Source organism: Myxocyprinus asiaticus, chromosome 3 (assembly GCF_019703515.2).
Source record: "Myxocyprinus asiaticus isolate MX2 ecotype Aquarium Trade chromosome 3, UBuf_Myxa_2, whole genome shotgun sequence".
Taxonomy (NCBI): domain Eukaryota; kingdom Metazoa; phylum Chordata; class Actinopteri; order Cypriniformes; family Catostomidae; genus Myxocyprinus; species Myxocyprinus asiaticus.
The window spans coordinates 36,194,879-36,266,061 of NC_059346.1; the positions used below are offsets into that span (position 1 = coordinate 36,194,879).

Consider the following 71,183-nt stretch of genomic DNA (forward strand, 5'->3'; position numbering starts at 1 on the left):
AAAAATAGAAAGAAAGAAAAAAAGTTTGCTTTTGGCATCACCCTGTGGACATTTCTCCTTAACAACACTTTCAGCTTTGGCCACCAGAGGCTGTGGTTCGAATTTCAGTAAGCACAGACCGATTTCAGCAGCAGAATTTTCTCTGCACAGGAGTCAAATGGACTACTTTTATGATACTTTTGCATCCTTTTTGAAGCTTGAAAGCACAGACACTATTCATTGCTATTGCACTGAAAAGAGGGGCAAGGATTCAATATGCAAATGCGATTACTTCCTGGTATCAATGCGGGATGCGAACCTTGGTCTCCCATGCTGCTGACGCAATGCACTTTTAGTCATGTCACAAGGGAAGGTAAACACACTTGAGATGGTGCAAACATGTCTGATAGATGGCGATTGTCAGTGAGTCAGAATAATGTGGTCGCTCCTAGGGTACTGGAACTTTCGGAAACAACATGCCGACTTCCCGTGTGATCATTTTGGTTCGCTACACCCTCAAGTGTCCTGGCTCTGTGTGTTGCTTGACCAAGAAACTGTGGTACATACAGTATATGTTCTTTATCCTGCATGTATACTACTTTAAAAAATAATGATAATATACCATGACAGTACTCACTTCTCTCCATACTAAGAAACCAATGATTTATAACTTACTGTTACTCTCCATTCTATGACAAATAATTTTGTTCTTATTACAAAAACAACTTACATTTTGTCAAAGGTTGAAATATGAGAAAATTGTTTTGCTTTCCTCCTGAAGAATGAGGTTTTAAAATTTGTGTGCAAAGCTATAAAAGTCCCAGTTTTGCGATTGCCCAAATTCCTCTTCCTGATAAAATCAGCCCATTTAATAAAGACATGGTTAAATTGTAACAAGGCTGATTAAAGGTATCAAAATTACTAACAATCCTCTGAGAAATTGTTGGACCAGATTTGGAAGGGCATGCCTGGCATGCAAGGGCTTTGAATACTGTGTGTGATAAAGGCCATTCTCCGATATGACCAAACCCAGGCTGTGTGAATTGGAACCACATTGCATCTGAAACCATCATTCAATGGGTTCTTGTGAATCCAGCTCAGATGATAAAAATGATGGGCTGTCCTGACTGCAACTCACTTCTGATTCTGAACATTAACAGTTGTCTTGAATTTGGAAACATCCATGGATCTCACGGAATGGCACCTCCCTTTAGCACTGACATATTTGTGGAAAAAAAAAAGAAGTCTTATGATAGTTCACAATAACATTTGTACAAAGACTCATGCAAGCTGTGACTAATGTGTGATTGAAAAGACAGGAAAATGTTAATGCTTTGTAAAACAGTGGAGTCTTTAGGGCAAATCTATCTGAGACAAAGATAGGTGCATGTGAGAGGCTTATTACAGGAGAAATGAATCACTGAAGTAAACTAATCCAGGAAAATATCAAATTAACCATTTTACGAAAATTAAAGCCTCATGAGATGGCTTCTTGCCATATGGAATGGGAATATGTATTTAACATCATTTAAGAACTTATGTTGATCACTCCTTTTCAAACCTTAATTTTCTATTTATGACACTTTGTTTAAGACACAAAAGGGAATTAGTTGTGCTGAACTAGTTGTGAAAAAAAAAATAGAATATGGAAATAACTTGTATGTTAGCAGATATTGCTCTTTTGATACATTTTAATTATTTTTAATTTTACCAAATAAAAATATGTTTTAAACATATGCTCTGTGTTATGATAATTATTTAAAGTCCATCAGAAAAGAAAAAATAGTTGTTACAGATGATCTGTGTTTGGGGAAGTGGTTGTTGTAGTTTGTAATTAGGGTTGGGCAGAATACTAAAAACCCTTTTAAATGTATTCAGTAATGTTTTCTGATACATCACATAAAAAAGGAATGTATTCAGAATACAAGACTACTTTTAGAATACATATTTATAAAGGCAAGTCACAATTGGCAGAATTATGTGTGATGTCATTTTTATCAGATCTGATACATCTACATCTCCACTATTAAGTGAGTCTAAACAGCCAACCAGCAAATTTCATGAACTTTGAACTGCCTTGATTTATTTTATTTTTTTTATTAGATGGATGCTGATGTTTTTCTTTATGGAAGGCAGAAGGCAAACAGATATCAGTTTGTGGTCAACTAAAATATCTCATCCACTTCCAAACAAGAAAAATTCTGCCTTTACCTAGAAGGCCCAAAAGCCACTAGCTGAGACATTGTAGCTACCAAGCAGGGTTGTTTGTGAATGTTCTGAATGGCATTTATAATGTTTTAAATATGCAAACGCGTTTACTTCTTGGTTTCAATGCAGGATGCGTACCTTGGTCTCCCACGCTGCTGACGCAATGCACTTTTAGTCATGTCACAAGGGAAGGTAAACACACTTGAGATGGTGCAAAAATGTCTGATAGATGGCGATTGTCAGTGAGTTGGAATAATGTGGCCGAACCTAGGGTACTATAACTTTCGGAAACAACACACTGACTTCCCGTGTGATCATTTTGGTTCGCTACACCCTCAAGTGTCCTGGCTCTGTGAGTTGCTTGACCAAGAAAATGTGGTACATACAGTATATGTTCTTTATCCTGCATGTGCAGATATCAGTTTGTGGTCAACTAAAATATCTCGTCCACTTTCCAACAAGAGAAATTCTTCCTTTACCTAGAAGACCCAAAAGCCACTAGCTGAGACATTGTAGTTACCAAGCAGGGTTGTTTGTGAATGTTTTAATGACATTTATAATGTTTTTAACTAATGTTTGTATTTTAATCTTCTTTTTTACCCATTATTTGATTGGACTGACAAAGACTAATACATTTTGACACAAAATTGGATTCTAAATGCAAATTAATTGATATCTGGATGCCAGTTGCAGAAATTAAACATGCAACATAGTGAGGTCCTGTGACAACAATGAAATATATATATATATATATGATTTTAACTAGGCTTGCTTCCATATTTAGGCCTATTTATTCTTTGTATTTTCTGACACTTTTATTTTTTAGGTGCTTTTAATTCTTTTACTCCTTTGATTTTAATTGTCTATTTTAGATTTTTTTGTGAATCACTTTGTTTGATATGTTAAATGTATTTACACAGCAATTACAATTGCGGGCAACAATGTATCATGCGCTCTAATGAAATATTTGTGTAAAAATGTGGCTGTATTGGTTCTGGTGCACAGCTGACAGTTCGCTGATTAAGACAACATTCCGGTGCAGTTACCAGATATTCAATCCCGGAATCATTAGACATGACTAAGACATTGTATATTCATTATCTAGTGTATACCGTGAAACCTTTTGGTGACGGTGGTGTTTTTTTTTTTTTTTTTTTTTTTTTTTTAAACCCAGGCAACACTGCTCATGTGCTGCGCAAATCATCTGTGCTGTTCAGAAAAACGGTTCATAAAGACAATAAAGTTTTTCACTTGATTGACAAGAATTTTTCCTTCTGCTTTATTTTGTGGTCATTATTAGCGAAGTATTCTAATAAAAATTGTATAAACTGTATTCTGAATACAAGTGGCTGAATACAGTTACTTAATTTTTGTATTCTGAATAGGTAACACCATTACATGAATAGATTACACCATTGTTGGTAATTTATAAGGGTTGCAGTTCTGTTTACAGTTCTGTTTAGTGTTAGCATGCTGTTTTGTGTTAAATTATGGTGTTTTATTTGAAGTCCTCATCATGGAGATTAGTGTTCCTTCTAACCAATATAAACTTTGTTCTCAGTTCATGCATAGATATATATATACTTGACATATCTTCAGTATAGAAAAGTACATGTAATAGCTGTGCCTGTTAAGTATATGTGAGACTACAGATGTATCTTGCTGGTTGAAGATTACTAAATTAACATAAAAAACAATTCTCCCCTTTTCTCCCCAATTTGTAATGCCCAATTCCCAATGCGCTCTAAGTCCTCATGGTGGCATAGTGACTCGCCTCAATCTGGGTGGTGGAGGACGAATCTCAGTTGCCTCTGCATCTGAGACCGTCAATCTGCGCATCTTATCAAGTGGCTTGTTGTGCGTGTTACCGTGGAGACGTAGCGCGTGTGGAGGCATCACGCTATTCTCCGCAGCATCCATGCACAACTCACCACGTGCCCACGAGGAGGTTACCCCATGTGACTCTACCCTCCCTAGCAACAGGGCCAATTTGGTTGCTTAGGAGACCTGGCTGGAGTCACTCAGCATGCCCTGGATTCGAACTCGTGACTCCAAGGGTGGTAGTCAGCGTCAATACTCGCTGAGCTACCCAGGCCCCCAATTAATGTATTTTCTGCCTCGTGTGTATTTTTATTAAGTAGAATGAACCTCATTAGATCTGGTTGGATTTACTCACTTTACTCAATATAATTGAGCTGTTATAATATTTATATTATATTATAATTTATCTATATTTATATATATTTATCTAAAATTTTCAGGGCTGATCAGCTTGTTTTTTTGTTGTTGTTTTTTTGTCTTTGTTTGCCCTTGTGCTATTAGCATCCAGCCTGCTTAACTGCTTTAACTGTCAATTTATCTTGCTCTGATTCCTGCTGGCTCCTGTATCCTTGGCCCATTTCGACTACCCTCTCTGCCTGTCTCTTACTGGTTCTGTAAGCCCGATCTCCATCCCTCTTGGCCTTGGTTCTCTACCCATCTTTGACACCGAGTAAGCCTGCCCCTTGCCTGGTTCTGTTTACCTTGCCCCCCTTCACTCCCTCTGAATTTGAATCCCTGATTTTGTCTGAACCCATTTCCAGTCTGGTCCTGTCTGCCTTGTACTCTGGTCTCTTGGCTATCTATCTCTGCCCGCCCCAACAACAAGCTGCCTATTCCCCTGTCTGCCCAGTCCACCTGTTCTACCTGCTCTACTGGCTCTGATCCCAGCCTGCCATGACCTTGATACCTGCCTGCTCCTCTTCAGCTTTGTCAGCCTTCTTCACCTGCCTGCTGGTTGCCGATCTTGCCTAGCTGTTGGACTGTTCCTGTTCTTGGCCTCTGAGGTTTCTTTGAGTTCTGCCTGATTTTTTAATTGTTGTGGTTAACCTGCATTTGTGTCCTCTCTCGTTCACAAATCCTGACACAAATGTAGATAAATCAATTTTGTGCAACCAATTACCTTAACAAAATTTACTTTTTGTTCAGTGCATCTTGTTGTAGGGCGTTAAAGAAAACTCTGTTTACCCTACATTAATTTCACCAGGCAAATAATGTCAACTTTTGTGAATCAGGCACAATAATAAGTCTAAATATTAGAAAGGAGGTGTGTTTGCACTAAGAAAATTAACAATGACTTAATTTAGATACTGCACAGCACTATTTCAGCTCATTTATTGCAGGTGGTTAATGAATAAGATGCAAGTTTTTGCATTGATATACCACACACAAACAGGCCACAACTGTTTAGTGAATTCACCCTGCAAATTCATAGTGAAAACTTTAGCCAAATACATAACATTTTAAGAAGAGATTTACTGTGCCCCTACTTCACCTCTTTCTTTTCTTGTTCCATCAGATTTACTGATTTATCAGTCTAATCCCTCTTAGGATTCAAGTCAGAACTACTTCACTTTGTATAGAGATTCTGGCTGTGCTGTCTTAAATTAAATCTATTTGCTCATTTCTTTAAGCTCTTTTTATTATTCTTTCATCACAGATACATATTTACTGTAGGTGGCTAATCCTACAGCTATCATGTCAAATCATTAAATTTTACTCTGAGGTTCAGGCTGTGCCAATTCATTTGTTGATGTTCATGTAATGACACTGTGGCTTGCCCTTATGACTTATTTTCATTTCTCTGTTTAGCCTTATCTCCTATTGGCTGCTTGTACAACCACAGACATCACATTCTAGGAGAAAAATTTGGTCATGTCAGTGCAGGTTTTTTTGCACACTCTCTTTAAAGGTGGGACATTCTGAACCTTCCAACTGAAAGATCTTGTTACTTGCTGCTCGGATCAATCTGTAAACACCAGTTATGTACATGTCAATCAGCGGACACTTTATATCCTAAGCAACTTGCAGGACAGTTCCTATCAGAGAAAGCTGGGGTTAAGTGTCTTGATGAAGGTCACCATCTTGAAAGGAGAACATAGCAACTCCTCAGTTTACAGACTGCCCCTCCCAGGCTTTGAATCTTTGGGTTACCAGCCCAGATCTTTAACCACTACGCCACCGTTTTCACTGATTTTATACACTTCCCAGTTGTTGTCTCTTCTTTCCTGTGTAGACTGAATGCTGGGTTATAGTTTACCCCAAAGGAGTTGCAAAAGTTTTTGTTTACAAATATTATGATTTGTCTGACTGGGGGGTCCAAGATCACATGGGTACATTTTTATGCAAGCTGTACACATTTTTTTTTAGATTAGATTTGTTTTTGCTCTGATCAGAGCATAAACAAAAAAGAATCTTGACATGCTGTACTTACTATGGCCTATATTAGTAGGCTGCTCTCTCACCACCAATCATCTACTTATTATGAAAGTACAATGACGAAACATGTGTGCGTGAATAATTGCTTTTTGAAAACTACCACAAAAAGGTCCAGACAGGATTGTTCATCTCATGATGGTCACAGATGTTTTGTCCCCTATAATTATTATTATGAGAAACATGTGCCAAAACCCAAACAGATGATTTATGATGTTTAAATTGTGAATACACATTGAAAATGTGGATTTAAAAAAGCAAGTCACATAAACAAATTATAAGTATATCAGAGGACTTTATTATGAAAATTATAATTATTAAAAACAATTTGGCTCAGTGTTAAAGGCAAAACAAAATCTTTATAAGACCCCTTCCAGATCTTCACAAGCTGTATTTGATGGTTTCATGTGATGAACAGATCTAAAACTAAGTCTTTATGAAATGATAATCCATAACACTCAAATCTGCTTTCTCTTTTAAACATTAAAATGCCTCAACAAGCATTACGACAGCTTTGACAACAGTGATGTCAAGTGCCATTGGCTCTCACGCGTTCTGTGACTGAGTACGACATGCAAATGTTTGAATGTATATTTCTGAATAAGATTTGACTGCCTTCACGGAGAGGAAGATTTTCAGCAATTAAAACCTTCAGTTTCATTCTGTTCCTCACACTTTCATGTGACTTCAGAGAATTTTGAATGCAGCATGAGTCATTTAAAATACTTTTACAGTGCTTTTCTATTTAATTTCTTGGAATAAATTATTGACTGTACTTGTGTCTGCTTGTTACATCCTTTATATTGTTAAGAATTGGTTAGGTTTAGGCATAGGTAGGGCCATAACCACCATTGAGGGGGACATGTCCAAATTTTTGTGTGTGCTGTAGGCCACTTCTGCAGTAGGTCTGTTCAAGTGTCTTTGGGCATAATCCATGAAACAGGAAAATGTCTGGGTTACTGGTGTAACCCCTGTTCCCTGATGGAGTGAACGAGACATTGTGTCGATGTAGTGACACTAGGGGTTTGGTCTTGAGAGCCCCAATCACCTTTGCTTAAAATAGAAAAGGCCGATGAGAATTGGTGAATGGAATTTGCATGCCACTCTCTGCCCCGGACATACGGGTATAAAAGGAGATGGCGTGCATCACTCATTCAGATTTATGCTGAGGAGCCGATAGAGAGTCCCGGCTATGTCATTAGCTGGTTCAGCACCGTGGCAGGAGGGACACAGCGTCTCGTTCCCTCCATCAGGGAACAGTGGTTACACCAGTAACCCAGACGTTCCCTGTCTTTCACTCACTCGACATTGTGTTGATGTAGTAACACTAGGGGTTCCTATAGGAAATGCCGCAGGAGCTGAACCGTGTCACGAGGTACGGAAGAGTGGACACGGGCAAGCTGCTGCGTGCCTCACAGCAAGCGCTCGACCATGCCGTGACCTTCCAGCGAGTTTAGGTAAGGCACCTCCTTAGTCACGTTAAGGGGGGAGGAGGCACTTACCCAAGGAGGCTACAGGCGGTGGCCTTTCTTGATATTTACTGTTAAGCAATTTCCCACTGAGCACCTTCTAGAATAACGCTGGGAAGTGCTCTTCCCTCTCCAGATAGTTCCGCGAGGCATGAACTGGACATAGCAATGACAAGGCCGGGTCTTCCTCCTCTGAAGGGAGTGCTTGCAGGCCCACCACCTGATCCCGAAAGGGAGTGGTGGGAACTTTGGGCACATAACCGGGCCGGGGTCTCAAGATCACGTGAGAGTGTGCCAGCCCAAACTCCAGGCATACGCTGGTGACAGAGAGCACCTGTAGGTCCCCTACCCTCTTGATGGAAGTGAGCGCCACCAGGAGGGCCGTCTTCAGTGACAAAGTGCTGAGCTCGGCCTGCTCCAGGGGCTCAAAAGGGGCTCTCTGTAGGGCAGGTAGGACCACAGAGAGATGCCAAGAGGGAATCAGGTGCAGTCTAGGAGGATTCAACCTCCTCGCGCCTTTGAGGAACCTGGTGATCAGGTCGTGCTGCCGTGAGGGTCTCCCATCCAGTGTATCTTAACACCGCTGGCAAAAGATTTGCTAGGTCTTCCACGTCCCGTCCAGGGGCCAGACGTGGAGGTTCCAGAGATCTGGCCGCGGGTGCCAGAGCGTGCCCTGCCCCTGAGTGAAAAGGTCCTGCCTCAGGGGAATGCGCCAGGGAGGGGCTACTGCCAGGAGCATCAGGTCTGAGAACCACGTTCAGTTGGGCCAGTACGGCGCAACGAACAGGACTGGCTGCCCATCCTCCCTAACTTTGCACAGTGTCTGTGCAATGAGGCTCACTGGAGGAAATGCATGTTTGCGTAGCCCCTGAGGCCAGCTGTGCACCAAGGCATCTGTGCCGATGGGAGCCTCAGACATGGAGTACCAAAGGGGGCAGTGAGAGGACTCTAGGGAGGCGAACATGTCTACCTGCGCCTCCCCGAATCTCTCCCAAATCAGCTGGACTACGTGGGGATGGCGTTACCTGCCATGAGAGCGCGTCTGCTGCACAGTTGAGGATGCCCAGAAGGTGAGTGGCTCGTAGAGACTTCAACATCTGGTGACTCCAAAGGAGGAGGCGGTGGGCGAGTTGTGACATGCGACATGCCACGGTCGCTGTGTTGTCGGTCCGGACCAACACATTCTTGCCCTGAATCAACGGCCGAAGCCTCCGCAGGGCCAGCTATACTGCCAGCAACTCTAAGAGGTTGATGTGCCATTGGAGTCGGGGCCCTGTCCAGAGCCCCGATACTGCTTGCCTGTTGCACATGGCACCCCAGCCCGAGATCGAGGCATCTGTTGTGACCACAAGACCTGCTCTAAGGGAACGCCCGCCCATAGAAATGCCAGGTCTGACTAAGGGCTGAAAGTCTGATGGCACTGTGGCTGGGTGCCGTGGCACTATGCTCACCTCGGGACTCGAGTCTGTAGCCAGTGCTGAGGTGGTCTCATATGCATCAACCCGAGGGGGAGAACCGCCGCCGAGGATGCCATATCCACCAGGAGCCTCTGAAATTGTTTCTCTGGTGTCGCTACCTTCTGCCTGAAGCTTTTCAGCACTGTGAACGCACGGTCGTAAGATGTGCCGTGAGAGTGACCGAGTCCAACTGTGGGCATAAATGCACTGCTATGGCGCACTCTACCTGGGGAAGCTCGACATATCCCTTAGCCGCTCCGCCGTCGAGGATAGTTAGGATGGACGAACCCGTGAAGTGTGTACGGGCAGAAAAAGGTGCCTTCCATGACTTCGTTAGCTCCTCGTGCACTTCCGGGAAGAAAGGCACCGGGGCCCATAAACCAATCATCCAGCCACGAACGCTCAGGGCAGGGTGGAGGGTTCCACTTTAGCCCGATGTTCGCAGCTGCCCAGGCAAGCACGGCTGCCATCTCAGCATCCACCTAATCCTGAGCTCTACCACCCATGGGCGGGAGCTCAGAAGATTCATCCGCTTCCGACAGCAGAAGCCCACCCTCCGACAATGCGACCGATCACTCATCCTCGTCACGAGCCACGAATGAGACATTAAATCCGCCCTGAGGCGGACTGCCTGCATCGCTCGATAGCTCCTCCAGGTAGAACGAGTGTGCTGGGGGATGGGAGGTCCGCAGGGGCTGAGCCGGTGGAAATGCTCCCATGTGCACACCTAGATCGCCCGCGGCGCTCGCCGACCCGGCCGCCTGAGTATCAGCCCAGGACGGACTGAGTTGGGAAGCAGCTGCGGTGGCTCCCTGCTTCCCGAAGAAGGAGGTGAGCCGCAACCGCAACGTTCTCATGGGCATGTTCTCGCAATGAGAACATGACCCCTCCACGAAAGCTGCCTCGGCGTGCTGATGCCCCAGGCACTTGAGATAGATCTCATGGGTATTCGGAGGGGAGAGATAACGGCCACATCCAGTAGCACAAAGGCGAAAGGCCATCTTTAAAAAGACACCAATCATTTGTGCGAGCTCTTTTAGAAGAAAATATACTCTTTGAATATACTCTTTTCGCACCTGCAGACTCGGCCGCCGAAGTGCCCAGGGGAAGCACAACACTCGACCGTGCAAGGGTAACTGCTGATATGCGCCGTAAATCTAGCTGCGTAAGCGTTGGTGACAGGGACGAACACACATGCGTTCAGCTCCGAAGAAAAAATCTGAATGAGTGATGCACGCCATCTCCTTTTATACTCGTATGTCCGGGACAGAGAGTGGCATGCAAATTCCACTTGGCAATTCTCATTGGCCTTTTCTATTTTAAGCAAAGGGACTCTCAAGATCGAACCCCTAGTGTCACTACATCGACAAAACGTCGAGTGAGTGACAGACAGGGAACACCACACAGTCAGTGTAATAATTATTCGAGGACATCTTGCACTGATATACCTCAGTGAGAAAGTAGTGTTTTTGAGTACTATGGGAAAAAGTGTGTAGTCTGAAATGTCCTAACTAAAGTTCTGATTTAAAGTGCACAGATTCATCTGAAAAGAAATAAATCACAAGCTCCTAGGCATGACCGAGCACAAAAGTGGCAAAGACACTATTTCATTTACACGGGATTGCGTGCAATTAAGGTTTGGCCAATGTTGGCCTTCTATTTACCCCTGCCATAAATATTAATAATTGGTGACAAAGAAGAGTATGGATGTAATTTAACTGAAACATCTTGACCACTCACAGGTGATTCCCATGCACATTTAATAAAGTCCAAACCCCTGCCATCATGGGAATGTGTCAGGTAAACCTTCCAGAACTTCAGAACTTCCATCTCCAAAGAAGTACAGCCTGGCAATAAAACAGGGTGGATCAGACACATTCTTAGAGTCTGAGTGCTTTTGTGGATTTTCATACCATAATGCAGTTTTAAAGTCAGATGTTATTTGCTTTAGATGTTAAAGCTTGTTTTCCCCCCTAGGCTTGACTGTCAAGTATTTTAGGGGAGAAAGGAAGCACTCCTCAATGAAAATTTCAAATGATCCGAAGCAAATGGAGTTTGACACCGGAGTTGCTGCACCCACGAGATGTCTGATGGCGTGGCATGCTGGTTGCTTAGAATTAAGATCAGGTTTTAAAAGAATATTTCATAGCTCAAAAACAGCCTGACCGGAGTACCGAGACACGAATTGCATGACTCTCTATGGAACATTTGTGCATAAATCGAATTATATGGCCATGAATATAATTCCCATGTTTTCTTTTCCTTGTCTGAAGTCCTTTCCATAGGAAAATAAGCCATCTGAATTTTGGTGTTTTACAGATGAAAACATGTCCAAAGCAGCTTGCTAAATGAGTTGTGTCATATTTTTTCATCTGTTGACTTCAGATCAATAATAATTATTATTTTTTATTCATGTGCTTGAATTGCATAAATAATGTTGACCAATTCATTGAGACCTTTCTTCTTATTTTATTGACAAATTGAGAGATCTGAGTATGTGGCTTCTTGGAGAAATTGTCCTGGAGATAAGTAGCAGTGTGAGACATAAAACAATGATAACAGACACAGTATGGCCCTAATTAGTTGCCCTTTGTCTAAACCTGTTGCCCAGCAACGTCGTTCACAGAGCTGTTCATAAACTGAAGATATTTAAGTTAAGGTAACTTAACCAAGGTATCTAAGTGTTCTTCAAACCTCATTAGTTCTTGCGTGACTCATGACCAAATGTCAGAACATTATGACACAAAAACCAATGAGGTTTAATGTTATTATTGACTTGTTGCCATATTTGTTTTGTGCCCCATTTACATGTGTTGATTAATGATTTGATTTGAGAGTAAATAATTTACATTTCAGTCTGTTCATCATACAAAGCAATTGTATGCTTTCAGAAGACTTGGAATGATAGAGGTGACGTCTGCATGGGCATTAAGTTGAAGGCCAAACCTGTCCCGTATCTGAGACTGTGTGACCCAAAGCCTGAACCTGACCCAAACTCCAAATCACTTACTCTCTTTTTAATTTCTTCTCCAAGCAAGTATATTTGTTGCAATTTCATGCCATCACAGAAGTGTATTACTTTCTATCTTCTGATTAAGATTTTTAGAAGAATATCTCAGTTTTGTAGGTCCATACAATGCAAGTGACTGGTGATCAGGCCTTTGAAGCTCCAAAAAGCAGATAAAGTAAGCATAAACATAATTCATCAGACTCCAGTGGTTTAATCGTTGTCTTCTGAAGTGATTCAGTTGGTTTTGGGTGAGAACAGACCAAAATATAACTCCTTTTCACTGTGCATCTTGTCATTGCAGTCTCTAGGCACGATCATGATTTCAAGCTCAATTACACTTCCTAGTGCTTGACGCATGTGCAGAGCACTAGATGGCACTATGGGAAGTGTAATCGAGCTTGAAAAAAACCTTTAAGCATAGTAGGCAACATTTGTAACTGTATAGAAATAGTAAATATACACAGTTTACATACACAGGCCCCTTGGCACACCAGAGCAAAATGCAAAAACACTGACTTACCATTCAACATTCGCTGAAACTTTGTTGGGTGAAGAACAATCTGGAATCATGTGTCCTCTTTCACATGAAGTCCTCTTTGCAACCTGAACTTCTTCAGAATGTCGAATCTTTGTGAAACCTGCGTGGATTAAAAAAAACAATTGAAAAACAGTGTAGACGCACAAAATTGGAAATGGGCAGGAGTAAAGACCTGAGCGACTTTGTGAAGGGCCAAATTGTTATGACCAAACGACTGGATCAGAGCATCTCTGAAAAGGCAAGGCTTGTGGGGTGCTCCCAGTCTGCAGTGGTGAGTACCTACCGACAGTGGTCTGAGGAGGGACAAACCACAAACCAGTGACAGGGTGTTGGGCGCCCAAGGCAATGAAGGCTATCCCATCTTGTCCGAACCGACAGAAGGTCTACTTCAGAAAATGTTATTGATGTTTACGGGAGGAATGTGTCTCGACCCACAGTGCATCGCACCCTGCTGCGTATAGAGCTGCGTAGCCGCAGACCGGTCAGAGTGCACGCGAGCATCAGAACTGGACCTTGGAATAAGGTTGCCTGGTCCGATGAGTCCCGTTTTCTTTTACATCGGCCTTTGGACGGCCATGTAAGTGATGGCACCAGGATGCACAGGATACACAAGACGTTGGAGGGAGTGTGATGTTCTGGGCAATGTTCTGCTGGTAAACCCTGGGTGCGGCCATTCATGTGGATGTCAATTTGGCATGTGCCAACAACCTAAACATCATTGCAGATCAGGTGCACCCTTTCATGGCAATGGTATTCCGTGGTGGCAGTGGCCTCTTTCAGCAGGATAATGTGCCCTGCCACACTCCACACATTGTTCAGGAATGGTTTGAGGAACATGATGAAGAGTTCAAGGTGTTGCCCTGGCCTCTAAATGCCCCAGATCTCAATCCGATCGAGCATCTGTGGGATGCGCTGGATGAACAAAGCCCAATCCACAGCAGCTCCACCTCGCAACTTATAGGACTTGAAGGATCTGCTGCTAATGTCTTGGTGCTAGATACCACAGGACACCTTCAGGTGTCTTGTAAAGGCCATGCCACGGCATGTCGGTGCTGTTTTGGTGGCACGCGGAGGACCAACAGCATGTTTTGGCTCAACAGTGTGTGTGTGTGTGTGTGTGTGTGTGTGTGTATATGTATATATATATATATATATATATATATATATATATATATATATATATATATATATACACACACACACACAAACACACACACACACACACACACACACTGTTGAGCCATTCCTATAATTACCTTAGGTAGCTGCAATGTACCCTCCCATCTGCAAAGTCTACTTGGAGTCAGGATCTTTTTAGAGCCTGATGACTATATGCTTCTGTTTCTTGCCCATAACCTTACAGGGCTAATTCTTAAAACTACAAACACGTCTCATGTGGCCTATATTTCTCAAAGTCTCTCCAGTTACTGAAATGTGTGCAGGGAGTACCTAGAGGGAATGGAAGAAGGAAACACAGCCGAGAACCATCGTGGTTTGACACGCATCCAGATCTTTTGGACACAGGCCAAATTTAAGTGAAAACTTTTCAGTTGCTTGTGTAATAGGAGCTTCAATGTTTATAATTTCATTCTTTGTCAAGTGAGGCCCTGGCTGGAAAAAAACAGAATTAAACAAACTGAGAATTAAGTGGTTAATAAAGGTAACCATTGTATTGCAGTCTGCACATTTTTAAAAAACCATAACCATGTTCAGACATAGACTGCCGTGCATTGATGAAACATTGATGTTTGTAAGAAGAGCTAATGATTCTTTATAAATTCTAAAAAGAATCTTTTATGAGATCTAAAATAACAATTAAAATTACAGTCATATATTTACTTCATTGTTTTAAATATCAGTGTAATTTTTTTTAATTTTTTATATAATTTAATTAAAGGCAATTATTTTCTATACCTAAAATTACATAAACAGAGCAGAAGAATTAATGGTCCAAATGATAACTATTCTTTCCTTCATTCATCTGAACACAGAGGCCACTACAATCAGCCATTTCTACAAGCATTGTGTATTCTCAACTACAGTACTTGCACTTTGCCATTTAACATGATTTTTGCACTTTATTGTAAACTGTTTTGTTAAGAAAGGGGTTCAAATGTAGCAGGTAATGGGCTGCAATGCCTATCAGTTAAATTTCCAGTTGTCTGAAATGGTGGAAATAAAACACAAGCCAAATGTGCATGTGTTCCAGTCTTGCTGGGTTATATTTTCTTTCAAAAGTTAAAAAAAAAATAAATAAATAAAATCTAACTGACATGTTTTTGTTGAAAATAGTACCAAAATAAAGCATTATTTCACAGTTACAGTCTGTTTCTTTCACTCATGTATAATTTCATGACACTGAAAACAGCAACCAAATAGCGTTACAGCTAATTTGCATATTAAAAAGGTATTGTTACTAGTACAAATGCAATTGCAGAGCTCTGTAATTCAATTGGAGTGCCCTGCACTTTCATTATTACTAGTAAAAATTAAATTAAAGAGCTCTGTAATTGTAATTCTTACTAGTAAAAAAATCTATTATAGATCTCTTTATCTGGAGTTTTTACCAGTAAAAAGGTATTTTTACTAGTAAAAATAAAATGCAGTTGCAGAGCTCTGTAATTCAATTGGAGTGCCCTGCAATTTCATTCTTACTAGTAAAAATTTAATTAAAGAGCTCTGTAATTGTAATTGTTACTAGTAAAAAAATCTATTGTAGATCTCTTTATTTGGATTTTTTTTTTTTTTACAGAAAAAAGGCATTTTTACTAGTAAAAATGCAATTGCAGAGCTCTGTAATTCAATTGGAGTGCCCAGCAATTTCATTCGTTCTAGAAAAAATTTAATTAAAGAGCTCTGTAATTGTAATTCTTACTAGTAAGAAAATCAGTGGTAGATCTCTTTATTTGGAGTTTTAACCAGTAAAAAGATATTTTTACTAGTAAAAACAATGCAATTGCAGAGCTCTGTAATTCAATTGGAGTGCACTGCAATTTCATTCTTACGAGTAACAATTTCATTAAAGAGCTCTGTAGTTGTAATTCTTACTAGTAAAAAAATAAAATAATAATTGTAGATCTCTTTATCTGGAGTTTTTACCAGTAAAAGGAGTGCACTGCAATTTCATTAAAGAGCTCTGTAGTTGTAATTCTTACTAGTAACAAAATAAAATAACAATTGTAGATCTCTTTATCTGGAGTTTTTACCAGTAAAAGGAGTGCACTGCAATTTCATTCTTACTAGTAAAAATTTCATTAAAGAGCTCTGTAATTGTAATTGTTACTAGTAAAAAAAAAAAAAAATTAAAAAAAACAATTGTAGATCTCTTTATTTGGAGTTTTTATCAGTAAAAAGGTATTTTTACTGGTATGCTTTTACTAGTACGTCAGTATGCTTACAGCGAGCCCTCAACATTTTTGTTACCTCGATCTTCACAGAATAGAGAAGGAAAATCTCTCTTTTCATAACATGATAGACCCAATTGGGACATCATACACTAAAATTTTTTTTACTTAATTAAGACAACACTTTAGTTATTAAAGAAAGTAAAAATCCCATTAACAGTTTTTGCTAAAATTACACTGTTTTTCCTAGGTCCAGTTATTCTAACATGGATTAAACCATGTCCTTGCATTGTCAACACTGTTTTGTAAACACAGAAAGATTTTAAAGTAAATCTGCTGGATTCGAAAGAGGCCTCAAAAGGCTGAGATTGCACTTTTCACTCAATTCCATAAAATCATCTAGTCATTCTGATAACAAAATAAAAAAAGACTGAGAAGGATTGCTGGCCTGTTCAACTGTCTCTATTGCTATGGAAACAGAACAGCAACCACTATTTATACTGTATGTTATTCTTGCATTACATAATGTCTGATGCTTTGCAGGTAGTGGCTAGCTTCTTCAAAGACCAACTGTAGAATGTCCATGCTGATCAAGGCTGGTTTATGCTTGTTCAATGCTGGTCTAGCTGGTGGGCAAGCATAGTCATGCTTGTCACCCACAAAACGTGGTCAAGGTCTCTCTATTAAAGCTGGTTGATAAAAGAATTCTTCTTGGCTAAGCTAGTTTAAAAGCCCAAAACACACCAAATGGTGACCAGCTATGCAGGGGAGTGTCCAGATGGGTTGCCTGGTGTGGCCACCCTTAGAATTTGATTGGCCACCCCAGGGGCCAATGATTGGTAATTTCCCAAGTCGGAAACAGGCCAGGAAGAACCTCGCTGGTTTAAATCGGAGCAGGTAGAAGTTTCAAAAAATGACAGTTAATCGAGCGGACTTGTGTGAAACTGCGTACAGTCATCCAAAATGAAATATGGCTTGAACGCACACTGTAGATCGCACTGCATGTCACATCTGCGTGACCGTGACACTGAAATACACCTATGAAGCAAGCTTGATGAAATCAGGTGAGGGACCATTTCTCTATGAACAACGGTTCCATTCACTGCAAACACCATACAACATGACAACAAGCACTATGATGATCCGTCCTGTCACCAGTGCTTCAAGTGAACAGGCCAGTACTCTCTAATATCCGAACTAGACAAAAACTGTAATGTTGTGATGATCTGCATATTTCATCATCTTATTCTGGCCAAGAACAATTCAATCAGATATGACATGTTAAACCATTCACACTTCACTTTCTACTGATTAGAGTTAAATATATAGCCTTGGATTCACATAATATTACAATACCTTTATCAGAGCCTGGAAAACATATTGTACTCTGGAAATTAGTGTACTGTGCCTGTTAGAGGGACACAAATTTCAGTGCAAGATAGAGAACTGCATGACTGATTGAAGTTTAAAATCAATCAGTAAACTCTGTGATTTACAATATAAATCAGTTGAACATCCTTGTGCATAAACTCAGATTATTTTAGACCAACCGTTTCCAGTTGTCCAACCATATATCCATAGAAACAGAACTTGCCAAGGGTTGGTAGAGGATTAATAGATTTACAGAAGAGGATTTATTTGCAAACAAGATCATACAAAATGTTCAAGGAGACTGAGAAAGAACTGAGAAAAAAGGTTGGTGTGAGAAGTTTTGCCTTTGAAAACTGAAATTACTTGTTCCTCTACTTGAACATCAAGAGTACTGCACAGAGTAGCAGGAAAGCGAAATTGATCAGAGCAGAACAAGACTGATGAAGAAGGAAATGCTGCATCAAGGAGGAAGGAAGACTGAAATTGCTCCAAGACTTAAATGTGTATGAATTTCAAACAGGGGGGCTCTGGGACAAAGAATCGCAGCTGATAAGGAAGCTCTGACGTCTCCAAGAGGACATATTAAGGCCACACAGGTCATAAGCAGTCTGAGAGGACTAGAAGAGCAATGGGCCACATCACTCAGTGTTGATAGAGGCTGTTTCAGAGAGCTGTATTGTTTGTAACAACACAGATACTAATCTGGCCACTGAGTAAATTTAATGAAAGCATCCCTCACAACATCCCGCCTGGATAATAATATTTATCCAACATCACATGCAACAGTGCAATAAGGGAGAGCATTCCGCTGAGTGCTAAAGTTTGGTACTCTGTTATGATAGTTTATGTAAATATGAAATGTTATGTAAATGTTTTTGTAAAGCATTTCTTAATTTTTATAACTTCCACAGAGTTTTACATATAGTATATAAAATTATACACACATAATTACATGCTAATAAATAAATAAATTGTTTTATTTATATATTTACGTATACACACACATATATAAATGTATACAGTACCGGCATATATGTACAGTATATATATTTTTTTTCACAGCAATCTACACTCCATACCCCATAATGACAAAGCAAAAAACAGATTTTTGATAACTTTGTAAATTTATTAAAAAGAAAAAATTGAAATATCACGTTGACACAAGTATTCAGACCCTTTGCTGTGGCACTTGAAATTTAGCTCAGGTGCATCCCATTTCTCTGGATCATCTTTGAGATGTTTCTACACTTTGATTGGAGTCCACCTGTGGCAAATTCAATTGATTGGACATGATTTGTAAAGGCACACACCTGTCTATATAAGGTCTCACAGCTGAAAATGCATATCAGAGAGCAAAAATCAAGCCATGAGGTCAAAGGAACTGCCTGCAGAGCTCAGAGACAGGATTGTGTCGAGGCACAGATCTGGGGAAGGCTACGAAAAACATTCGGCTGCATTGAAGGTTCTCAAGAGCACAGTGGCCTCCATAATTCTTAAATGGAAGAAGTTTGGAACAATCAGGACTCTTCTCAGAGCTGGCTGCCGGCCCAAACTGAGCAATCGAGGCAGAAGGGCCTTGGTAAGAAAGGTGACCAAGAACTCGCTGGTCACTCTGGTTGAGCTCCAGAGATCATGTGTGGAGATGGGAGAAACTTGCAGAAGGACAACCATCACTGCAACACTCCACCGATCTGGGCTTTATGGAAGAATGGCCAGACGGAAGCCTCTCCTCAGTGTGAAGCACATGTAAAAGCACCTAAAGGACTCTCAGACTGTGAGAAACAAGATTCTCTGGTCTGATGAAACGAAGACTGAACTGTTTGGCCTCAATTCCAAGCTGGAAACATACAGAAAAGTTATCCAAAATGGTCTTTTTTGTTACTATTTATATGACACATTATTAAATACAGAAATGCTGAGAACACCTTTGAGCTACAGTACAGAGAACACTTTTTCTGGTTCTGTCTAAACCAATTTGTCATCCAAAGAACCCTATGTTCTTGGGCCTTGTCCACACTAATACATATTGGGTGAAAACACAGTAGTTTTGCAACATTTACGGCTCTCATCCACACAAAATTTTTATTTTTTCTCTTGTTTTACATTTTGGACAGAGATGGAATGCAGATAGAAATAAATGGTTCATTACTGCAACAAAAAGATTGTATTTTTTATTACAAACTTCACAGCTTGAGTCTTAAAGGACCCTTCAACACAAATGTTCTTCAACAAAACTTCAGTTCTTTGTTATGTATTTTCCCTTGTTATCTCAGTGATCACAATAAGCATTATAATTTCAAATAAATTAAATGATAAAAGGGCTGTTTAGAACACTAAATAAATATTAGACATTTTGTCCCTTTTCAGCGTGTGTATCAGTGCATTCATTTAGACATTTTTGTTCAAGACTCGTCAGCAATAGGGATTGAAAAAAGGAATTCACTTTTTAAAAATGTTTGGCCACGGACGAGGGTGTGCAATATTAACACTTTAAGCTCGGATTGGCCCGCAAAGAAATAAAAAAAAATATATATTAATAACTACAGTCTTGACCAACACAAAAAACACGTTTTAAAGCTTAGAAGCTGTACGTTACAGTGCATGTAGGAATTATGACCAAAACTAAACAAGTGCTTTGAAATTTGGTGACAAATCAGAAGTTTTCTGTTTTGATAATTGATTAATAAAAAATTGCACTTTACATATTGCAATCGGTAAAAACAAAACTGATCAAATAGCGATGTGTCATATGGCATGGGAAAGCTCTCAAAGAGTAGAATACAACTAGCCTATGTTTCTAGGAAACATAGGAAAATGTTTCTCATGATCTTAAAAATATTTTGATCTGAAGGCGTATGCTTAAATGTTTGAAATGAGTTTTGTAGACAAAAATATAATTGTGCCACGATATTAATTTATTTCATAATAAAAACTAAAATTTAATTTAAAACAAAAACGTTTTTGAAATGGATAACTTGGACCAAATAATAACGAAAGGCAGCCAATAAGTGCCCAACATAGATGGGAACTCCTTCAATACTGTTTAAAAAGCATCCCAGGGTGATACCTCAAGAAGTTGGTTGAGAAAATATCAAGTTTACATGTCTGCAAATTCTAGGCAAAGGGTGACTACTTTGAAGATGCTACAATATAACACAGTTTTGATTTATTTTGGATTTTGTTTAGTCACAACATAATTCCCATAGTTCCATTTATTTTATTCCATAATTTTGATGACTTTACTATTATTCTAAAATGTGAAGAAGAAAAAATATATAATGAAGAATGTGTAAGTGTTTCAAAACTTTTAACCGGTAGTGTATGTAAAATTATTGTTTTATTTGTTTGGAGAGGCTTTTGGACACTTGGAGACATTTTTGAATACTAAGATAACTTATTTGTAAAGCTGTAACTTTTGATTACTTTGTCGTATCAACACATTTTTTTACTGGGTTACAGGTGACATTAACTAACCCAGCAAGTTGGGTTGTTCATTTTAACCCAGCAAATGGGTTATTTATTCAACCCAAATGCTTGTTAATTTTTACAGCAATGCTGCTGGGTTAATTTGTTCTCATAAGTGGGTTAATATTTTTCAGATTGTTTTATCCTTAACAAATATTGAAAAATAAACCACACCATAAACAAATGTGTAAACATGTGTAACAGGTAAAGGATGGACAAGTTTAATGTGAAACTCAACAACATAAAACATAAGCAAACACAGACACACATGCAGCGCGGCCACGTGCGTGTCTCACTCTCTCGAAATGGTGCCTCCAGCTCCACTTTATCTCGCTCTCCCGCTGATCAGCTGATTCAGCGCCGGTCGAGCATCGTCACGGCCCGGCCACGCCCTCCTCCTTGTCACAAAATGATAGCTCCTTTATTTTTTTTTTATGAATATAAATACATGCAATAAGTACATTTAAACTCATTTTACTAACGTTTTAATAAACAGCATGCAGAACAATAAAGTAACATGTATAATGAATGTTATATACACAATACACAAGGCATTAAAAACATTAAACACCCATTGTTATATTAAAAGGATAGTTCACCCAAAAATGAAAAATCTCTCATTTACTCACCCTCATCCCAGATGTGTATGCCTTTCTTCTGCTTCTAAAATGATTTGTTTTTGTTCAGAATATCTCAGCTCTGTTGGTCCATTATATGCAAGTGAATAGTGGCCAGAACTTTGAAGCTCTAAAAAGTACATAGGTCAACATGAAAGTAATCCATAAAACTCCAGTGGTTAAATCCATGTCTTCAGAGGTGATATTATAGATGTGGGTGAGAAACAGATCAATATTAAAGCCCTTTCTTACTCTAAATTTTAACTTTCACATCTGAAAGAAAAACTAAACAGGTGCCACGTGTGACTATTACATGTGAAAGTGAAGATTTATAGTAAAAAAATATGTAGAAGAAGAGAGGAGACGCAGGAGTAGAAACTTTCAATCTTTTAATAATAAACACTGGAGTGGAACAAATGCTGGAGTGGAACAAACGATAAAGCTAAACATAACAAAATAATAAAATCAACGGAACACTTCAACACAACATAACACTTCAAAATAAGAGTCCTTGAAGAACATGAGGGAGACAGACTGTGACATTAGACCCCCCCCCCAAAGGGAGACTCTGGCGCCCAAAGACGGAAGAGGAGGGTAGGGTGATGCAGAAGGTGAAGAAGGATCCAAGGAGGATGATCAGGAAGCCTGGGGGGCGGCTTCAGGGCTGGGAATGTATCCGGGGGCCTGGGGGGCAGCTTCAGGGCTGGAAATGGATCTGGGGGCCTGGAGGGCAGCTTCAGGGCCGCTGGAGGAGGAGACTCTGGGGAAGCGGGCGGAGCCGAGGAAGAGTCTGTGGGCGGAGCTATTAGAGGCTCGACAAAGGCAGGCGGAGCCATGGAAGGCTCTAAAGGTGGAGCCATGGGAGGCAGAGCCATGGAAGGCTCGAGGGGCGGAGCCATGGAAGGTGGAGTCATGGAAGGTGGAGCCATGAGAGGCTTGAGGGGTGGAGCCATAGAAGGCGGAGCCGTGAGAGACCCGAGGGGTGGAGCCAGGGAACTTGGTGCCCAGAGAGTAGCCGACGGCTTGAAGGGCCAGGGTGGAGCTGAAGGTTCAGAGGGCCGAGGTAGCGCCGAAGGCTCGGAGGATCGAGGCGGAGCTGGGGGATCTGAGGACAGAGGCGGAGCAGGTGGGACTGAGGACTGAGGTGGAGCCATAGGGAAACAGGTCCCCGGTAAAGCTGGAGGCTTGGAGTGACGAAGCGTAGCTGGAGGATCGGAGAGCCGAGGCGGAGCCAGGTGACCGACTGACCAAGGCAGAGCTGGAGGGATGAGTGACCCCGGAGAAGCCGATTGGCTGAAGGACCACGGTGGAGCCAAAGGGACATAGAGCCGAGGTGGGACACAGGGAACGAAACGCCAAGACGGAGTCCAGGGCTCGGAGGGTCTAGGCGGAGTAGGAGGGTTTGAGGTTCCCCTTGACCATGGTTTCACAAGGAGCGAAGGTTGAGCCGGTGACATGGGAGGAGCCGGCTGACCAGGAGTAGGAGGAGCAAATCTCTTGAGTGGAGCCAGCGGAGGAGGAAGGGACAGGGTAGTGGACGGAACAAGGGTGTCCATTATGCTGGCTGGAACCAGCAGAGGATTAAGGGTAGTCAGGGTGGGAACCAGGGCGGGGAGCAAGTCCAGGTCTATTAACTTGGCGAGAGCTGGCTCAGGGGCAGTCAAGGCAACAGGCATTGGCACTGGGACGGTTGAGGCTACAGGCACTGGCTCTGGGACGGTCGAGGCTAAAGGCATAGGCTCTTGCTCATTGACCGTGGCAGGCATGGGCACTGGCTCATTGACCGTGGCAGACATCGGGGGAGGAGCCGTGGAAGTCTTCGAGGAAGGAGCCGTGAAAGGCTTCAAGGAAGGAGCCGTGGAAGGCTTCGAGGAAGGAGCCATGGAAGGTGTGGAGCAAGGAGCCAAGGAAGGCGTGGAGCAAGGAGCCGTGGAAGGCGTGGAGCAAGGAGCCGTGGAAGGCGAGGAGCAAGGATGTGGCATGGGGTTCCCGCCAAAACCCACAATGTGAGGGGAGAAAGCTGGGAGAGGAGTAACCTTGGTAATGGAAGATAGCGAGGGGTGATGGATGTTCAGTGTGGCAAGGATATAATCCGCAAGGGAGAGACTCTCTGCCTCCAGAAGTGCTGTTGTTCGGTGATAGTTTAAACCCATACCGTAAATGGACTTGAGGTACATATCCGATATGGTGGTTGTTGCAGCGAGTTGGAAGAACTTGGTAGAATATTCCATGAGGGGAAGATCCTGCCTGAACAGTTCCATGAAAACCCCTGTTAGCTCCATGCTCAATGGTATCACTGGAGTAGAGGAGGATGTTAGGAGGAACAGGTAAGTGGATAAGTATTCTTTGTCGGGTCAGTCCTTCTGTAATGCTGGGTTCTTGTAGAGGAAGAGAGGAGATGCAGGAGTAGATACTTTCAATCTTTTAATTATAAATGCTGGAGTAGAACAAACGATAAAGCTAAACATCACAAAATAACAAAATCAACGAAACACTTCAACACAACGTAACACTTCAAAATAAGAGTCCTTGAAGAACATGAGGGAGACAGACTGTGACAATGAGACTGAATAAATGATGAGAGAATTTTCATTTTTTGGATAAACTAGCCCTTTAAATGTTACTTATAATTCTAGTGTCTATTACTAGAGAACTATTTATGTAAGGAATTAATAAAATCTATAAAATTAATTACATTAAAATAAGAATAAAAAATTATCTATGTGCAGGCCTGTTTTGCTGGGGGAATAAGGCCTTGATATCTCAGCCTGATGGAGGTACTCCACCATAATTGTTCCAACCTACAAAAAGACAACAAGAAAGAAAAGCAAAAAGGTTAAAGAAAGATATCAACCCATAATGTTAGCAATCTAACAGTCATCAGAATACCGGAAACATAGTTAATAAAAATAAATGTTTCTGTGCAATAACAGGTCAAAGTTTGCACAAGTTTGACTCACTGGTGATGGTTTTAAAATACAAAGAAAAACTCAGACTTTGATTTGATGGCTCATAATGTATTTATTCATTATTAAGTACCTTATTTTTTCCCCTGACCTTTTTTCTACTCTAAACTCATAAGTTTTGCTTTGTTTACCGTGCACACCAATGCTTTTCATGTGTTGGACAAAGCTCCGCATGACGCTTGCCTAGAGCTGTGTTGAAGCCCTGAAGCCTGTGGCGTGAGTGTTGTGAAACTGCCTTCATATCAGTGACGTGCCCGATGTAGACCGGGTAATACAGGGTATAAACAAATTAATAATTTAAGTGATTTATTTTGGATTCAAAATGGTAAATTTCACCAAAAGGAGACGTTTGTATTACTAAAAACATCTAAAAAGGTAAATAAACCTATTCAGCATCCAGTGGGCATTATAGGCTAGCAAAGCCAAAGCTCACGAAGCTAGTGTGACATCTAACAGCTGACGTTATATGAGCTGTCCAGTTCTAATTATGGAATGGTATCTTAGCATTTTCTGGTGTACAGTAATGATATAACAGATAAAAACACTGACACAAACTGAATAAATTCTCCAAATTGTCTGCGCTGAGAACCGCTCAACCGGTCAGTGGTTGAGTGGTCAGTGAAAATGACCCAGCTTACCAAGCAGCTGGGTTACACAAAAACTACCCAACACTGAGAAAATAACCCAATAAAATGACCCAACAGGCCCAACACAGCATTTGGGTTGAAAAAAGAACCCAGCATTCTTTTAGAGTGTATATGTTCTATAAATCATTAAAAACTTTGAAAAGTTTTCTTTGAAATGATAAATGTAATGGTTTCACATACATACTGGTTCTGGGGCTCCCATAGGACATAATATCCTATTGAGGCATTCCATGATTAACAAAAGTCATTTTAAGATTTTTTTTTTTTTTTTTAAGATTTCACAACTCTTTGAGATCATTTCACAAATTATTGCAAACAGTAATGCACCATACAGCAAACACATTGTACTGCATTTCAACAATTATCCATGACAGCTCTAATGGCTGAGGCATTTAATAATGGATTCCCCTTGAAAGTATTTGGACATCAGATTTGAGAAACCCTTTGCAATACCAAAAAACGTACAATACATTCCACTGATGTGTGCCTGAAGACAGAACAAAGACAAGAGGAAAAGCACTACAATAACATTACCAGAAGTTACATAGGTTAATTGCATAATGAGGTCACATATATGAAATTTGTAACTTTCTTTCTGTCTTTAAGTGCATTTACTTAGTCAACAGTATCCTGTATCCTATTGTAATTGCTTGTTTTTATTATTGGAAGGGTTACCCCCAGATTTGTGCTCTGTTTACAGGAGTTGGTGAAGAACGACTAAGTGATCGTACTCCATTAGAAGACTTGTAATATGACACACGAGTCACATGGACAACCTATATGACACTTTTGGGTGCTTTTTTTAATTGAGTGTGATATTATATTTGATTCAGCTAACGGAACATCCTTTAAAATATCTCCTTTAGTGTTCCAGAGAAGAAAGTCTTGTGGGTTTTAAACAACACGAGGGTGAGTAAATGATGACATAATTCTCATTTTGGAGTGAACTATTCTTTAAGCAAGTTTTGGCATCAAAACTTAACCATTACATATTGCCTTACTCATACAGATTACTACTTTCAGGTAATGGACATATGTGTGTGTGTGTGGCACCTGTTGTGATGAGCAGCAAAGAAGTCAGTTGTGTTTGATTTGGCTACATGACCTGTGTTCACGTAGTGTCTCTGCAGTCTGGGATCATTTGCACATACCCTCTTGGAGATCTAGGAACCCCAGGAAGGAATTTCAGACCACAGCTATGACATTTACCATGGCAAGTCAACGGTCCACTGACCCACTTAACTGTTTTCAGACACTAGTTCACAGAACACATATCCACACTGTTGGTTAAAATAATAAGTAATTTAGAAGTAAAATAATATATAACATATTTTAGAAGTAAAATAATACATACAGTGATTTATTACAATACACTCATTTCAACCCAAAATGGATACCATACCATAAACAAATTGTAACAGCCACTCTTAATGGTAAAAACAGAGCGCATATATATATATATATATATATATATATATATATATATATATATATATATATATATATATATATATATACATATAATTATTATTATTATTATTATTATTTTTTTTTTTGATTGGTCAATATGTATTAATCTAAATAAGTTACAATTCTTCTGAGTGTTTACAAAGCCTTGTAAATACACTTATTAGGTCAAATTTGCACGGACAAGGCAGATATACTGTTTTCTTTCAAAAAAGGATTCTGTATATTTCACACAAGAAACAATGTTAAAATCAAAAGAGAAAATAAACCTCTACAAAAATATCAATAAATAACATCACATCTTATGCTGATACATTTACTTACATCAGTATACAATTGCCATCATACCAAGCTTGAATAAAACCCTAGATTTTTTTTAATGCACAAACCATAAAAATGGTTTTAAATGTGACATCTCACATTTACATATCTTAAACTGAATCATCACAAATGTTAAAAATATATTTTATATGATATTACATTGACAGATTATTGATAACCACGTCCTGACAAAGACAATCTAAAGACAAAAAGTTATAAAATGTACATGTGCAATATAAATTCTGCGAATGAACATAGCTTTTCAAAATCTTTCACTGATAGGTAGACCGGCTTTTTTATATATAAAATAATTCTGTGACATGTCTATACTGTATATCTATTATTTAACTTCCTGCATAAAGCCTTTTAATGTTTTTTACACATTTCAAACCTTTAAACCAAATAAATTGTTTGTCTCTGCAGTTTCCCTTATGGATGCAACAAAGTGCATTTCAATGCTTTAGAATCTCACTGATTTTAGCAGTATCATCTGGTGTTTGAATCTTATCCACTCTTTATAGCATTCAAAGAATGTCTAACAATAAAGAGCTAGCTGTACAAAACTACTGTAACAAAGATAACGGTAGAAAAGAGACCTTCAGTGAAGCCTTGAACTGCATTATGATAGTAGAAAACATTGATTTTGCTGCTATAACTGCAAGACAGCAGCTAAGAAAATGTGAAATGTATTCTATCTATAATTAAAAAAAATTGATATGGGTGGACACAGTTTGGTTTAGGTTTAAAACAGTCAGTTTTGTCAATTGTTATTTTAACGATATCTAAAGCAGTAACAAAAATGTAGACAACATTTGGTTATGAGGCACCCAGCAGCGTGTATGATACTGTATATGGCATGTGCTAAAATTATATTAGATTATTATCATTAGTGGGACTAAAACATCAAATCTATTATTAAAATCAAAATGTATAAGAATAAATAAAAACTAAGTAATAGTTCAGTGTTTCAGCACACCGCCAAATTTGATACATCAAGGCTTGCTGAGATACAGTTGACAGAAAGGAACATCATTTTGAAGTTTACATCCGTTTTGTATTCATCAGTGCCTTCTGTCAAAATCTACACAACACTCAGAAGAAGAAAGAATTGATGCTCATCAGTGTGTTCTACTGGACATTCTCTATAGGATGGAAAAAATGACCTTGTTCACTGGGGAAAGTGTGCATTTGGTAAGCTTAAGTTCTTAAGACTTATAGTCCTCAATATCTCATTATCGCTGCTCCCCACCGACCCAGCAGTTGCCCCAGTCAAGTCAGCTGACACTTCTACCGAACTAACAGGCCTCAATAAAGACTTCCTCAAAACAAAACAGAACAAAACAAAAAACTAAACAAAAACAAGGCCTGCAGCTAAATTAAACAGACCTTTTTCTTTACAGAGTCGAGAAGCCTTGCAAGTTCTTCTCCTACAATAATTAAACTTTCCTGAGTTTACGAATTGAAGAGCAAGACATTTACAAGGAAAAAAAAAACCACTACAGCATGTCTATAAATATTTCTGGGTTCCTGGGATGATGTTTGATGAGCCCATAGACTCATTTGAGATGCGTATTCCCCCAGATTTGAACACCTCATTAGCTGGATTACATCAACAGACTACGCTGCTGAGAAGTTGGATCTGATCGAATCTTCTCGCAACTGACGGTGTTTCCCGATATCACACTCTTCTCTAAGTGTTCTCCGCTCAATAGTTATCCTGTAATTCTTCCTGAGGAAAAATGAAGAACAGAATAATAAATTTTGAAGTCAAGTATAAGCAGTAATACAACCCCAATTCCAAATAAATTGGGACAGTATGAAAAATGCTAATAAAAACAAAAAGGAGTGATTTGTAATTTATATTCACCCTTTGCTACATTGAAAGCACTACAACTAAACATTATATGATGTTTTACCTTGTGATTTTTATTTTTATTTTTTAAGGTGCAACACACTCCAAAAAAGTTGAGATGAGTTAAAATAACAAGGCAATGTGAAACAGGAGAGGTTAAACAGGTGAGGCAATTGTGTCATTGTACTGTATACTGTATAAGGAACCTGCAAAAACAGCCTAGTCCATCAAGAGCAAGAATCATTCAAGACTTGTCTATTTGCCAATAGAGGCTTCAGCAAATAATCCAGCACTTTGAGAACAATGTTCCCCAAAGACAATTTGGAAGGATTTTGGGCATTTCACCCTCTACAGTGCACAATATAGTTAAAAGATTCAAGGAATCTGGTCAAATCTTGGTGCATAAAGGGCAAGACAAAAACCATTTCTGAATTTGCGTGATCTCTGATCGCTCAGACGTCACTGTCTTAAAAAATGTCATTCATCTGTAATCAATATCATGAACATGAGCTTGGGATAACTTTAGTAAACCTTTGTTCCCTATCTGTCACTCACTCGACGTTGTGTTGATGTAGTGACACTAGGGGTCACTCTTGGGAGCCCCAAACATCTCTGCTTTTTTGAAAAAAAGGCCAATGAGAATTGGCAAGTGGAATTTGCATGCCACTCCCCCGGACATACGGGTATAAAAGGAGCTGGTACGCAACCACTCATTCAGATTTTCTGTTTGGAGCTGAGCGGTTCTATTCATTGAAGTTGAATTCATCCGCGAAGTTCATTCACCTCATCTGCTGGATTCTACGGTGCATTTCAGCAGCTTCTCCCCCTCTGCACCCGTGGAGTGCAGAGAACGCCCCTGGGTGCTTCGGCAGAACAACTAAAAGAGTATATTCTAAAAGAGTATATTTTCTTTCTAAAAGAGCGGCACACACAGAATGTCTTTTTAAAGATGGCTTTCCATTTGTGTGTTATTCCTGGTTGCGGTCGTTATCTCTCCGCTTCTGATGGCCACGATCGCTGTCTTACGTGTCTGGGCGCTGCCCACGTGGAGACATCATTCGTGGATGGATCTTGTCCTCATTGCGAGAACATGACCATGGCAACGTTATGGTCGCGGCTTGCATTTGTAAGAAAGCAAGCCACCCCAGCGGCTCCCCGTCTCGGTCCTTCTACCTAAGGGTATGATGCCGTGCCGGTTAGCACTGGGGGCGATTATCCCCCATGGACCTCCCATTCCCCAGCATGCACGCTTGTCCCGGTCGGGCGCTCAGACGAGATCGCCGGCTCATCTCAGGGCGAGTTCCACCTCTTGTTCAGAGCCCGGGAAGAAGACGAGTTATCGGACGCAGCATCAGAGAGCGGGCTCGTCCAGTCGGATGCAGAGGCTTCGACTGGTCTTCCTCCTTCGGGAATGGTCGCCCAGTCCCAGGCCGACGCAGAAATGACGGACATGCTTTCCCGGGAGGCCACGAGCGTCGGGCTAGAGTGGAAACCGCCACTGTCCCCTGAACCCTCGCGGCTCGACGATTGGTTCCTTGGCTCGAGGCACCGCCATGCTCCACCCCTGTTCCTTTCTTCCCGGAAGTGTATGAGGAGCTGACAAGATCGTGGGAGGCACCTTTTACTGCCCGGTCCCGGTCTTTCAGCTCCCCCGCTCTCGCTACCCTCGATGGCGGAGCGGTCAGGGGGTATTCGGTGAACCCTCAGGTGGATAAAGCGCTCGCGATCCACTTGTGTCCGCAGAGCGCTGCCACCTGGCATGGGCGCACGAAGCTCCCGTCCAGGGCCTGTAGGTCTACATCATCCCTGACGGCTAAGGCCTACGGTGCCGCTGGACAAGCCGCCTCCGCCCTGCACGCCATGGCTCTCCTGCAAGTACACCAAGCCAAGGTGCTAAAAGAACTGCACGAGGGTAGTTCTGACCCGGGACTGATGCAGGAACTGCACTCAGTGACCGACCTCGCTCTTCAGGTGACGAAAGTCACGGCACGGTCTCTCGAGCAGGCGATGTCCACCCTGGTGGTCCAGGAGCGCCACCTTTGGCTCAACTTGGTTGAGATGCAAGAGGCTGAAAAGGCACGGTTCCTTGACGCCCCCATCTCCCAGGTTGGCCTATTCAGCGACACAGTCGAGGACTTTGCCCAGCAGTTCTCGGCGATGAAGCAGCAGATGGAGGCCATACAACATATCCTGCCCCGGCGCGACTCAAGACCCCGCACCCCATCTGCTTGTTGCCAAGGGCGTCCTCCTGCAACAACAACACCGGCTCCGCTGCAGCCCGCCCCCTTGGCCCGGCCCCGGCGTGGAGCCCAACACAGGAAGCAGCCGCCACCCATCTCACGGCCGGCCGCTAAGAACCCGAGGAAGGCTTCGAAGCGCCCCTGAGACGGGTGACCCAGGGGCAAGGAGACCCGCTTCTCTGGAGCTGGTGAGCAGACCACTTCATCCCCCGGTGGAGGGCCGGGAGGAGAATCTTTTGTTTCGTTTTCATTTAATTTTGCCGCATGTCCAAGAGGCTGCGGTACCCAAAAATTCAACAAAAGAGCGGTTTTCTTGTTCCCTGGGTCACATGTCCGGTGCGCACAGCCGTCGTCACGACCACTGTCCACCGTCCCATCTTTGCAGGTATGGCGCTCCAGCAGCGGACGCCCCGCCCCTGTGCGCCCAGCTGTGGCACAAACACGCCCACATGGGATTGGTTCTGGTGGACTACGGGGACAAGACTCCTCCTCCCCCTCCTTGGCCAATCTTATGGTGGGCAGCAGGAACCAGGTAAGTGATTCGATGTCCCTGGAATCAGCACGGCCACGGGGCTCAAATCCCCTCGACGTGGCACCTTGAGCTCCGCCCCCGCCGCGAGGCCCCACCCGCCGGTACGTCCAACGTGATCATTCCCTTGGTCCCCCTCGCCCGGAGTTTGGACGCGTGGCTCGCGCTTTCCAACCCGTCGCGATGGCTGACCGTCCGACTCGGCTACGCGATTCAGTTCGCCAGGCGCCCGCCCAGGTTCAGTGGCATCTGCTCAACCTTGGTGAAAGGCGAGAACGCCGCTACCTTACGTACGGAGATCGCTACCCTTCTGCGCAAGGGCGCGATAGAGCCTGTCCCTCCAGCCGAGATGAAGAAAGGGTTCTACAGCCCTTCCTTCATCGTACCGAAGAAATGTGGTGGGTTGCGACCAATCCTGGACCTGTGAGTACTGAACCGGGTTTTGCACAGACTCCCTTTCAAGATGCTGACGCAAAAACACATTCTAGCGAGCGTCCGGCATCAAGATTGGTTCGTGGCGGTAGACCTGAAGGACGCGTACTTTCACGTCTCGGTCTTACCTCGACACGGATCCTTCCTGCGGTTTGCCTTCAAAGGTCAGGCGTACCAGTACAAGGTCCTCCCCTTCAGCCTGTCCTTGTTCCCTCACGTCTTCATGAAGGTCGCAGAGGCAGCCCTTGCCCCGCTAAGGGAAGTGGGCATCCGCATCCTCAACTATCTCGACGACTGGCTAATCCTAGCTCACTCTCGAGAGTTACTGTGCGCACACAGGGACCTCATGCTCTGGTACCTCAGCCGATTGGGGCTTCGGGTCAACTGGGAAAAGAGCAAGCTCTCCCCGGTTCAGAGCATTTCTTTTCTCGGTTTGGAGTTGATGACAGTGCGCCTCACGAACGAGCACGCGCAGTCGGTGCTGAACTGTCTGAAGGCATTCAGATGGAGGACAGCGGTTCCACTGAAACTTTTTCAGAGGCTCCTGGGGCATATGGCATCCTCAGCGGCGGCCACACCACTCGGGTTGATGCATATGAGACCTCTTCAGCACTGGCTTCAGACTCGAGTCCCGAGTTGGGCATTGTGCTGCAGGACACATCGCGTGGCCATCACGCCGATCTGTTGCCGCCTCTTCAGTCCTTGGACTGACCTTGCATTTCTACGGGCAGGGGTTCCCCAAGAGCAGGTCTCCAGGCACGTCGTGGTTACAACAGACGCCTCCAAGATGGGCTGGGGCGCATTATGCAAAGGGCACACAGCTGCCGGCTCCTGGACTGGCCCGCGGCTGTGTTGGCACATCAACCGCCTAGAGTTGTTGGCAGTACTGCTCGCCCTGTGGAGATTCCGGCCGTTGATCCAGGGCAAGCATGTGTTGGTCCGGATGGACAACACAGCAACGGTAGCATGCATCAACCGTCAAGGCGATCTACGCTCCAGTTGCATGTCACAAAAAAGTTGCATGAATCCTCCTCTCGAGTCAGCAGCGCCTCAAGTCGCTACGAGCCACTCACATCCCGGGCCACCTCAACACCACAGCGGACGCGCTGTCACGTCAGGTTACCCTCAGGGGAGAGTGGAGACTCCACCCTCAGGTGGTCCAGCTGATTTGGAGTCAATTCGGTCGAACACAAGTAGACCTGTTTGCTTCCCGGGAATCCTCCCACTGCCCGCTTTGGTATGCCCTGACCGAGGCACCTCTCGGTATAGATGCGCTGGCACACAGCTGGCCCCCTGGACTACGCAAATACGCGTTTCCCCCAGTGAGCCTACTTGCACAGACCCTGTGCAAGGAGAGGCTGGAGGGGCGGCTGTCCCCCTCCACCTTGAAGGTGTATGTAGCCGCTATTTCAGCGCATCACGATGCAGTAGATGGTAAGTACTTGGGGAAGCACAATTTGATCATCAGGTTCCTGAAAGGCGCTAGGAGGTTGAATCCCTCCAGACCGCGCCTCGTCCCCTCGTGGGACCTCTCTGTAGTCCTTCGGGGTCAACAGGGAGCTTCCTTTGAGCCCTTGGAGTCAGCTGAGCTTAAGGCACTCTCTTTGAAGACTGCCCTCCTGACTGCGCTCACTTCCATCAAAAGGGTAGGGACCTGCAGGCAATCTCTGTCAGCGAATCGTGCCTGGAGTTCGGTCCGAGTTACTCTCACGTGATCCTGAGACCCCGACCGGGCTATGTGCCCAAGGTTCCTCGACCCCTTTTAGGGATCAGGTGGTGAACCTGCATTCGCTGCCCCAGGAGGAGGTAGACCCAGCCTTGGCATTGCGGTGTCCGGTGCAAGCTTTACGAATTTATCTGGATCGCACGTAGAGCCTTAGAAGCTCCGAGCAGCTCTTTGTCTGCTTTGGTGGACAGCGGAAAGGAAGCGCTGTCTCCAAACAGAGGATCACCCACTGGGTCATTGATGCCATCGCAAAGGCATATCAGGCTCAGGACGTGCCACCCCCTGTGGGATTATGAGCCCACTCTACCAGGAGTGTGGCGGGACAACTGGCCGGGTGTACCGCTTGCGCATAGCTCCTTTCCCCTCCCTTGACGTGAAGACGTGCGCTCTTGACTCCCAGTCGTGTTTACAGACTGTGATCCCTGGATGACTTTCCCCTTAGCCCTCTGGCAGTTGAGTTTGCGGAGAAACTCGCTGACCGGCCCAGTACATGTGCTAATGAGCCCCTGTATTGAGGTAGGTGCTCCACATGTGCTGGTTCCCTGAAGACGACCCCATGTGATATCTTCTGCAAAATCGTTTCCCTGTCGGCAAATTGCGTCTTCCTTGGGCAGAGGCCCCTCTGCCCCCGGTCGCCATGCTCTGTAGAAACTCCTCCCCCTTTGGGTAGGACCTACCATGGGACCTCTCCACGTGACATACTTACGACAAGATTCGGTAAGACCATGTGACGTATTCCACTCAAAATACCCCCCCCCTCTATTTTTGGACGGGGTGTGGTCTCCACGGTGTCTTCCCCTTGGGAGGGACACCCCCCGACACAGACACTTATGGCTCCCAGTCAGTTAACAAATTCCAATCTTTTTGGGGAGAAAAGAGAAGGGAAAGAGGCCTCGGCTAGGCTAGCCTGTCCCTATAGTTGGGCAGTCGACTTGTTCCTGATGGACCGTTCAACGCTTATAAGAGCGTTGGGGGAGGTTACGTGACGGCCTGGTGTGCTGGCACCAGTCAAACACCACCAGTTCACGTAACACAGTTCAGATAGTTGTGGCGTTTTGTATAGGGACCCCTAGTGTCACTACATCGACACAACGTCGAGTGAGTGACAGATAGGGAACGTCCTGGTTACTTTCGTAACCTCCGTTCCCTGATGGAGGGAACGGGACGTTGTGTCCCTCTTGCCACAACGCTGAACTACCCGCTGAAATGGCCGGGACCTGGTCTCGGCTCCTCAGCACAAAACCTGAATGAGTGGTTGCATACCAGCTCCTTTTTTAACTGGATGTCCGGAGGAGTGGCATGCAAATTCCACTCGCCTATTCTCATTGGCCTTTTTTCAAAAAAGCAGAGGTGTTTGAGGCTCCCAAGAGTGACCCCCAGTGTCACTACATCGACACAATGTCTCGTTCCCTCCATCAGGGAACAGAGGTTACGAATGTAACCAGGACGTTAGTCAACACCATTTGCCGCTGCATCCACAGGTGCAAGTTAAAACTTTACTATGCAAAGCAGAAGCCCTACATCAACACTGTCCAGAAGTGCTGCCAACTTCTCTGGGCTCGGTCTCATCTTAGATGGAAAGTAGAACAGTGAAACTGTGTTTTTTGGTCCGAAGTGTCCACATTTCAAAAAGTTTTTGAAAAACACAGCCATCGTGTTATCCGGGACAAAGAAGAAAAGGACCATCCAAGCTGTTATTAGTGTCAGGTCCAAAAATCAGTGTCTGTATGGGCCAGGGGTGTGTCAGTACCCATGGCATGGGTAACTCGCACATCTGTGAGAACACCATGAATGCAGACAGTTATGTACAAATTTTGGAGCAACATATACTGCCATCCAGACTGTCTTTTCCAGGGACGTCCCTGCATTTTCCAGCAGGACAATTTCAAACCACATACTGCCTGGATTTCAAGTGCATGGCTGTGTAAGCAGAGAGTGTGGGTGCTTGATTGGCCTGCCTGCAGTCCTGACCATCTCCAATTGAGAATGTGTGGCACATTATGAAGCACACCATCCGGCAACAAAGACCCTGTACAATTGTGCAGCTAAAGACATATATAATGGATGAATGGGGGAAAATTCCACTTTCTAAACTTAACAAACTTGTGTTTTCAGTGCCCAAATGCTTAATAAGTGTTATTAGAACAAATGGTGATGTTTCACAGTGGCAAACACTCGACTGTCCCAACTTTTTTGGAGCGTATTGCAATCATCTGATTTGAAATTACTGCACATTTAAAAAATAAAACAATGAAATTCACAGGGTAAAACATCATATAATGTGTAGTTGTAGAGCTTTCAATATAACAAAGGGTGATTATAATTTACAAATCAATCATTTTTGTTTTTATTAGCATTTTTCATACTGTCCCAACTTTTGGGAATTGGGGTTGTAACTTTCATGCAGACCATTGTTTTTTGTAAGGGTCATTAAGCCCCATCGAAATAAAACTGAGTTTTGAGAAGACAGTTCTAAATATTCTGGTAGTGCCCGAATATGAATTTCTGGATTGCCAGACTAATGGGTGCTCTTCAGGAATTTAAGATTTCAAACATCCAATGGCCTATTTCATGAAAAATAAAAAGATAGAAAACTGTCACTGTTTTCAATGGTTACCTAAAGAAGTAGAATGCCAAGAGGAGAGCAGTTCCCAGAATTCCCCCCACTATTATCCCAGTCACTGCCGATACACCAAGTCCACCTGCTTAGGAAAGAAAATGAAACCATTTGTAAGAAAAGTTGGACATCTATACTTACACTTACTGTACAATATCTTCAGTATACATAATATACAAATTTCATACATAATAATTAACTATAATTAAACCATGTACAGTGTTCCCTAAAAGTAGTTAGAGTCACTTTGGGACACCTGAGTCACACTTAAAATGTCTGCATGTAATTTGTATTAGATACAAAATATCAAATGGCATCTGCAAACAAATGATGCTTTAGCTATTCTCAGAACTAACCATTTTTCTGATCTGCAACTAGTTGAGTAGCCAAATGGAAACATATACATACAGTATTTTGCATCCAAGTGCAATATATGCATTGCTCTCAGATATTATAGTCTGGCATTATTTAGGGTATTCTTTGCAAACAATTCTTGCCTATTACAAAACTGACAGTATAGTATAAGTCTTAAAGCAGCAGAGGTAATTTACATGATGGGACAGACGGTTTTGGGGGTAGAGGTGCTGTTCGCAAAGAGAACCATTCCCTCTTAAAGCCAGGCACGATCTGGAAACTTCTATTAGTCCCAAAGTAGTTCATGACAGTCTGAAACCATAAAAGGACAGGTATTATGGTGATTGTCTAACATCTGTTTAGAAAAGTTAGCATACTTCATTCAGATATTATTCTGCAATACCAGCTAATGTGCTGTTCCTTTATTTATATGATACAAGATTCCTATGATATAGCCCAAAAAACAGCTAAAATCAGCCTAAAATGGTTTTCTGGACTTAGCTGGTCTTCAGCCTTGTCAAGCTGGTTGGCTGATTTTAGAGGGGCTGAGCACAAGCTTGGCCGGTCTGGGGAACATCTTAAACCAGCTAAAACCAGCAAATCAGCTTGGTTTATGATGTTTTTTTTTTTAGCAGGGTAGCTTTGATTTTGATTCACTTTACATGGATATCCACTTATGTACCATTCTATTAGGTACACCTGTACACCTACTTATTCATGTGATTATCTAATCAACCAATCGTGTGGCAGCAGTGCAATGCATAAAATCATGCAGATACTGGTCAGGAGCTTCAGTTATTGTTCACATCAACCATCAGAATGGGGAAAAATGTGATCTCAATGATTCCGACAGTGCCATGATTGTTGGTGCCAGACGGGCTGGTTTGAGTATTTCTGTAACTGCTGATCTCCAGGAATTTTCACATGCAACAGTCTCTAGAATTTACTCAGAATGATGCCAAAAACCAAAAACATCCAGTGACCGGCAGTTCTGCGGTCAGAAATGCCTTGTTGATGACAGAGGTCAACAGAGAATGGTCAGACTGGTTTGAGCTCACAGAAAGGCTACGGTAACTCAGATAACCACTCTGTACAATTGTAGTGAGCAGGATAGTATCTCAGAATGCACAACACATCGAACCTTGAGGCGGATGGGCTACAACAGCAGAAGACCGTGTTGGGCACTTTATTAGGACCATAGTATTCCTAATAAAGTGCTAAGTGAGTGTATATAACAAAACCCTGCATATTAGTTTTATATTTTAATGTATATAGTGGAAATAGTACAATTATTGTCCTGAATTTATTTACTCTAATTCCTTAAGAAAACAGAAATGATGATGAGTTCTCTTACCTCATGCGTGCCTGCCTCTGGGTCTGTCATCCTAATGACAGAGAAATCCCCATTCCGGTCACCATTGGCATCCATAGACACCTGGCCAGCAATGCCTGAATAACAGAATGTAAGGAATGAGAAAATTAATTAGTTTGAAGAGTCAGACATTCCAAGGAAAACACCAGCAAGAGTTGACAAATTCCGGTTGGGCAATACAAAAGGAAATCTCATCTGCCTCTTGCCGTTTTTGTTGGCTTTGCCTGCAGAAATGGTAATTTCATCTGTACATCTGTGTTCCTGAATTCTTGACATTTTTAAAATATTATTTCATTTAACAGGAAAACATGACCCTGTTCTTGATGATTCTGGCCGGACATTGTTATTTCACGTTTAGTTGTCTTAGTGTGCTCATTGAGAGTGGCCTGGCCTGCAGACATGTCTGAGCATTTATTTTGTAAGGGAAGCTTAATGAATTACAGTGGCAAGAACACTGGCTAACGTTCTATTCACAACTACAATAATATGAAGCAAATGTGGTGAAATGTGCATAAAATGTAACTTGGTCAAAGTGTTACAATTCCTCTGCCTAATAATGAACAAAATATGTATGACTTTTAATTTTTCTAACAATAATATCAAAGCGTAAAATATTCTTAATATGATGTCCTTTTCTTGGAAGGACAAAAATTTTACCAAGCCTACTAACTCTAATCAGGGAGTCAACAATTGAAAGCACTGTCATAGAGCTTGTTACATTTATTTTATGTAAGTATTAAAAATACATCTGAATATGACTGAGTTTACACTATTTGCTTAGTTTATACTAAGAACTTATAGCTTACACTAATGATCCAAGACCTGCTTATTTAAACTGTAATAACACAAAATCTAAGTGTGCAAACTGTTATTATAATGCTCCAAATCCCTTAATTGCTAGTAATATTACATGTTACAATTGTGCAGATACTCCTGAATTTTAATACATAAAACTGCAGCTCTTTTAATGCATTTGGTTTTATTTGAATATTACATTTCTGTAACCAGACAGTTTTTTATAAATATACAGTGAACATATAAAGGGCCTTAGGTTGTTTAATTTAGTGCTACACTACTACCCTAGATGCACACATGCAAAATCAGCATAATTAACCCAAGGGTTCAGCAAGTGTAGTGTTTATTTTCTCATGTAATCATCTTATTCTGACACTGTCTGGCTGGTGCATCATTCAGACAAGCTAATTAGAAGGTCTGGCTTGATTAATGATGAGTTTGATTTTACTGATTACCTTCTCCGTCACGGAGACTTAAACTATTTAACACAGAGATCTTCAAACTTTTTTAGGCCAATGACCCCTTGCTGGATAAAGAAAAGTTGTGTATATAAAAGTGTATTTAATATTGAGTGTTGCATTTTAAGCCTGGCCTATAATAACGTAGAGTTGCGAACCATATTTATATATTTACATACTTTAAGATGCTTACATTGCAATGCCATAGAAATAATCATTAATGATATACAGGATCATATACTTGTACATTACATTTTAATATTACTTAATACGTTTTTATGTTTGTGTGAACTTCAGTTTTGGTGGAAGTTAACTTAATATAATTTTTTTTGTTTAACACATAATGTAAAAATAAATACAGTAAATGAAACAATAGACAATATTCACACCATGTAGAGCCATCTTTGATTTTTGATGGGAATGACAAAGAGCCTGTGAAGGATAGATGTACAGTCTCTTCAATGGGTTGTACGGTTGTTTAAAGTGTTTTTAGATCGTTCCACTGATGAAACATAAAAAAAATCTAAATATTTCCAAGAAATTTCAGTAGTCAAAACTACAGACAACATGACTTGTGAAAAATTAGATGTGATCTAGGAGCTTTTTGATAACTTTATACAGTGCACGTCATTGAAGAGATGGTGATCAAAGGTGGCACCACTGTGAATAAGCTCAATAGCTGGCCAACCCCTTGCAGTACTTACCCTTTTGAAGACTCCTGATTTAACTAAATCAAAGTCAAACCTCACACTTCCCTCAGTAAATATTTGCATTTCACATCTTCAGTTGCTGTTTAATTTTTTCTACAAAATGCAAATTATTCACAGTCCAGTTTGACCATTCCATAGTAAAAGGTGGGTATTTTGCTTTTTTTTTTCTGAATTACCTTCAAAGGTCCTGTTCCACATGCTGTGCGTGATGTCAATTCCATCCTTTTTCGTGAGACCATTACTCATCACCTCACGCAAGGCAATTGCGTAAAGAAGCAAAGCATCATGGAAACCCTCCATAAACATGTTGACCTGCAATGTATCAAAGAGCAAGATCTGATGAACCCATGGTGAAGGCAGTGATTTCTCAACCAGAAAAATGTTCGCTTTTCAGAGAGACACAAACGCTTTCAAAGACAAGTAAAGATGAACAGCTGCCTCACTCTATCATTAGCTCCGTTCAGTGGAAAAATGAAAAGTGGCAATTAATTCTAGCCTTTATGTGTGCATACACATGATGAAGAAATGCTTAGCAAGGAATCCAAAGGCGTCTTTACACAGTGGAACTAAGACTGCTCTGAATAGATTGCTGGATCCAAATTCAGTGTAAAGAGGCAATGCCGAAAAAAGTCCAACCAAAATATTCCAGCTCTGATCCATCTACACCACAAGTATCAAATGCAGCATCAGTGCAGCCTTAAAATTTGTAGTTGTCATGTCAGAGCATCTACAAAAATGTTTTGTCAGGTACCCTAAAACATTTACTTCCTGTGGTAACATCTCAATTTAATGGTTTTATTCAAGTCAAAATGACATTTAATCTGACTTAATCAAGCTGAAAAATCAGGTTACATCAACAAAAGTAATTTTTAAGGGTTAGATCAATAATTTCATATTTTGAATTCTATGTTCATAATGTAATATTCACTATATATAATATTATAAAGATGACACACGAGGAGCCAAGAAGCTTCTTCAGGGTGCAGGAAAGTTGACGGCTCATACATCTTTGTGTGTCTACATGTTTTTATTGAACAACATATGAACAAACAATTGAACAGCATCTTCTCACATCAAACGTGAATAAGATGATGATCCATAAACATGACAGATAAACAGCACTGTGCTGTTCAATAAAATGTTAACTAATTAAAAAATAATAAGGCTCCACAACTGCCATGAATACTGAAAAGCATGTACTATTAGATGCTCATGTTATGATACGTATTAATGGTTCATTCCTGGCTGGGCTGTATTGCCCAGGGCAAACAATAGTAAAACCCAGGGTTTAGTCAGTCAGCTGCCCAGGGGAGATTGGATAACCATTTGCCAAGATTACTGTATATTTACATTCACCCTCAACTGCCTACTAAGAGTGAAACAGCAGGAAAAGCTGATATAGTCATATGACTGTTTATATACATATTCATTTTTGGAAGCATGAACAGAGGTGAAATCTCCAAGCATTCAGAGCATAACAAACCCCACCGTGTTTTCATACAGTGCACAGCTTGCAATTCAGCAACACAATGTATCGGACTGGACATTCCACATTAAAAAAATGTCATGCTTTCTCATTGCGAAACAAAGCTCACTGATATTTAAGTTCAGGCACTATTGGTAACAGTTTGTGTAAAACTGATGCCACCTCAGTTCAAGAATGTCATATGAAAGGGATATAAAAGACATTTTGATTCAATTTTTATTATTTTAATAGAAGGCAAGGTCTCAGAGGCTGTCTAAAAGGTCTGTTAACCTTATTGGGATTTGTGGTTCTCCATAACAGTTTATAGACCCTTTAAATGAAAAAGGGATTTCTTATGAAATAATCATAAAAAATAAAAATAATTTTTTTTTTTTTTTTTAAAAACTGTGTATGATACAAAGAACAGTATGGAGAAATAAAATGGACAAACTGGCAGACAGGTCTCTGAGAAATATTCAGCCAATCATTTTAGCTTTTAACTTTCATGGGTAAAAGTGATAATTTTCATTTTAAGTATGTGTGTTTCATGCTATATTACATTTCAAGGCATATTTCATGTAGCTTTTCATTTTACATAAATACATTTAACATTAATAAATACATTGTTATTTACACTCTTCATTGTATTTTTATTTATTGATTGCCACATTTCAAGACATATTTAATTATTAACTAATTAATATATTAATTAATTTAATCAGCTATATCATAGTTCATGGCACATTTCATAATTTTCATATTTTTTCATTTTCATTTTTTTCTTAATTTTTCATTAAACAAACTTATTTTTACCTTATTTATTTATGTTGACATTTCGTTGTAAATTTTATTTATTGACATTTTGTGATATATTTAATTTTATTACATTTTTTATTATAATATAATTATATATATATATATATATATATATATATATATATATATATATCATGTACAAGCCAAACACAATATATGGCACTGATGAGGGACCACAGCGCAGCTTGTTGGAGTACTGCTCAAAGTTCAAATAATTTCAACTTTGTACCCATTGCTGCTAAGCTTTGGAAGTGTCAGCTAATGATTACTGGACAATTTGGATGAAGTATCATTATGTGGTCAATGCCAGTGCAAGAAGCAGAACAAGATGCTGGTCGTTTTCGAACTGGCATACTACCATACTACTCTTACTATTTGAGCCATACATAGATATGAAAGAAGCAGTAAGAGTAGTATACTGTAGGTAGTATGCCATTCCAGACATGGCCACTGTCTGCACCACTTTTCATGTGGAGTTAAAAGCGGCACCCTGATGCAAATCATATGAATTAGAAATCCAAAGTAGATAGCCACAGTCTGCCAGCCGATTAATATTTTGGAAGATGAGGGTTTAAGAGATTAAATGCGCATTGCAATGAATACGCAACCTATAGGGATTAGTTCTTTCAGTTAGTCATCCTCCCACCTAGATTTTGGGAAACGTTCTATGTTACTTGCTTTGGTGCTATTTTAGTGCATTTCTATTTTTATACTGTGGAAGGCTGAAAAATGTTAGTAAAGCATTGTTGTTACATTTTGTTTTCTTTTCTTTCCTAAGAAGGAAATAAATACATTTTGACAGTAAAAGAAGTATATATACAGTAGAGTCAAATTTCAGCACTTGGTGATTACCAATGAAAATGTGATTACTGTAATCGCAATTAGAAATGTAATCGACTGACAGCACTAATATTTATATATTTTATAATATCATTTATTTATTTTATTTTGTCTGTTATATCCCTCCATATTGATTGGGGGAGAGAGAACTCGGGAAGAACTCCATACACTGGCACAAACCGACTGTGGTGATTAAACGTGTATCATTAGTGTGAATGTAACTCATCCTCAGAGCTCACTGGACTTACTGTTTTTACCAATAAGCCTGTTCCTGTTTATTTGGGCTGATTAACTTCAGGCTCCGGCACTAAAATGAGCAACCGCATGTAAGTTTCCTCACCTGTGTGTGAATTACCTACACACTGTCTCACTGTCATTACCAGGAATGCTGCAATGATAGAAAGACCAGACCAGAACATTTACTGTAAGATGCTATGCTCTCTTTCTAAATATTACACTGTGAACAAGCTTTCTCTAAACCTTGCAACAGAATTAAAGTTTATTTAGTAGAGCAATGAGATAACAAATCAAAGACTCTTGTGAGATATGAAAATCATAATCTTGTGTGTGACAGTATCTGTTCTGAACTCAGTGACACTCTCCGTTGTTGATCAAACAGAGATGATTGAAGCAGAACGAACTGTCTGTAATATGTTTGTGACTTCCTTTGTTTGTATCACTTCAGCCAATCGGCCACAGTTTGTTCAGATACTGTGAGGTGGTTTTGGTCTCCTTAATGGTCAGCAAAGCAGTCGACTGCATATCTTGTTTTAGATAAGGGTCGTTGATAAGGAAAAAGCAATCATGGGTGGCCTTACGTTTATATGCAGTCTAGTGCATTGAGTTTGATATTCCCTAATGAATGCCTCTCAGTCACTTAGTTGTCCATCCTTTCAGGCTGAATTGTTTGAACTTTGAAGCAGTTCTTTACAAGTCCAGACAAAAACTATACACCTTAGAGTCAGTTGCAAAGCATTAAAATCTCATTAGCTGAAACTTTACCATAAATTGCTAAATCACATGATTAGAGAAGCTGTTATTGGATTATACATACATGAACAGATACAGCTGAAGTCAGAAGTTTACATACACCTTAGCCAAATACATTTAAACTCAGTTTTTCACAATTCCTGACATTTAATCGTAGAAAACATTGCCTGTCTTAGGTCAGTTAGGATCACTACTTTATTTTAAGAATGTGAAATATCAGAATAATAGTAGAGAGAATGATTTATTGCAGCTTTTATTTCTTTCATCACATTCCCAGTGGGGTCAGAAGTTTACATACACTTTGTTAGTATTTGGTAGCATTGTCTTTAAATTGTTTAACTTAGGTCAAACATTTTGGGTAGCCTTCCACAAGCTTCTCACAATAAGTTGCTGGAATTTTGGCCCATTCCTCCAGACAGAACTGGTGTAAATGAGTCAGGTTTTTAGGCCTCCTTGCTCGCACACACTTTTTCAGTTCTGCCCACAAATTATCTATCCGATTGAGGTCAGGGCTTTGTGATGGCCACTCCAATACCTTGACTTTGTTGTCCTTAAGCCATTTTTCCACAACTTTGGAGGTATGCTTGGGGTCATTGTCCATTTGGAAGACCCATTTGTGACTGAGCTTTAACTTCCTGGCTGATGTCTTGAGATGTTGCTTCAATATATCCACATAATTTTCCTTCCTCATGATGCCATCTATTTTGTGAAGTGCACCAGTCCCACCTGCAGCAAAGCAACCCCACAACATAGTGCTGCAACCCCTATGCTTCATGGTTGGGATGGTGTTCTTTGGCTTGCAAGCCTCGCCCTTTTTCCTCCAAACATAATGATGGTCATTATGGCCAAACAGTTACATTTTTGTTTCATCAGGCAAGAGGACATTTCTCCAAAAAGTAAGATCTTTGTCCCCATGTGCACTTGTTAACTGTAGTCTGGCTTTTTTATGGCAGTTTTGGAGCAGTGCTCCTTCCTTGATGAGCAACCTTTCAGGTTATGTCAATATAGGACTTGTTTTATTGTGGATATAGATACTTGTCTGCCTGTTACCTCCAGCATCTTCACAAGGTCCTTTGCTGTTGTTCTGGGATTGATTTACACTTTTCACACCAAACTACATTCTTCTCTAGGAGACAGAATGTGTCTCCTTCCTGAGTGGAATGATGGCTGCGTGGTCCCACGGTGTTTATACTTGCGTACTATTGTTCGTACAGATGAACGTGTTACCTTCAGGCATTTGGAAATTGCTCCCAAGGATGAACCAGACTTGAGGAGGTCCACAATTTTTTTTTTCTGTGGTCTTGGCTGATTTCCTTTGATTTTCCCATGATGTCAAGCAAAGAGGCACTGAGTTTGAAGTTAGGCCTTAAAATACATCCACAGGTACGCCTCCAATTGACTCCAATTAGCCTATCAGAAGCTAACTGGCTAACTGCCTAAAGGCTTGACATCATTTTCAGGAATTTTCCAAGCTGCTTAAAGGCACAGTTAACTTAGTGTATGTAAACTTCTGACCCACTGGAATTGTGATATAGTCAATTAAAAACGAAACAATTTGTCTGTAAACAATTGTTGGAAAAATTACTCATGTTATGCACAAAGCAGATGTCTTAAATTACTTGCCAAAACTATAGTTTGTTAATATGAAATCTGTGGAGTGGTTAAAAATTAGATTTAATGACTTCAACCTAAGTTTATGTAAACTTCTGACTTCAACTGTAGGTATTTTACAAATGCTAAATCTGTGTGAATAGAATTTCTTGATTAATTTTGCTTCATTGGCTTTTGTCATGCTGCAACTTGATCACCCGCAGTGACGCACAGCAAGGGGCGAGACTAAATTAGAATAAAATAAGTAAGAGATAAACCTGAGGGCCAACAGATGACAACTATTACTAACTAAGATAAAATAACGTGTCAGTCTGACCCAATTTAGGGTGTGCTTCTTTTGAACAGATAAGGAAAACAGCTAATGATGCTAAAGAATGTTGCTTGTTTCGAGGATCATTTCGAAACTTTTTTTACAGTTATTTTGCAAAGGCTTTCAATTTATGGAAGAAACTTTGGAGAAATCTAATCAAACACTTGTGCTGTTATTCATTAAACCATAAAACGTGTATCTAATGACTGGGTGGTAATCCAACACACCCACCTACTGGTCATCAGTGCATAAAAATACCTTGCATTTGTTCAGACACTGTGTAATATTTTAAAGTAGCTAAGGAGTTAAAGTGCTTTTGGATCTAAAACAGAGAAGTTTTAAAATGTCCATATTTAAAGATCTTTTAAAGAGCTACATGACATTCTAGTATTTAACAGTGGAAACTATCATTTCTCCAGCAGATTTACGTATATTGGGGGCTCTTTGCATACGTATGGCTGCATTTGTTGGCAGTGAGTATGAATTGCTAAAATCTGTGTGAATGCTCATAAGAACACCACTCACTGTATGCCAATTCCAAAAACATATCACCTTCCTTAATGAATAAAGTGAGCATTCTTCATCCAGCTCATTAATTCAGTATGAAAACTGAGCAGATGCTACAAGCGGCAGTTTGTACAAAGTAAAGTACAAAGAAAAGGCCAAGTTTGTAGGGATGGGCGGACCAATCCTAAAGTATCGATACTTCCGATACTGATGTTATATTGAGAATATCATTCCTCATATAAAAATAACGATATTAAATAAAAAAATTTAACATGTGATATTACTATTAGCTACCATAAAAATCAATGCATATCAAAAGCTTCAAAGTGGGAAAAAAAAAGAAGGATATATTAGCAAATGGTTGCATAGGATTGGACCTATTTCTTCTTCAGCTCATCACAGTGCGAGAACTGCTGAAAGACACAAGCAGTCACAGAGAGCGCTCATTCAAACAGAGGGAGCAGAGCTTGGCTGAGGTAATGACAGAAAAACAAGCAGCATCTGGAGTTAATTCACACTAAATAAGTACAAATTTAAACGTGATATTTCTTATTGACAGGTTTGTTTGTAAGTTTATTGAAATTAAAAGTTGTTAAAACTTTGATAATGTTCTGTATCTGTTGTTAATAAATTATACCCTTATGAAAATTAACAATGGTTTTACTATAGTTATATTGTTGTAACCATGACTGTATTAACCATGGTTTATGGCAGAAACTATTTATTTATTATAGTAATATTTTAGTAACGATGCCAGTACTTTCTATGTCTGTAACCTTGTTTGTTGTTTCCGGTAACCATGCTTTAACTATAGTTATATTGTAGTAACTATGACTGCAGTAATCATGTTTTTTGGCAGAAACCATGGTTTTGATATATTTACAATGGTTTTACTATAGTAATACTGTAGTAACCATATTGTAACCATAGTTTTACTATAGTAATATTGCAGTAACCATGACTATAGTAACTATGGATAGTTTTGTGGTTACTATGGTTTTACTACAAATAGCATAGTTAAACCATGGTAACTGTCACTTATCTATAATATATAAAGATCAGTGGTAACCATAGTAAAACCATGGTTATTTTTCATAAGGTTAAACAAAACAGAAGTCTAATAATTTTTAATTTTAGTATTTAAAATTACCCATTTTATCCCAAGAATTTGCAAAAATTCATAAATTTAAAGGAATAGTTCACCCCAAAATGAATATTCTCTCATCATTTACTCTCCCTCATGCCATTCCAGATGTGTATAACTTTCTTTCTTCTGCTAAACACAAACGAAGATTTTTAGAAGAATATCTCAGCTCTGTAGGTCCATACAATGCAAGTGAATGGTGACCAGACATTTCAAGCTCCAAAAATCACATAAAGGTTATCCATACGACTCCAGTGGTTTAATCTATGTCTTCTGAAGCGATGCAATCACTTCTGGGTAAAAAACAGATCAATATTTCAATCCTTTTTTACTATAACTATAGATTTATAGTAAACATTTTTTTAAAAAGACATAAATATTGATTTGTTTCTCTCCCACACCTATTATATAGCTAGTCATATACAGTACCTACCTACAGAGCTGAAATATTCTTCTAAAAATCTTCGTTTGTGTTCAGCAAATGAAAGAAAGTCATACACATCTTGGATGGAATGAGTGTGAGTAAATGATGAGCGAATTTCCATTTTTGGGTGAATTATCCCTTTAAACAGTACTGGCGTATAAGTATATTTGCCTTGATAGTACTTGGTATTGGACTGAAAAGAAAATAAGTGGTATGGCCCTAGAAGTTTGTGAAATATCACATCCGCCTGTAATTTCGTCAGGTAAGGCTTCTGTCAGAAGTGTACTTGTACCATGAAATAATTGTGCTCGGCACACTGAAGTCTTGACATTTGTATTTGCAATGAGAATGGGCTTTGTCTGAATACTTTTCATTCCATATGATGATGGTCCCCCATAAAGGTCCTGCTCAAGCATTTTTGTGGCCACTGTTGATGCAGCAACTGAGCCACTCAAAAGTGGCAGGGCCCCCACTAAGGTTATTAACCTTGGCACTTCGATTCATCCACAATTGTTTGTTTCAGAAAGACAGCTCTCACAGCCTTCCCTAGAAAAGCTCTGATGGCTTTTCAAAGGAAGCTGACATGCTGAGGACAAAGAGCCTGACCAAAATATGGTGCCTCCACAAGTATTCATGTGGGGCCTGTATGGATCGCCAAGTCACTCCATTCAAAAGCACTTAAAGAGTGACTGTACTGTATTCTGACTTTAAACTGGGTGATTAATTTAATTAGCTGCTCTCTGTATATTAAAAATGGATGAAATTGCAGGCATTAAAGTTGCTTTGTTGCATTTGATTGACAGACTGATTTGCTTATATATTTCCAGTTTGGGACAAAAAGGGATGGTGTTTACAATGCAGTTTCACAGTTTAAAATGTTAAGGTTAGTCTCTATTGCATGTTTTTTTCTAAACTTCAACCACCACAGAGAAATTAGTGCTTTATCAATTATGAAATAGATAAGAAAATGTTGCCAGGAATTTATACTTGCAAGGACCAGACCAATATAACATGCCATTTGATTAGCATATTAACAAAATCGTTACGTTTTTAAAGTGACTTTTAAACATTGTATGCAGTAATTTTATTTCAAAGACTCACGTACAGCACTGCAGTCTTCACAAACAGGGATGTCCGATAGCTGTAGTGACTTTTTCATTTTCAAGGAGAACTCCTCAAACTCTGGCTTGGTGGACCTAAGTAATGTTACAGTATTGAGAAAGCTGTAGGCAGCCTTGGCATCATTGTCATATTTGTCTCCTCTCTTCCAGGATCCGTCCCCTGTAAAATAATTATGTTTTTATTGTAATAAAAACAACTCAATTCATGTTTTTTGTAATTTAAAAGAGTAATTCACCCATAAATGAAAATTCTGTCACCACTTACTTACCCTCATGTATGTCTTTCTTCTGTGGATCACAAAAGGAGTAAAGCAGAATGTCTGAGCTGCTGTTTGCTGTACAATGAATGCGGATGGTAACCAGGCGCTGTCAAGCTCCAACAAGGACAACAAAAGCACCACTTGGATTACATTTTAAGTAATCTAATCTGGTTGTTCTGGATTACTTTTGGATTACTTCTGATCTAATTCTTGTTTATTTGTTGTCACATACATTTAAGTAGAATAAACTTGTACCATTTTGACAATATTGCTTAAATGCATTAAAGAAAACTTTCTTTATGGATCAAAATATGAGAATTGATATGATTTTTTGTGTATGTTTTTAACTCTGCATTTGTCTGTTTGTGAGTAAATTTTAAAAAGGCACTAAAATGTTCTTGCTCCAGAAATTTTGGCATTTCAAACGCCATCCATGTGTGATAAAAGATAATATTTGTGAATCATCACAAAAAACAGAAAAAAATTCTAAAAAGTTGTCACAAAAGCATTCATGTACATTTTTGAATCCGAGTACAAAAGCAATTCATAAAACTAAAACTAATTCATCTTCAGTGTAATTATGGCTGGAGGCTAGTATAAGGTTTGTGGGTGCAATTTAGAATAAAAACAATTTATTATTTAAAAAGATGACTAAGAGGTATCAATAAATTATGAACAATTTACTACTTTTGCCTGATTCATATCTAATAATGCAATCCATAAAAAGTCATTGTAATCTGATTACAAATATTTGAAAATGTAATCTAATCAAATTACAAGTACTTCCCAGAAATGCTTGTGCACTATATTTCACACTATAATGTGGCTAAACTATGGCTTCAGAAGAGATGGAATTTAAGCCAAGCAGACTAATTTTATGGTACTTTTCTGTCCTTTTTAAAGCTTGACATCCATTTTCAGTGTAGAGAAAAAAGCATTCTGAAAATGTTATCCTTTGTGTTTCACAGAACAAAGGAAACATACAGGTTTAGAATGACATGATGGTGAGTAAATTATGCAAACTTTTCATTTTGGGGTGAACTATTCATTTTAAAAATGAAACTGGAACATACTGTACCCCAAGATTGCTATAGGAAAGTAAATTTCTCAAGATAATGATAGATTTATGTTTGGCCTGGAATATCTGCATTACTTTTGCTGCAACAATGGGGTTTTTAGATATGCACTGGAACATCTGTGGAACATCCTGATGACCTGCATGCCAGACATTATCCAGGCACTATTGCGTTGAGCCAAATGTTTCATAGACTGCATCTCTTCAATGTAATCTCTATCAAGCAGAAGAGCTGGGCCTCTTATTCAGTTCACAGTGCAGATAGCCTCATTGTGCTCCAGGGTCACAGTAGGACAATCTGGCCTGATTATGGCACATCTTGAGAATGGAAATAAGCTTTGTAATAAGTGCACAACACAAGTGAAGAAATGTGAGCACTGCACTTTACCGTAAGAAGAGGAGTTGAAAAGCTCGATGTTGAAGAAGATGTGGCTGCCACTGGTTAATTTGTGTCGATGAGCAGCCAGCATGATCTCTCGCACGGTGTCCGCCTTAGCGCACATGATGACCACTGCAAAAGGAACGAAAATGGACAGAGTGGCTTGTCATTCAAAACACAACACAATAATAGACCATGTCCACAGACTGTGATGACACATTTCAGCCTTAAAGAAATATTCCGGGTTCAATGCAAGTTAAGTTCAATTGACAGCATTTGTGCCATAATATTGATTACCACAAAATATATCTCGACTTGTCCCTCCTTTTCTTTAAGAAAAAGCAAAAAATCTGGGTTCCAGTGAGGCACTTACAGTGGAAGTGAATGGGGCCAATCCATAAATGTTAACATACTGTTTCAAAAGTATAGCCACAAAACATAAACAACATGTGTTAACATGATTTTAGTGTGATAAAACTGCTTACTAACCTTTTCTGTGTGAAGTTATTTACAATTTTACAACTTCGTTGCCATGACGATTTAGTCTAAAAACCCTAAAATGACTGTAAGAACAACAATTTAAACAACTTTACAGCTCAAACAATACCTGAGTTTTACAAAAGAGTTCATGTAAGTACTTTTATAAAATCCTAAGTTTCACATTTCTGCCTCTGAACCCTCCAAAAATTGGCCCCATTCACTTCCATTGTAAGTGCCTCACTGTAACCCAGATTTTTGCTTTTTTTAAGAAAAGGAGGGTCAAAATAATTTTTTGTGGTAATCAACTTTATGCCACAAATGCTGTCGATATGACATGACGGTATGAACTTTTATTAAATAACTTTACGTTTTCAAATTTTACACCATTTAATGTACATTTATAACACTATATTTGGCATTAATTAATAATAATAATAAAAAAACTAGTCACCACTGTTGCAATGGGATTTCAAATAAAGCTGCTGAGGGAGTGACGGTACATTTGGCATCTTTCTCCCTTCTGATTGCCATAATCCAGCTATCTGTATTTTGTTCCTGTTTTGAAAGTTGTGTAAACGTAACAGTGGATTTTTTCTTTTGCTGTTGGAGCAAATAGGAACGCAAAAATAATATTTGCTATGTCATCCCATGTACCTGTATAGTAGTTTACTATGCTATAGTTTACTTCTGCGTTCCAAACCCTGAAATGTAAAAAGGGTCCGTGGCAGGCGAGAGACCTCTGCAGGCAAAGTTACCACCAACAACGACTCGTTCTGTGCACTGTGTTCTCATAAGAGTTTTACAGGCCGTGAATCAAACACGCCAATTAAGGTATTATATTCTCGATCTGAGAAAGTGATCAGCGCTGTTCTTTTAAGATCAATTATGACCTTTATGCCATTGGCCAGCTTTACCAGAACATGGACACTGAATCCGGCATTTATTAAATTATGTAAGCATAAGCACGCAAGTACCATAGAATAACTTCTCTTTGACCCAGTCAAACAGTCTGAGGTACGAAATATTTTCCCATGGAGCGAGGAGGTCAAAAATAAATAAACAAACAAGCAAGCAAACAGAGGTTTTTAAAAAAGTCACAAAGTGTCCCATAAATAGGAAGATTCAGAGGATTGGAACTTTCCCCACAGCCCAGTCAGTGTAATGCACTGCTTGAAATATCCTCAGCTGAGTGGGACAAACTTCACCTCAGTATTCCTGCACTATAGCAGCCTTTAATTACAGAGCGCACAGCACACTACAGGCCCTGTGTTGACTCTCCAGTGATTCCATGGGGTACGGCTCCAGCCAGCAATATTTCAAAAATCTGGATTTTCCCACTGACACTAGTTACAAATGAGCTGAGGAATGTGAAGGGGCAACACATGGCACACTTACAGCGTCGGTTGTGCCACATTTAAGGCACCTGGGGGTCTATATAAAAGCATAGTGTGAACATGCACATGGAAATAATATCGCTGTGCAAACTCGTTCTATATCGCTACTGAGTATAAGGGTTTACTGTCTTGCCTTCTGTCCAGTTTTGGCAGCATGGCACAGAATGCAAAATAAGCAGGGCTATAATGACATATCTCTGGCTCAGTAAAATCACTCGTGTGTGTCCCCGAGGACCACTCTGCAGGCTTGCAACAAGCCAGTTTGTGGTTTTGTGCTCACGTCATTCACTGTCAAAACATTGCAACACTGTACGTCATCTTCATTAAAGTGCGCTATCGTCTGACATTTAGCCTCAGTGTGGAGATCTGACAAAACAGATGTTTACATACATGTTTAGCATGGACGTAAAAGACAATACACAAATTTACTATCATATAAAGTCAAGACAAACAGAGAGGGGATGTGACCATTCTCCTGACATCCCTATATGCAATCAAAATAATGTGAATGTGAGAGTTTATGCACATCATTGGCAAAATTGTGTATATTGGATATCATACAAACAATCATTACTTATAAACAATTTCATGCGTTACGCAGTTTCTCTGTCTGATCTGTTAAAATTAATGCCAAATGCTATCATAAATGCTTGTGCAGATTGGCTCAGTCACAATTTGGATTTACTAAGATTTTTGCATGGACTTGCACTATTTAAACTTGCCCAACCCTACAATCCCTGCTTTTGAAGTTGATACTGAGCACAAACATTGCCACTCCACTGACTCTCTTGAAACAGGTGCTAAACCATGATTTGAATCAGTCTTTCAAAATATCTGTATTTTATTACATTTGCCAAAGCTGTGAGCTCTGCCAATTGATGCACCACTGCATCATGTAACAGGTTCAAAGCTGCATAACGAAGACTGACAACAACAAAAATAAGGGCATTGCACTGCTCTATGAATCAAATCAGGCATCATGGGCGCTGTAGAATGTCCTATTGACGTCCTCTACCTCATTTCTAAAGATGACTGCAGGCAAACAAGAACTATTTGGCAATCTGCTCTGGCTTGTCATTACGAGAAACTGTGTGAGAGAGTAGATAGTGAAGAATGCTCTTATAAAAAGCAGCAAAATAAAATTTATTTGCATCGATTTATATAACTGATTGTTTAAAAAAATCATACTGGAACACAATAATTTTCATGATGTTTGGTTCCATTAATGACTTTCTTGACATTCTGCATTCTTTTGGCGATGTGGACGGAACACTGAACAATACTTTACCAGTGATTCTTCTGCTGCTATTCAGCAGTGGATTTCTGTTGCATGTTTTATTTTTTTATTTTTTTGCAAGTTACATGCAGCTACAAAAATACGCACCCGTGCTTCCTAAAAAGCATTAAAACTTCCATTGGTCAGACTAACAATTAGCCCAGCCCAAATTTAATTCCATTGGTTGAGCCAATAATGCTGCGTTAGGTTGGTTGGGATGCTCAAACAAACAGAGCAATGTTTTGTTTGATAGTGCCACAGAGCCACAGTGTTTACACTTTTCGGGAAAATCAGCCAACAAATGGCTTACTTACCAGAGTTGTCTCGGAAGTGGAATCAGAATTGGAACCCCTTATGATTCCCATTCCTAGTCAATGAAATATTGAATATCATTGTAAACTAAATTTTTTTAAGTTTAAATGACATGCAAATAAACTTACCAAAGATACCCAGATGCATCAGATCTGCATCTTCACCATCTGTACTGTATCAGTACTCGCTACTACGATACTTCAACCACCTTTCATTAGCCCCTGAAAACAAAACAATGAGGTGCCTACATGCGTGGAATACTAATTCTAATGCCAGCAATCTACCTCATGGAACAGGCCGCACCATTTAGCATTTAAAATATATGCTAATATATACAGTGTCTATGTCTATAATTTATAGTAATATAATCACAAACTTTTATGACCATAGTGCCACAGCCAACTATCTGGTCACCTGTCACAATCTGTAAAAGCGCTCAAGAATGTTATTTTTAATGTTACCTTCTTAAAAGCAGACAAATTCAGGTAGAAAAATGGAAAACTGTTCATAAGCACAGCAATAACACAGAATAAACACACCACCAGCTCCTCAAATAACAAAGTGTTGTACATGGATATGATGCTGCTCTATGGCTGTATTCTCCAAGCCACACAATACACAGACATGCTATGGGTCCAAGGCTTGCCATGGTAAAATATAATTTTTTTCACGTCACTGTGGTGTTTTCAACTTAATCAAAGAATATGAAATTTCACCCATGTTTCTCTTTTAGTATGGAAGCTTGTCTACTTTTCTCATTTCGCAAAAATAAGATTGACGTATTGTTTCATGAAAAATGTGTCTACATAATTGGCACTCACATGTGTAGTAACCGAACACAACAGCAGAGATCGTCTTATAAATAAGGAGATAACCTCTGTGGTTCTACTATTGGAGAAAGTGTAACAGTCAAACGTGTTTTACGACAGCAGTCACCTTTCAGACCGACAGACAGTAGGTGACTTTTCTTTAGCTAAAATCGACCTGTGCTTAATGAAATTCAAAACATTGCCCCCAGTGGACAAAGCGGTAAGTGCTCCATTTTCTGGGTGAAATGTCCACGGAGGGGCACCAAAAGCGAGTTATGAAGAGAGTTGTTTTAAGCTAAACATGCTGTAATATATGAAAAGGAATGCATATTTTTTAAACTGAACCCCCCAACCAAAATCCCAAGCCTAAACCTAATCATCAGTGGAGTAAAAATGTAATATTAGAGGGAAAAATGAAACACTTGAATCACGCTCGTCAATGATTATGCAAACACGATTCCTTCCTGGTTTCAATGAGGGATCCGCACTCGGGTCTTCCACGCTGCTGACGCAACACACTGATGAGCCAATTAAAAAATGACTGATAGGAGATGACACTTGTCAGTGAGTCGGCATAATGTGGCCGATCCTAGGGTACTGGAAGTTTCGGAAACAACATGCCGACTTCCTGTGTGATCATGTTGCACCATTTGCGTATACCATACAAATGAATGGGTAGAATCCTACACTAACCCACTGAATGGCTGTAGACTTGGAATACACACAACTACTTTTATGGTGTTTTTCTTCTTCTTTTTTATTTATTTATTTTATTTTTTTTGCCATCTTTATTGTCATTTTTGGAACTTGACAGCCATCGAAATGTCACTGTATGCAAGAGCTCTCCTTTTGTGTTCCACAGAAAAAATAAAAACATGAGGGTAAATACATTTTCAAAGAATTTTAATTTTTGGAGTAAACTATTCCTTTAACACAGAGGTCAAATTTTGCCTTGAGTGTTTGGGTGGTGGCCTAAAAAATGCATCCCATCACTGAGATTCCATGTTCAAATCTCTGCATGACCTGTGAAGGACAGATCTAAAGAAGTTTCTGACTGTCTTTATATGCTTCATATGATATGTATTCCATATTTTAACTCTTTAGGTGTTCTGAGTATTTTAACATTTCAAGGAGCTCTTAATTAAAGGCTAATAAGCTGTTGTATATTGGTAGAAAAAGGAAAAGCATTATAAAATGCCTTGAAAGCTTTAACCCTGACACTGTTAGTGTCAAAACAGCCCCAAGACAGCATTAACCTCCTACCCTGTTTCAGTCTGCCATACTGACATTTTCAGAATTGGTGGAACATTCCTTTAATGACCAGAGTTCATGCAATATCCTCTAGCTCAAGAAACCTAAGATGTTAATTTCAATGCATGGAACTGACTTAGAAAAGTAATACAGGGGGCTAGGCCTTGTGAAGGTCCTCTGTATTGAGGGATATATGAATATTTTTGAAAATCGACAACATCCTTGGTAGGAATGTGAGAAATGCACTGTTTATGAAACAGGATAAGTAAGGAGGTGCAAAGTCAGACTTTCTGTGAAACAGCATTTGGGGTAGATGGATATGATGTTTGAAACCAGACTAAAACATCAGACAGTTAATAGTTTTGACAGCAGGCATATCTTTTAGCGCCATAATGTGTCCAACACCAATAGTAGCAGTGAGCTCCAGGGAGCTCCTCTCTCTTATTGAGATTCAGCCAGGCAGACAGCACATGACTTTACTCGCCACGAGAGAAGCTGTTAAAAAGTGCTCGAGGATGTCTAGAGAAGTGCTAAGGCCCACAACTGCTCCCCAAAAATTTCAACAGCTCTTGCTCAGTGTTGACCGTCTGTCAAATCCTGATCATTTTTTCCACGTTTTCTTATGGAGCGCAACTGACCTCTTACCTGCCTTTAAAAACCAGCTGCAATGTCTACTGTACTGCAGCCCACGCTGATATAGAGAGGAGTTAGGAAAATATCAGCATGTTGCATTTTTTTTATATTTTCTATATTGTTCTTCTGTGTTACACCAACCCTGGCAGCATGTTCCTGAGTAGGGTATGTGTTCCCTTTTATCTATTATCATTTGGTGGCAAACACCATTTCCAGAGACATGACATTTGGTTTGGAGAGGTCTTCCATCTTTTCAAAGTAGATTCTTTGAATCTACAAAACTTTGTTAACATTTTCTTTGCAAATCCATCCTCTTGACCTGTAAAGTTGGTCACAACTTACTGCAGAAAACAGAACAAAAAATCTGACTACACTGAATTTTCAGAAATAAAAATCTTTATCTATTTATTTGAACTTTAAAGCTTTTTTAAAAAGCAAATATTCTCTACAATACATTGAAGCTTGATTGCTTCATAGAACAAACCATGTTTTTCAAAACACCAGCGTGTTTGAGGAGTTGGCAATGACAGCTTACCTTTCCTAACCAAGTTTTACATCTCTGCTAGTTGTTCTGGACACCATTCAGAAACAAAAGAAGAATGGGTGACTTGATCTAAATGATTACCAGGTATCAATGGCAACAAAAAGTATAAAAAATAAAATCAAGAAAAAATCTAGGGGCAGAACGTTGTTATGGACCATGTGCGACACGGACGGGTTAAGCCGTTGCGCACCGTCTCCAGGTGACTTTATTGCTTGTTGTGACTTTATTTGTTAACATGCAACCTGATCTATTTTGTAGCTTATAAATGTGAATTACAGTCACTTGTGGTGTGATCTACACTATAAAAATGGTAACCTGCAATTGTTACCTTAAAGGAATATTCCAGGATCAATTCAAGTTAAGCTCAATCGACAGCATTTGAGGCATAATATTGATTACCAAAAAATCTGGGTTCCAGTGAGGCACTTAAAATGGAAGTGAATGGGGCCAATCTGTAAATGTTAAAATACTCAAAGTTTTAAAAGTATAGCCACAAGATGTAAACAATATGTGTCGACATGATTCTAATGTGATAAAATCACTCACTAACCTTTTCTGTGTAAAGTTATAGCCAATTTTACAACTTTGTTGCCATGACGATGTCATGTCAACAAACCCTAAAACCCTAAAATGACCATAAAAATGATTATTTTAAACAACTTTACAGCTCAAATAATACATGATTTTTAACAGAAGTAATGTAAGTGCCTTTAAACCCTCCAAAAATTGGCCCCATTCACTTCCATTGTAAGTGTCTCATTGTAACCTAGATTTTTGCTTCTTTTCCTTTTTTTCAAGAAAAGGAGGGAAGAGTTGAAATTAGTTTTTGTGATAATCAACATTATACTACAAACGCCGTTGATTGAGCTTAACATGTTTTGAACCCGGACCATTCCTTTAAGGAGCTATTTCCACCGGAACCAACCCTTAAAAAATGTTTTGTTGGTGTTACCTAATGCATTCAGGCGGATTCATTGATGTTTAATACTATTTTTGACCAGATAATTTACATGTTACCATATGAAGCACATTTTTAGGTTAACATATTTTTTAGTGTAATTGTTAAAAGATCTAGTCTGGTGAATGAAAGGCTCAAACTCAGCAGTGGAATACCCTCCATTCCACTTGTGTAAGCCATCACCTCAAGCAAGGCACCGAAACTCAGATTGCTCCCTGTAATTAGTGTCCTGTAAGACGACGCATCTGCTAAATCACAACAAATGAGTAAACTAGTATACCTTCACTCCCATAGACGGACTTTACGATCTCGTCGGCGTCTACCCTCTCTTCCTGAGAGTTGAACACAAGGAAATCTGTGGAGATGTGGTACTCTTCTAGGACGGTATAAACCCCCTCCGAGGTAAAGTAACAGTTTCTCTCCTCTTTATCATCGTCGTAAATCAAATGTGCCGTTCTCCAGCCGAAATGTCCGAACATCGTCTGGAACGTCTCCGCCATTTTCAGGTAAGTTGGAGCGATCCGCGTGAGATGCGAGTACTCGCTGTTTTTATTGCTGAAGCCGGTGGCCAAAGCACCTGCTGAGATTACTGGGATGTTCCAGTGCGATGCCACTCTCGCCACCGACGCGGCCGCGTACTCGCACACCGGACCGAGGACCAGGTCGGGACGCTCGTCTCTCTGCATGTCCACCAGCGCGTACAGAGCATCCATCCCGCACGCCGAGTTCTCATAGCGCACAGTGAACGTCAATCCCGCAAACTCATCTTCTTTGCCAAGGGTTTCTTTCGCGTACTCAATGGATGGAAAAACTCTCGGGTATGAAAACAGGTATGTGTTATTGAGAGGCAACAGGACCAGCACGTCGATGTTCTCATTCAGTGCACTTGTGCTGCCAGGCATCATGAGTGCTCCCCAAATGCACAGACAGAGTGACATGAAACATGACATGTTTAAAATGTTCTTAAATCAATAAACGCAGTAACTGTTGATTTTTTTGCACTGAGTCCTAAGCTTTTTGAGTTATTTTTGTTCCCCCAAGTTAAATGGTCATGTCAATTAAGACGTATCCTTAATTTCACTTAGTATATGTTAAAATCCCACAATCTCTTTTAATGACTGAGTTGTGTCGTGTGTGCTCCTGCAAGTCTCTCCAGAGCCCCTCTTCCCCGTTTGAAGTCTTCTCTGGGTCTCTGTCTAAACTCTCCGGTTCCCTGTGTAATAACTCTTGTTAGGATGTGTGAAGTGTGTGGCTGGTCACTCACCACACACGCTGCAGTCTAGGAGGAATTTTGAAGCATCCCTTCATTATTATTTCTGCGTCATCCCTGCGCAGCCCGCCCCCTCCTTAAAGCTACAGTGTCGCCATTCATTACAGCCCACAAGTTCAGCGTGTTCAAAAGTTATCTAAACGATTTAGATATTTTCCTAAACGACCAATTACATGAGAACATAATACAGGATATGTCATTAAAAGTGCACTCAGTAATTTTTTCCTCATTAAAAAAAATTTAATTCCAAAAGACGTGAATTGTAATTTTGCTAAATATGTTAGAAATCATGACCACTCACATTATAATGAAGTCTCCAGTCATATCAGTAACCTTATGAAAGCTGTTTTATTCTACTTGGAGAGGGTCCACACATGGGGGCTGCCATAATAGAATCACATGACCAGCTGAATACTACTTAATCTCGTAACCATCCTGTTATTTGACACTTTCAATCATTGATAAAGTAATCATGGCTGACTGTGAATACTACATTTCTACAATGGCATCTGGAACTTTTTAAATGATGCTGCATCCAAGCCGCTAGGTGTCACTGTAAGTCCAAGATGACACAAAAACAAAAGTTTCTGATTGCACCTTTAATATCTAACTATTTGTGAAGCTGCTTGTCAATAAACTTCCCATTGTATACACAAATTTCAGCAAATGCGCAGTAAGTGGTGGCAGAAAGCCGGCAAACTAAATGAAAGTATGACACAAAAGCATCAGAAATACTCTTAGCTATACAATTATTATAAGAGTTAATAACATACCTGTAATAAAGTTTTCTATAAATAAGTGCTGTCAGTTGATAATTTTTTTGATCTGGATTAATCGTATAATTTTTTGTAGTTAATCGCGATTTTGAAATTTGACACTATATACTGTTTACTTCTTTTCTTGTCAAAATTCATTATTTCCATTTTTGGAAAGAAAACGAAGCAATATGTAGCAAAATAATGTTTTATTAACATTTTCCAAACAAAGCCTTCCACAATATAAAGATAGAAATGCACTAATATAGCACCAATTCAAGTCACATCAAATGTTTCCCAAAGTATAAGTGGGAGTTTGACTAATTGAAAGAAGTAGTCTCCCCTTAGGTTGCATATTCATTGCAATGGGCATTAAATCTCTTAAGCTGTCATCCTCCACAATATTAATCAGCCGGCAGAGTGGTGGGGCCTGGGTAGCTCAGTGGTAAAATATGTGGGCTACCACCCCTGGAGTTTGTTAGTTCGCTAGTTCGAATCCCAGGGTGTGCTGAGTGACTCCAGCCAGGGAGGGTAGAGTCGCTATAATGTGGTTTGTTCTCGGTGGGGCGTGTGGTGAGTTGAGCATGGCAACACGCTCAACAAGCCACGTGATAAAATGTGTGGGTCGATGGTCTCGAATGTGGAGGCAACTGGGATTTGCCACCTGGACTGAGGTGAATCACTACGTGACCACAAGGACTTAAAAGCACATTGGGAATTGGGCATTCCAAATTGGGAGAAAAAGGGGAAAAATCCACAAAAAAAAAAAAAAAAAAAAAAAAATCAGCCAGCAGAGTGTGGCTATCTGCTTTGTTACAGCAATCGTGAAGCTGCATTCATGATTTGCGTCAGAGCATCCACGCCTGTGTCGCAAATCGCTTTGAACTCACCATGAAAAGTGCTTGCAAACAAACACACTTACAAAGGCTGAACAATACTTGATTTCTATCACAAGTCCCATCTGGGCTTGTTTTGTACATAAAATAGTGCTAAGAGCTCCTTTCTCCATCATTTTATGACTTTTAGATTCTTTTAGTTAACGAGACAACAACCTCCATGGCTCTATCATAGGAGAGAGCGTAACGGTCAAGTAGTGTGTTATGACAGTACAGCTCATAGAATGTCTATGGGACCACAGTGCTATGCTGTTTTATGCTAAGCTTGTAGTCTTATCTTGGTAGAAGGGCTCTGGTGCTGTAGTGTGTGCGTCAGTGTAATGACTTCGGGTGGACACATTACAAAGGTTCCTCCCTTCACACCCGTGTTTATGCTGTATTAACGGTCGATGCGTTAATCGCGATTAAGAAAAATGAACGTGTTAAAATTTTTTTATTAATCACATGCGCCAACACGATTATTCTGACAGCTCTACTATAAATATTTGCTGCAAAGACGTGAGTTGCAATGATCTCCAGTCAGCTCTGTTGATGGCTTGAAGCCACAGCCATCTATGAGAGCCCTCGAAATGATTTTTCAATAACAGAATCCAAAAAAAGTGTATTTTTTGCACACGGTTTTTGGCACTACTTCCGTGTGTGACGTGAGCAGTGATGTTGCCAAAGGATTGGTCTATGGCTTATATTTGAGCAATATCACATGAGCAAGAGGGCTGTTGCAGCCTCATGCAGCAGGTAATCACAGCTGTGCAAATAGACGGAACAACAGCACGATTGTGAGTGATATTGCTTTTATAAAACAGTTCAACAAAAACTAAATAATGTTAAATAACTTAAGTTTCATTAAAAAATTGGTCAGTTAGTTAGATCTGCACTGCTCTCAAACTCTGTTTTGAGCTAGTGGTGTTTCGTTCGTAAACTAATCAGTAGCTGTGTCCTAAATGACACACTATACACTATGCACTTACAGAATACACTATGCACTCAGCAATGTAGTGTATACATTTTGAAAGTGTATTATCGCCCCAAATGGAACACTTAATGGTTTTTTACTACACGGAAGTGTTCGCCGTTTAACAGCTGATGGACGTGACATTTCAAATGCATGTGAAGTGTTACCAATCAGTTTAACATTTATATGTAAAATAGTGAACATAATCACACAGCGAGGGTTATGGTAAAACATTCAACTCACATTTGTAAGCTGCTGTCTTCACTGATGTTTGGCTAGTTGCCACATTCCCCATTGTTTACAACCTCCAGAAATGGTAATTTTATGAATGTATATCAGCACTTTTGGAATGCCACTCATCCAATCAGATTTGAGGACCGGAACTAACTGTTGTATAAAGATGTAATAGCCTGTGTAACATATCTACTTATATATATTTTTTCTACAGTTATTATTATAGTAGCCATAGTAGTGGTATATTTTTATGTTTAACTTTAATTTTATATAACTATTGTTGTGTAATAATCAGTCCAAAATAAATAAATAAATAAATAAATAAATAATAATAGCAGACAATACCCCTTTAAATAAAGCCAGAACCCAATATGATGGACTAATAAATTGCAAACTGTAATTTAAAGAGAAACATTAAATCATTTTTATTTTGTTCTGTCATATCATATCCAATATTACATTGCTATCATTATTAATTTGTAGCCGACTGTTTTCTGTACTGCATATCCATTTTCATATCTTACGAATCCTGAGCTTTACCCAATATTTCAAAATCTACCAGAGCAACAGCTATTGGGAGACACACAACAACACGTCAAATTATTTAAAAATAATTAGCTGATTTTTAAAATTGTTTAATGTGATTTATAGTAAAAATATGAATAAAAATTTGTATATGTACAGTATATAAAACATGGTTATAAATGCAACATTTTACATAAGCATATACTATTTATATAAGATGTCAATTTAATTGAAAGACTCAAGAGTAAAACTAAGCACACTGCAGAATAAAAAGGCATTATCGCAGGACAGATTTAATGGCAGATTAAAAAATGACTCAGCCAAACTCCAGACGAATATTTCTTATTCACGTCACTGTTAAATGGTGCGCTGAGTCTGTGACTTCAGTCAATGAGACTGTTCTGAATCCCAACTCTTTTGATTGCCCCCATAGGCATTACGCATGTAGGCTGAATAAGCTAAATGGATCTAAAGATAACAGCAACTAAAGGATCTGTTCAGAGAACTGTACTAAAGTATGTTACTGTAATTATCTAATTGGCAAAGTACGACGACAGTCCTGGCAAACCTACTGTACTAACACATAAATATCAGACTCCCTATTTCCTGAGATGCAGTATGCTGAGAGTGTCTTTTATTCGGTGGTACTGGGTGTAGTTCTCTCCTGGGATTGCTATGGTTACTGAATCACAAAATTGTTCTAAAATGCTCCCTAGGTATTAAAACGTAGATAATGATGTTCATGTTCTAGACTTTCATAGACTCCTCTTGTAAGTCAATTTGTCATCCTAAAGTCACAAACTTTTAATATCACTTGAGAGTTTAATATCACCTTTTTTCCCCCCTAAGAAAGATGTATTACTTTTTAATTGTGGGAACAGACCAGTGGTTGTTTTGGGCTTTGTTAATCTAATCGATGAGTTTATGACTCGTGCTCTCTTTAATGCATCAAAGTGCTCACGTAATTGAAGCCATCTGTCAGTGTGAATGAGAGGGCTGTGTTCTGCATTAATCCTGATTATTGCTAGATTAATGTCTCCAGCTTGTGGCCTGCAAAGTCATGATTTCTAACAACCAAAGGATGTCATTCAGAAGTGTCACCTAATCTCTCGGCTCCTAGAGGTATAGGCTAACTGTAACCTTTGAGTGGATAGGTTACTATTTACTTACGTAATTTATTAATGTTTTAGATCATTTAGCAAAAACAGCTGCATCTGCATCATCAAATCACCCAGTTGTTAAAATGTGTTTGCCCCCTTCCTTTTTTCCTATACTAGTGCATATTTTAGACACTGAACACATTATATTGTGGTTTTCGAGTCTTCAAGCACAATATAACTGTGGATAAAAATAACCTGAGTGCATAAATATCCCATATTTATATTATTTTGTTTCTAATAAGCAAGTTTATCCAATACCAATATTCACTTAAAGGTAATTTATCCCTAGTTATATTTACACAGATTATAACTTTTCCTTCAGAGCTAATTTGTCAGCACAAACACTTGGAAAGTTCATTATGCCATGATCAAATGAAATGCCTAAAGATTTCAAATAGTATAAGTCTGGAAAGACTTACAAAGCTATTTCTAGGTCTTGGGTACTTCAGCTAACCACAGTGAGAACCATACAGTAGTTTCCAAATTGGGGAACACTTTGAACACTGGATCTGTCCAAGATATGGAGTGGTCCGACTTAGATTAAAATAAATAAATAAATAAAATCTTGTCACAACCAATAAAATCTGCTTGTTGACCATTAATCAGCAAGCACTTGAATAATCCCAAACTGTTAATACCTACTGATCTACTACTGAAACCACAGATTTGATGCTGGAGACATCTACTGGTTGTTTTACTCAAAGGCATCCAGGCAAACAGCAGTACTAAATGTGATTTGCACTCAATATCCTGGACAACTTGGTACTTTCCAGATGAAGAGTGATCCTCAGACTAAATCAGTCTTTTTCACTCCTGCTCCTTCATTCACTTATGAGCACAAATAGGAGCAGATGAAAACTTAGTTTTCAAAGTCTAAGCTGAGAAACACACTTAAAAATGTTTAAACTGGCCTGCACATGAGAAAGTTTTAAATAAAGTGCTACAGCAGTCGTGAACAATGGGTCATGAGGGGGAGAATAATTAGCCTAAATCCACTGAGAAAGAGGGCAGAAGATAATTACAGAAGCCAACCTTCCTTTTGAACCAGAGACTTTTCAACACAATGACATCAATACTGTCTAATTACAGGTGTGTACCAGACTAGTGTACGTTTATAGACCTCTCCTTAAGCACAACAATGTGTTAGGTAGACATGACAGTTGTATAATTGCTGAAAAGCTAATTGGATGTTAGCTTTTTCAGGAAAAATCAAATAATGTTTGAGGAAAGCACCAACTGATGTTGATTTGAGCAACGTTTCCCAAAATGTCTTTAACTGTTTAATGTGATTTAAAATCACATATTCCATATCACACATATGAATATTAGATTTCTGTTAAAGAATATGCTCATGTGTGAATCATCAGTCAAGTGAGTCATATACACTGGTTTGTCAAAATGTGTTTGTTAATGTGATTCAATGATACTTGTGCTGCATTCAAAAGATGGCACGTTTCAGTCTATCTGGCATTCTCATTAGAAAAGGAAAAATCCACAGTTACTTTTACATTGATCCACTTGACAAGTTTCCAGAAATCAATTTCCATGGTCATTATTGATTTAATCATCTGCTGCCATTTCCTCAATAAATCACACTTCCAGCAGCTGACTAGACTATCTTGGTCAACATATTGATATCTTCTCCCATTTATCTTACAATCAGCCGTATTCAGGTGCTCTGCTATAGGATTATTTGCTCAGAGATCACAAATTGTGCATTTAATAACGAAAGATCAATCCAATTGGCATTTATAAAAACAAAAAAAGACTATAGCACAAGCACACTACATGTCAAACGTTTCACAAAAAGTTTGTTAGGTTTTAAATTATACAATTTTAAGCAATACATACTGTACAAAATTAAGATAAAAAGTATTGGCCACTTTCAGATTGTCAAACTTAGTGAAACATGCCTATAGTTTATGTGATGAACATATGTGGTTACTCTAGTCTCATGGAACGTATGTGAACTGACTTCATACATCCACTAAAAGGACCTTGGGACCAGTTGGTTAAAAGTAATTGCAATATGGCTGAGAAATGTTAAAGGGATAGTTCACCCAAAAATGAAAATTCTCTCATCATTTAGTCACCCTCATGCCATTCCAGATGTGTATAACTTTCTTTCTTCAACAGAACACAAATGAAGATTTTTAGAAGAATATTTCAGCTCTGTAGGTCCATACAATGCAAGTGAATGGTGGCCAGAACTTTGAAGGTCCAAAAAACACATAAAAGGCAGCATAAAAGTAATCTATATGACTCCAGTGGTTAAATCCATGTCTTCAAAAGTAAGATGATAGTTGTAGGTAAGAAACAGATCAATATTTAAGTCCTTTATTTTTTTTTTTTTTTTTTTTTACAATAAATTCTCCTCCCTGCCCAGTAGGTGTTGATATGCACAAAAATAGGAATCACCAAAATAAATAAATAAATAAATAAAAATAAAAATAAAAAAAATTAAAAAAAAGAATGTGAAAGTGAGATTTATAGTAAAAAATGACTTAAATATGTATCTGTTTCTCACCTACCTTTATAATATTGCTTCTAAAAATAAAATAAAAAGAATAAAATAGAATAATTACAATGAAAGAAAGACAAAAGCAAAATGATTCAGTGAAATCAATAAGTGCAGCACAATGCTCAGTCAGAAAATGCACAGCTAAACACATGTGTTTTCAGTCTGGATTTAAATGTGGCTACTGTTGTGGCACATCTAACCTCTTCTGGAAGCTGGTTCCAGCTGCAGGTGGCATAATAGCTAAACGCTGTCTCACCTTGTTTTGAGTGAACCGTCTGTATGTCTAACTGATTTGATCCTAATGATCTGAGAGGTCTGTTTATATTTAACAAGCATATCTGCAATGTATTTAGGTCCTAGGCTATTGAGCGATTTATAAATGAGTTATAGTGATTTAAAATCAATTCTAAATGTAACTGGAAGCCAGTGTAAAGACCTGAGGACTGGAATAATATGCTCAGATTTTTTGGTTCGAGTGAGAATCCTGGCAGCGCCATTCTTAATGAGCTGCAGGTGTCTAATGGTCTTTTTGGGAAGGCCGGTGAGGAGTCCATTGCAGTAGTCTACCCTACTGGTGATGAACGCATGAACAAGTTTCTCTAAGTCTTGACTGGATACAAAACATCTCATTCTGGCTATATTTTTTAGATTACAGTAGGCTGATTTAGTTATTGCTTTGATGTGACTACTGAAACTAAGGTCTGACTCCAAAATGACACCAAGATTTCTTACTTGATTTTTTGTCTTTAGGCCCTTGGAGTCAAGGTATGTGTTCACCTTTGGAATTTCGCCTTTGTTGCCAAATACAATGACCTGTGTCTTGTCATTGTTTAACTGAAGGAAGTTTTGGCACATCCAACTGTTAATTTCATCAATGCACTGGCACAGAGTGTCTACGGGGCTGTAGTCATTTGGCGATAAGGCTAGATACTGTAGATCTGGGTACCTTCTGCATAGCTATGGTATGCAATTTGGTTCTTTTTCATAATTTGGCCTAGTGGGAGCATTTACAGGTTGAACAGGAGCGGTGCAAGAATTGAGCCTTGTGGGACGCCACACGTCATAGATGTCCCCTCAGATTCATATTTGCCTATGTTCACATAGTACCCCTACCTTTTAGATGTGACCTGAACCAGCTGAGGACCGTCCCCGAGAGCCCTACCCAGTTTTCCAATCTGTCTAGGAGAATGTTGTGGTCAACAGTGTCAAAAGTAGCACTGATATCTAATAATACCAGCACTGATATTTTGCCTGAATCAGTATTTAGCCGAATATCATTAAGGATCTTTATGAGCACCGTCTCTGTGCTATGATGCGGTCGGAAACCAGACTGTAAATTGTCCAAGTAGCCATTCGAGATTAAGAATTTGTTCAGCTGATTGAAAACAACCTTTTCAATGATTTTGCCTATGAAAGGAAGATTTAAAATTGGTCTGTAGTTGTTCAATATTGAGTTATCTAGACTGTTCTTTTTAAGAAGGGGCTTGACATCTGCAGTTTTCAGGGACTTCAGATATGTGCCTGAAAGGAGTGATGCATTTACCATTTCTAACAGATCTTTTTCCAGACAGTTAAACACATTTTTGAAAAATGTTGTGGGGAGTGTGTCAAGACAGCAGGTTGAAGTTTTAAGATGCTGTACTATGTCTTCCAGGGTTTTGCCATCAATTTCTTCAAAATCAGACATAGTGACTAATTTCTGAAGTTTTTGTGGTGGGTGCTGTCTGACCTCAGTGCAACATGAGGACGAGCTGATCGACATTCTAATATCATTGATCTTCTTCATGAAAAAAAGATGCAAACTTGTTGCATTTTCTGTCAGAGAGCATTTCACAGGCAACCTGTGTTGGGGGGTTTGTTAGTCTCTCTACAGTAGCAAAAAGAGTGTGGGTGTTGTTTATATTGCTGTTAATAATGTTTGAGAAGAAGGTCTGCCTAGCTGTGCCTAATTCCAAATTGAAACCATGAAGGCTGTCTTTATAGATATTATAATGGATTTCAAGTTGTGTTTTCCACCACATTCGTTCTGCTTTCCTGCATTTTCTTTTCATGTTTTTCACTGTTTCTCCAAGGTGCTTTATGCCTGCCAGTGATCGTCCGGACCTTTACAGGAGCAATGCCATCAATAGCATTTTTAACTTTTGAGTTAAAATTATCGAGGAGATCATCAACACAGTCTGCAGATATAATCGGTTTCAAAGACATAACATTGATAAATTGCACACTAGTGTTCTCATTTATGTGCCTCTTTTTGACAGAGACAGATCTAACTTCAGTGGCTAGAGAAATCAATATTTCAAAGAAAATACAGAAATGGTCAGATAGTGCAACGTCCTTAATAACAGTGGATGAAATGTTCAGACCCTTGCTAATGAACAGATCAAGAGTGTGTCCGCGATTGTGTGTGTGTCCATCTACATGTTGAGTCAGATCAAAAGTGTTTAAAACAGTTTTGAGTTCTTTGGCAGTGTTGTGTTCAGCATTATCTATATGAATGTTGAAATCCCCAGCAATAACAAAACAGTCCAATTCAGAGGAAGTTGTTAATAACAGTTCTGTAAAATCATCAACAAAGCCAGGAGAATATTTTGGAGGCCTATAAATAATTATAAATAGAATGAAAGCAGCACCATTTAGTACAATACGTAGATATTCAAAGGTCAAGTAATCACCAAGTGACACTTGCTTGCATTGAAAGACATCTTTAAATATTGCTGCTAATCCTCCACCTCTACTAACAGCTCTGCAGACACACATGAAAGTAAAGTTTAGAGGGGCTGATTCATTGAGGACTGTTGTACTACAGCTGTTATCTAACCAAGTCTCATTTAGAAACATAAAGTCCAGGTTGTTTGTGGTGATGAGGTCATTGGCTAGAAACAACTTGTTTTTAGTGAGCAGATGTTTAAAAGTGCTAACTTGACAGTATTGGCCCCACAGTAATGTTGGATTGACGTCTAATATGTAACAGATTAGATTGGTTTGCCATATGTATTGAGAAAGCCTTAGTCTTCCTATCACTTAACATAACAGATATTGAAAAAGCTACTGGCACAGCGGGTTCCCGCTTGTTCTGTAAACATTTGTGAGTGTTGCTGGTACCATAGCTGGGGCCCGATACACATCAATTAGAGCTGTTATCAGTTGTTTGTTGTTCACCAAGAGCAGAAGAAGGACTAGATGTACCCTTGCGTTGTGGCAGTGGCTGGAGAGCTCTCGCAGAGGGAGGAAGAGCTGGGCCTGCAAGCTTTGGTGGTAGAGGGGCCCGCCGTTTTTTGGTTGGTATCTTGGGGCTCGTAGCAATGGAGTGAGAGAGCTTTCTACCAGCATACACTAGTTCCTCCATTTTCTCAGAGAAGCTCAAGTGGAGATGTTGACGAAAGGGAGAAGGTGTGTGGTGACAGAGACTGTGGCTCTGGTGTTTCTGGAGGCTGATGTATGTTGTTGTTATCTTGACTCCCTTGGCTTTTTTCCCAGAAATCGTCCTTGGGTCCTGTATCTTGGAGCAGTTTTAAGTCGTCACAGTCTGACTGTAGTATACTCTGTGTGTGGGGCTCAGCCCCATGTTGTTGTGTCTTCGCTGTGTTATTGAGGGATTTGTCGATCAAATGTCCATCCAGGTGCTGAAGTGCGATCCTGTGGTCATCCAGACACTGCAGTGGTGTTTGTGTGCCATCCAAGTTGAGTAGATTTGTGCACGTTGCAGATGGATGAAGGAGGGAGATGTAGATATTGTCCTTTATCACTTTTGCACCAAGTTTGTTTGGGTGAAGGCCATCTGATTTAAACAGTTCTCTTTGACTCCAGAAAAGATTGAAATGATCAATGTAGTTCAGTCCTCTCATGTTGCAGGTTTTGTGCAGCCAATTGTTTAGACTTAGCAACCGAGAAAACATATTTGTTCCTTGGGCTGGGAGTGGGCCACTGATGAACAATTGAACTTTCAATCACCCAAGTGTTTCAAAGAGTTCACTGAAATCCTTCTTAAGGAGTTCTGACTGCTTTTTCTGAATATAATTTTCCCCCACATGTATAATAATTCAATTCACAGTCTTATGGTTCATCAGAATGTT

At 39.8% G+C, this 71,183-nt stretch overlaps 1 protein-coding gene across 2 annotated transcripts; it reads right to left on the reverse strand.

Moving 5' to 3' along the window:
* Positions 1-26,827: 26,827 nt before the first annotated feature.
* On the reverse strand, positions 26,828-60,046 carry LOC127429569 (atrial natriuretic peptide receptor 3-like). 2 transcript variants are annotated; one of them, XM_051678700.1, is made up of 8 exons: positions 59,078-60,046; positions 51,150-51,272; positions 49,411-49,586; positions 40,375-40,510; positions 38,218-38,312; positions 37,061-37,175; positions 36,510-36,594; positions 26,828-28,842 (listed from the first exon to the last, which is right to left on the reverse strand). In XM_051678700.1, the coding sequence occupies exons 1-8, from the start codon at positions 59,745-59,747 to the stop codon at positions 28,731-28,733; spliced, it is 1,512 nt and encodes a 503-aa protein (XP_051534660.1). In that variant the 5' UTR covers positions 59,748-60,046; the 3' UTR covers positions 26,828-28,730. The 2 variants fall into 2 exon arrangements, with proteins under 2 accessions (XP_051534660.1, XP_051534652.1); XM_051678692.1 differs by having other exon boundaries at positions 36,510-36,597.
* Between the last annotated feature and the right edge of the window lie 11,137 nt (positions 60,047-71,183).

Excerpts from the sequence above, each read along its gene's own strand:
- LOC127429569 (XM_051678692.1), bottom strand. The coding sequence starts at position 59,747 with ATGTCATGTTTCATGTCACTCTGTCTGTGCATTTGGGGAGCACTCATG. Across the intron at positions 49,587-51,149 it reads TTTCAACTCCTCTTCTTACG|GGGACGGATCCTGGAAGAGA; the intron begins GTAAAGTGCAGT and ends ATTATTTTACAG. Across the intron at positions 28,843-36,509 it reads TTGGCATTCTACTTCTTTAG|GAAGAATTACAGGATAACTA; the intron begins GTAACCATTGAA and ends ATTTTTCCTCAG.